Source organism: Trachurus trachurus (genome assembly GCF_905171665.1).
Source record: "Trachurus trachurus genome assembly, chromosome: 12".
In the NCBI taxonomy this organism is placed as follows: Eukaryota; Metazoa; Chordata; class Actinopteri; order Carangiformes; family Carangidae; genus Trachurus; species Trachurus trachurus.
In genome coordinates this window covers 5257982-5321302 of record NC_139908.1, presented here as the reverse complement: position 1 = coordinate 5321302, position 63321 = coordinate 5257982, and the positions used below count along the sequence as shown (strand labels likewise).

General features: G+C 42.9%; 4 protein-coding genes across 4 annotated transcripts; 1 reads left to right on the top strand and 3 right to left on the bottom strand.

Annotated features, from left to right (window-relative positions):
* Nucleotides 1-14622: 14622 nt before the first annotated feature.
* Nucleotides 14623-20001, bottom strand: slc25a46 (solute carrier family 25 member 46). Its single transcript, XM_083983308.1, has 8 exons — nt 19569-20001; nt 18579-18621; nt 18404-18461; nt 18230-18307; nt 17988-18088; nt 17843-17899; nt 17503-17560; nt 14623-16872 (listed from the first exon to the last, which is right to left on the bottom strand). The coding sequence occupies exons 1-8, from the start codon at nt 19843-19845 to the stop codon at nt 16255-16257; spliced, it is 1290 nt and encodes a 429-aa protein (XP_083839434.1). The 5' UTR covers nt 19846-20001; the 3' UTR covers nt 14623-16254.
* A 1182-nt stretch (nt 20002-21183) lies between these two features.
* On the bottom strand, nt 21184-34186 carry slc31a1 (solute carrier family 31 member 1). Its single transcript, XM_083983845.1, has 6 exons — nt 33976-34186; nt 29104-29139; nt 25717-25898; nt 25536-25608; nt 24571-24739; nt 21184-22900 (listed from the first exon to the last, which is right to left on the bottom strand). The coding sequence occupies exons 3-6, from the start codon at nt 25891-25893 to the stop codon at nt 22699-22701; spliced, it is 621 nt and encodes a 206-aa protein (XP_083839971.1). The 5' UTR covers nt 25894-25898; nt 29104-29139; nt 33976-34186; the 3' UTR covers nt 21184-22698.
* A 1093-nt stretch (nt 34187-35279) lies between these two features.
* On the bottom strand, nt 35280-37491 carry atp6v1g1 (ATPase H+ transporting V1 subunit G1). Its single transcript, XM_083983956.1, has 3 exons — nt 37304-37491; nt 36209-36309; nt 35280-36025 (listed from the first exon to the last, which is right to left on the bottom strand). The coding sequence occupies exons 1-3, from the start codon at nt 37383-37385 to the stop codon at nt 35852-35854; spliced, it is 357 nt and encodes a 118-aa protein (XP_083840082.1). The 5' UTR covers nt 37386-37491; the 3' UTR covers nt 35280-35851.
* A 2340-nt stretch (nt 37492-39831) lies between these two features.
* On the top strand, nt 39832-62329 carry LOC310994715 (alpha-mannosidase 2-like). Its single transcript, XM_083983503.1, has 24 exons — nt 39832-40065; nt 40866-41017; nt 43419-43643; nt 43896-44040; nt 46302-46389; nt 46482-46565; nt 46758-46885; nt 46960-47133; nt 48417-48603; nt 48732-48909; nt 52582-52772; nt 52851-53045; nt 53484-53598; nt 53697-53764; nt 53859-54027; nt 54249-54485; nt 54576-54692; nt 54813-54927; nt 55028-55161; nt 55260-55401; nt 60437-60570; nt 60704-60898; nt 60992-61102; nt 61257-62329. Exons 2-24 carry the CDS (start codon nt 40871-40873, stop codon nt 61422-61424), a joined length of 3447 nt encoding a protein of 1148 aa, XP_083839629.1. The 5' UTR covers nt 39832-40065; nt 40866-40870; the 3' UTR covers nt 61425-62329.
* The last annotated feature ends 992 nt before the right edge of the window (nt 62330-63321 follow it).

Genomic DNA, 63321 nt, shown 5'->3' with positions numbered 1-63321 from the left:
CAAAAATTAAAATTTAAAATTTCTCCAAACTCGGATATATCATCTGGGGGTCCGAGGGGAGTCCAACGCAGAAGGTTTGGTTGAAATCGGGCCGGTGGTTTTGGAGAAAATGACCAAAAACCAAACAGGCGATTTTAAAAAGACGACAGGTACGCGCCTGTCGTTTTTTTTTTGACCAAATTTTTTTTTTTTTTGACGAAAATTTAAAATTTCTCCAAACTCGAATATATCATCTGGGGGTCCGAGGGGAGTCCAACGCAGAAGGTTTGGTTGAAATCGGGCCGGTGGTTTTGGAGAAAATGACCAAAAACCAAACAGGCGATTTTAAAAAGACGACAGGTACGCGTCTGTCGTTTTTTTTTGACCAATTTTTTTTTTTTTTTTTGACCAAAAATTAAAATTTCTCCAAATTTCTCCAAACTCGGATATATCATCTGGGGGTCCGAGGGGAGTCCAACGCAGAAGGTTTGGTTGAAATCGGGCCGGTGGTTTTGGAGAAAATGACCAAAAACCAAACAGGCGATTTTAAAAAGACGACAGGTTTTTTTTTGACCAATTTTTTTTTTTTTTTGACGAAAATTTAAAATTTCTCCAAACTCGGATATATCATCTGGGGGTCCGAGGGGAGTCCAACGCAGAAGGTTTGGTTGAAATCGGGCCGGTGGTTTTGGAGAAAATGACCAAAAACCAAACAGGCGATTTTAAAAAGACGACAGGTACGCGCCTGTCGTTTTTTTTTTTGACCAAATTTTTTTTTTTTTTGACCAAAAATTAAAATTTCTCCAAATTTCTCCAAACTCGGATATATCATCTGGGGGTCCGAGGGGAGTCCTACGCAGAAGGTTTGGTTGAAATCGGGCCGGTGGTTTTGGAGAAAATGACCAAAAACCAAACAGCCGATTTTAAAAAGACGACAGGTACGCGCCTGTCGTCTTTTTTTGACCAATTTTTTTTTTTTTTTTGACCAAAAATTAAAATTTCTCCAAACTCGGATATATCATCTGGGGGTCCGAGGGGAGTCCAACGCAGAAGGTTTGGTTGAAATCGGGCCGGTGGTTTTGGAGAAAATGACCAAAAACCAAACAGGCGATTTTAAAAAGACGACAGGTACGCGCCTGTCGTTTTTTTTTGACGAATTTTTTTTTTTTTTTTTGACCAAAAATTAAAATTTCTCCAAATTTCTCCAAACTCGGATACATCATCTGGGGGTCCGAGGGGAGTCCAACGCAGAAGGTTTGGTTGAAATCGGGCCGGTGGTTTTGGAGAAAATGACCAAAAACCAAACAGGCGATTTTAAAAAGACGACAGGTTTTTTTTTGACCAAATTTTTTTTTTTTTTTTGACCAAAAATTAAAATTTCTCCAAATTTCTCCAAACTCGGATATATCATCTGGGGGTCCGAGGGGAGTCCAACGCAGAAGGTTTGGTTGAAATCGGGCCGGTGGTTTTGGAGAAAATGACCAAAAACCAAACAGGCGATTTTAAAAAGATGACAGGTACGCGCCTGTCGTTTTTTTTTGACCTTGACGAAAATTTAAAATTTCTCCAAACTCGAATATATCATCTGGGGGTCCGAGGGGAGTCCAACGCAGAAGGTTTGGTTGAAATCGGGCCGGTGGTTTTGGAGAAAATGACCAAAAACCAAACAGGCGATTTTAAAAAGACGACAGGTACGCGCCTGTCGTTTTTTTTGACCAATTTTTTTTTTTTTTTTGACCAAAAATTAAAATTTCTCCAAACTCGGATATATCATCTGGGGGTCCGAGGGGAGTCCAACGCAGAAGGTTTGGTTGAAATCGGGCCGGTGGTTTTGGAGAAAATGACCAAAAACCAAACAGGCGATTTTAAAAAGACGACAGGTACGCGCCTGTCGTTGTTTTTTTTTGACCAAATTTTTTTTTTTTTTTGACCAAAAATTAAAATTTCTCCAAATTTCTCCAAACTCGGATATATCATCTGGGGGTCCGAGGGGAGTCCTACGCAGAAGGTTTGGTTGAAATCGGGCCGGTGGTTTTGGAGAAAATGACCAAAAACCAAACAGGCGATTTTAAATAGACGACAGGTACGCGCCTGTCGTTTTTTTTTGACCAATTTTTTTTTTTTTTTTGACCAAAAATTAAAATTTCTCCAAACTCGGATATATCATCTGGGGGTCTGAGGGGAGTCCAACGCAGAAGGTTTGGTTGAAATCGGGCCGGTGGTTTTGGAGAAAATGACCAAAAACCAAACAGGCGATTTTAAAAAGACGACAGGTATGCGCCTGTCGTTTTTTTTTGACCAATTTTTTTTTTTTTTTTTTGACCAAAAATTAAAATTTCTCCAAATTTCTCCAAACTCGGATATATCATCTGGGGGTCCGAGGGGAGTCCAACGCAGAAGGTTTGGTTGAAATCGGGCCGGTGGTTTTGGAGAAAATGACCAAAAACCAAACAGGCGATTTTAAAAAGACGACAGGTTTTTTTTTGACCAAATTTTTTTTTTTTTTTTGACCAAAAATTAAAATTTCTCCAAATTTCTCCAAACTCGGATATATCATCTGGGGGTCCGAGGGGAGTCCAACGCAGAAGGTTTGGTTGAAATCGGGCCGGTGGTTTTGGAGAAAATGACCAAAAACCAAACAGGCGATTTTAAAAAGACGACAGGTACGCGCCTGTCGTTTTTTTTGACCAATTTTTTTTTTTTTTTTGACCAAAAATTAAAATTTCTCCAAACTCGGATATATCATCTGGGGGTCCGAGGGGAGTCCAACGCAGAAGGTTTGGTTGAAATCGGGCCGGTGGTTTTGGAGAAAATGACCAAAAACCAAACAGGCGATTTTAAAAAGACGACAGGTTTTTTTTTGACCAATTTTTTTTTTTTTTTTTGACCAAAAATTAAAATTTCTCCAAATTTCTCCAAACTCGGATATATCATCTGGGGGTCCGAGGGGAGTCCAACGCAGAAGGTTTGGTTGAAATCGGGCCGGTGGTTTTGGAGAAAATGACCAAAAACCAAACAGGCGATTTTAAAAAGACGACAGGTACGCGCCTGTCGTTTTTTTTTTGACCAAATTTTTTTTTTTTTTGACGAAAATTTAAAATTTCTCCAAACTCGAATATATCATCTGGGGGTCCGAGGGGAGTCCAACGCAGAAGGTTTGGTTGAAATCGGGCCGGTGGTTTTGGAGAAAATGACCAAAAACCAAACAGGCGATTTTAAAAAGACGACAGGTACGCGTCTGTCGTTTTTTTTTGACCAATTTTTTTTTTTTTTTTTGACCAAAAATTAAAATTTCTCCAAATTTCTCCAAACTCGGATATATCATCTGGGGGTCCGAGGGGAGTCCAACGCAGAAGGTTTGGTTGAAATCGGGCCGGTGGTTTTGGAGAAAATGACCAAAAACCAAACAGGCGATTTTAAAAAGACGACAGGTTTTTTTTTGACCAATTTTTTTTTTTTTTTGACGAAAATTTAAAATTTCTCCAAACTCGGATATATCATCTGGGGGTCCGAGGGGAGTCCAACGCAGAAGGTTTGGTTGAAATCGGGCCGGTGGTTTTGGAGAAAATGACCAAAAACCAAACAGGCGATTTTAAAAAGACGACAGGTACGCGCCTGTCGTTTTTTTTTTTGACCAAATTTTTTTTTTTTTTTGACCAAAAATTAAAATTTCTCCAAATTTCTCCAAACTCGGATATATCATCTGGGGGTCCGAGGGGAGTCCTACGCAGAAGGTTTGGTTGAAATCGGGCCGGTGGTTTTGGAGAAAATGACCAAAAACCAAACAGCCGATTTTAAAAAGACGACAGGTACGCGCCTGTCGTTTTTTTTGACCAATTTTTTTTTTTTTTTTGACCAAAAATTAAAATTTCTCCAAACTCGGATATATCATCTGGGGGTCCGAGGGGAGTCCAACGCAGAAGGTTTGGTTGAAATCGGGCCGGTGGTTTTGGAGAAAATGACCAAAAACCAAACAGGCGATTTTAAAAAGACGACAGGTACGCGCCTGTCGTTTTTTTTTGACGAATTTTTTTTTTTTTTTTTGACCAAAAATTAAAATTTCTCCAAATTTCTCCAAACTCGGATACATCATCTGGGGGTCCGAGGGGAGTCCAACGCAGAAGGTTTGGTTGAAATCGGGCCGGTGGTTTTGGAGAAAATGACCAAAAACCAAACAGGCGATTTTAAAAAGACGACAGGTTTTTTTTTGACCAAATTTTTTTTTTTTTTTTGCCCAAAAATTAAAATTTCTCCAAATTTCTCCAAACTCGGATATATCATCTGGGGGTCCGAGGGGAGTCCTACGCAGAAGGTTTGGTTGAAATCGGGCCGGTGGTTTTGGAGAAAATGACCAAAAACCAAACAGGCGATTTTAAAAAGATGACAGGTACGCGCCTGTCGTTTTTTTTTGACCTTGACGAAAATTTAAAATTTCTCCAAACTCGAATATATCATATGGGGGTCCGAGGGGAGTCCAACGCAGAAGGTTTGGTTGAAATCGGGCCGGTGGTTTTGGAGAAAATGACCAAAAACCAAACAGGCGATTTTAAAAAGACGACAGGTACGCGCCTGTCGTTTTTTTTGACCAATTTTTTTTTTTTTTTTGACCAAAAATTAAAATTTCTCCAAACTCGGATATATCATCTGGGGGTCCGAGGGGAGTCCAACGCAGAAGGTTTGGTTGAAATCGGGCCGGTGGTTTTGGAGAAAATGACCAAAAACCAAACAGGCGATTTTAAAAAGACGACAGGTACGCGCCTGTCGTTGTTTTTTTTTGACCAAATTTTTTTTTTTTTTTGACCAAAAATTAAAATTTCTCCAAATTTCTCCAAACTCGGATATATCATCTGGGGGTCCGAGGGGAGTCCTACGCAGAAGGTTTGGTTGAAATCGGGCCGGTGGTTTTGGAGAAAATGACCAAAAACCAAACAGGCGATTTTAAATAGACGACAGGTACGCGCCTGTCGTTTTTTTTGACCAATTTTTTTTTTTTTTTTGACCAAAAATTAAAATTTCTCCAAACTCGGATATATCATCTGGGGGTCTGAGGGGAGTCCAACGCAGAAGGTTTGGTTGAAATCGGGCCGGTGGTTTTGGAGAAAATGACCAAAAACCAAACAGGCGATTTTAAAAAGACGACAGGTATGCGCCTGTCGTTTTTTTTTGACCAATTTTTTTTTTTTTTTTTTGACCAAAAATTAAAATTTCTCCAAATTTCTCCAAACTCGGATATATCATCTGGGGGTCCGAGGGGAGTCCAACGCAGAAGGTTTGGTTGAAATCGGGCCGGTGGTTTTGGAGAAAATGACCAAAAACCAAACAGGCGATTTTAAAAAGACGACAGGTTTTTTTTTGACCAAATTTTTTTTTTTTTTTTGACCAAAAATTAAAATTTCTCCAAATTTCTCCAAACTCGGATATATCATCTGGGGGTCCGAGGGGAGTCCAACGCAGAAGGTTTGGTTGAAATCGGGCCGGTGGTTTTGGAGAAAATGACCAAAAACCAAACAGGCGATTTTAAAAAGACGACAGGTACGCGCCTGTCGTTTTTTTTGACCAATTTTTTTTTTTTTTTTGACCAAAAATTAAAATTTCTCCAAACTCGGATATATCATCTGGGGGTCCGAGGGGAGTCCAACGCAGAAGGTTTGGTTGAAATCGGGCCGGTGGTTTTGGAGAAAATGACCAAAAACCAAACAGGCGATTTTAAAAAGACGACAGGTTTTTTTTTGACCAAATTTTTTTTTTTTTTTTGACCAAAAATTAAAATTTCTCCAAATTTCTCCAAACTCGGATATATCATCTGGGGGTCCGAGGGGAGTCCAACGCAGAAGGTTTGGTTGAAATCGGGCCGGTGGTTTTGGAGAAAATGACCAAAAACCAAACAGGCGATTTTAAAAAGACGACAGGTACGCGCCTGTCGTTTTTTTTTTGACCAAATTTTTTTTTTTTTTGACGAAAATTTAAAATTTCTCCAAACTCGAATATATCATCTGGGGGTCCGAGGGGAGTCCAACGCAGAAGGTTTGGTTGAAATCGGGCCGGTGGTTTTGGAGAAAATGACCAAAAACCAAACAGGCGATTTTAAAAAGACGACAGGTACGCGTCTGTCGTTTTTTTTTGACCAATTTTTTTTTTTTTTTTTGACCAAAAATTAAAATTTCTCCAAATTTCTCCAAACACGGATATATCATCTGGGGGTCCGAGGGGAGTCCAACGCAGAAGGTTTGGTTGAAATCGGGCCGGTGGTTTTGGAGAAAATGACCAAAAACCAAACAGGCGATTTTAAAAAGACGACAGGTACGCGCCTGTCGTTTTTTTTGACCAATTTTTTTTTTTTTTTTGACCAAAAATTAAAATTTCTCCAAACTCGGATATATCATCTGGGGGTCCGAGGGGAGTCCAACGCAGAAGGTTTGGTTGAAATCGGGCCGGTGGTTTTGGAGAAAATGACCAAAAACCAAACAGGCGATTTTAAAAAGACGACAGGTACGCGCCTGTCGTTTTTTTTTTACCAATTTTTTTTTTTTTTTTTGACCAAAAATTAAAATTTCTCCAAATTTCTCCAAACTCGGATATATCATCTGGGGGTCCGAGGGGAGTCCAACGCAGAAGGTTTGGTTGAAATCGGGCCGGTGGTTTTGGAGAAAATGACCAAAAACCAAACAGGCGATTTTAAAAAGACGACAGGTTTTTTTTTTGACCAAATTTTTTTTTTTTTTTTGACCAAAAATTAAAATTTCTCCAAATTTCTCCAAACTCGGATATATCATCTGGGGGTCCGAGGGGAGTCCAACGCAGAAGGTTTGGTTGAAATCGGGCCGGTGGTTTTGGAGAAAATGACCAAAAACCAAACAGGCGATTTTAAAAAGACGACAGGTTTTTTTTTGACCAAATTTTTTTTTTTTTTTGACCAAAAATTAAAATTTCTCCAAATTTCTCCAAACTCGGATATATCATCTGGGGGTCCGAGGGGAGTCCAACGCAGAAGGTTTGGTTGAAATCGGGCCGGTGGTTTTGGAGAAAATGACCAAAAACCAAACAGGCGATTTTAAAAAGACGACAGGTACGCGCCTGTCGTTTTTTTTTTGACCAATTTTTTTTTTTTTTTTGACGAAAATTTAAAATTTCTCCAAACTCGAATATATCATCTGGGGGTCCGAGGGGAGTCCAACGCAGAAGGTTTGGTTGAAATCGGGCCGGTGGTTTTGGAGAAAATGACCAAAAACCAAACAGGCGATTTTAAAAAGACGACAGGTTTTTTTTAGACCAAATTTTTTTTTTTTTTTTGACCAAAAATTAAAATTTCTCCAAATTTCTCCAAACTCGGATATATCATCTGGGGGTCCGAGGGGAGTCCAACGCAGAAGGTTTGGTTGAAATCGGGCCGGTGGTTTTGGAGAAAATGACCAAAAACCAAACAGGCGATTTTAAAAAGACGACAGGTACGCGCCTGTCGTTTTTTTTTTTACCAAATTTTTTTTTTTTTTTGACGAAAATTTAAAATTTCTCCAAACTCGAATATATCATCTGGGGGTCCGAGGGGAGTCCAACGCAGAAGGTTTGGTTGAAATCGGGCCGGTGGTTTTGGAGAAAATGACCAAAAACCAAACAGGCGATTTTAAAAAGACGACAGGTTTTTTTTTGACCAATTTTTTTTTTTTTTTGACGAAAATTTAAAATTTCTCCAAACTCGAATATATCATCTGGGGGTCCGAGGGGAGTCCAACGCAGAAGGTTTGGTTGAAATCGGGCCGGTGGTTTTGGAGAAAATGACCAAAAACCAAACAGGCGATTTTAAAAAGACGACAGGTACGCGCCTGTCGTTTTTTTTTTGACCAAATTTTTTTTTTTTTTTTGACCAAAAATTAAAATTTCTCCAAATTTCTCCAAACTCGGATATATCATCTGGGGGTCCGAGGGGAGTCCTACGCAGAAGGTTTGGTTGAAATCGGGCCGGTGGTTTTGGAGAAAATGACCAAAAACCAAACAGGCGATTTTAAAAAGACGACAGGTACGCGCCTGTCGTTTTTTTTGACCAATTTTTTTTTTTTTTTTGACCAAAAATTAAAATTTCTCCAAACTCGGATATATCATCTGGGGGTCCGAGGGGAGTCCAACGCAGAAGGTTTGGTTGAAATCGGGCCGGTGGTTTTGGAGAAAATGACCAAAAACCAAACAGGCGATTTTAAAGAGACGACAGGTTTTTTTTTGACCAAATTTTTTTTTTTTTTTGACGAAAATTTAAAATTTCTCCAAACTCGAATATATCATCTGGGGGTCCGAGGGGAGTCCAACGCAGAAGGTTTGGTTGAAATCGGGCCGGTGGTTTTGGAGAAAATGACCAAAAACCAAACAGGCGATTTTAAAAAGACGACAGGTACGCGTCTGTCGTTTTTTTTTGACCAATTTTTTTTTTTTTTTTGACCAAAAATTAAAATTTCTCCAAATTTCTCCAAACTCGGATATATCATCTGGGGGTCCGAGGGGAGTCCAACGCAGAAGGTTTGGTTGAAATCGGGCCGGTGGTTTTGGAGAAAATGACCAAAAACCAAACAGGCGATTTTAAAAAGATGACAGGTACGCGCCTGTCGTTTTTTTTTGACCTTGACGAAAATTTAAAATTTCTCCAAACTCGAATATATCATCTGGGGGTCCGAGGGGAGTCCAACGCAGAAGGTTTGGTTGAAATCGGGCCGGTGGTTTTGGAGAAAATGACCAAAAACCAAACAGGCGATTTTAAAAAGACGACAGGTACGCGCCTGTCGTTTTTTTTTGACCTTGACGAAAATTTAAAATTTCTCCAAACTCGAATATATCATCTGGGGGTCCGAGGGGAGTCCAACGCAGAAGGTTTGGTTGAAATCGGGCCGGTGGTTTTGGAGAAAATGACCAAAAACCAAACAGGCGATTTTAAAAAGACGACAGGTACGCGTCTGTCGTTTTTTTTTGACCAATTTTTTTTTTTTTTTTGACCAAAAATTAAAATTTCTCCAAATTTCTCCAAACTCGGATATATCATCTGGGGGTCCGAGGGGAGTCCAACGCAGAAGGTTTGGTTGAAATCGGGCCGGTGGTTTTGGAGAAAATGACCAAAAACCAAACAGGCGATTTTAAAAAGACGACAGGTAGGCGCCTGTCGTTTTTTTTGACCAATTTTTTTTTTTTTTTTGACCAAAAATTAAAATTTCTCCAAACTCGGATATATCATCTGGGGGTCCGAGGGGAGTCCAACGCAGAAGGTTTGGTTGAAATCGGGCCGGTGGTTTTGGAGAAAATGACCAAAAACCAAACAGGCGATTTTAAAAAGACGACAGGTTTTTTTTTGACCAAATTTTTTTTTTTTTTTTGACCAAAAATTAAAATTTCTCCAAATTTCTCCAAACTCGGATATATCATCTGGGGGTCCGAGGGGAGTCCAACGCAGAAGGTTTGGTTGAAATCGGGCCGGTGGTTTTGGAGAAAATGACCAAAAACCAAACAGGCGATTTTAAAAAGACGACAGGTACGCGCCTGTCGTTTTTTTTTTGACCAAATTTTTTTTTTTTTTTGACGAAAATTTAAAATTTCTCCAAACTCGAATATATCATCTGGGGGTCCGAGGGGAGTCCAACGCAGAAGGTTTGGTTGAAATCGGGCCGGTGGTTTTGGAGAAAATGACCAAAAACCAAACAGGCGATTTTAAAAAGACGACAGGTACGCGTCTGTCGTTTTTTTTTGACCAAATTTTTTTTTTTTTTTGACCAAAAATTAAAATTTCTCCAAATTTCTCCAAACTCGGATATATCATCTGGGGGTCCGAGGGGAGTCCAACGCAGAAGGTTTGGTTGAAATCGGGCCGGTGGTTTTGGAGAAAATGACCAAAAACCAAACAGGCGATTTTAAAAAGATGACAGGTACGCGCCTGTCGTTTTTTTTTGACCTTGACCAAAATTTAAAATTTCTCCAAACTCGAATATATCATCTGGGGGTCCGAGGGGAGTCCAACGCAGAAGGTTTGGTTGAAATCGGGCCGGTGGTTTTGGAGAAAATGACCAAAAACCAAACAGGCGATTTTAAAAAGATGACAGGTACGCGCCTGTCGTTTTTTTTTGACCTTGACGAAAATTTAAAATTTCTCCAAACTCGAATATATCATCTGGGGGTCCGAGGGGAGTCCAACGCAGAAGGTTTGGTTGAAATCGGGCCGGTGGTTTTGGAGAAAATGACCAAAAACCAAACAGGCGATTTTAAAAAGACGACAGGTACGCGTCTGTCGTTTTTTTTTGACCAATTTTTTTTTTTTTTTTGACCAAAAATTAAAATTTCTCCAAACTCGGATATATCATCTGGGGGTCCGAGGGGAGTCCAACGCAGAAGGTTTGGTTGAAATCGGGCCGGTGGTTTTGGAGAAAATGACCAAAAACCAAACAGGCGATTTTAAAAAGACGACAGGTACGCGCCTGTCGTTTTTTTTGACCAAATTTTTTTTTTTTTTTGACCAAAAATTAAAATTTCTCCAAACTCGGATATATCATCTGGGGGTCCGAGGGGAGTCCAACGCAGAAGGTTTGGTTGAAATCGGGCCGGTGGTTTTGGAGAAAATGACCAAAAACCAAACAGGCGATTTTAAAAAGACGACAGGTCTTTTTTTTAAAAAGACGGCAGGTCGTTTTTTTTTTGACCAATTTTTTTGTTTTTTTGACGAAAATTTAAAATTTCTCCAAACTCGAATATATCATCTGGGGGTCCGAGGGGAGTCCAACGCAGAAGGTTTGGTTGAAATCGGGCCGGTGGTTTTGGAGAAAATGACCAAAAACCAAACAGGCGATTTTAAAAAGACGACAGGTAGCCTGTCGTTTTTTTTTGACCAAATTTTTTTTTTTTTTTTTGACCAAAAATTAAAATTTCTCCAAATTTCTCCAAACTCGGATATATCATCTGGGGGTCCGAGGGGAGTCCTATGCAGAAGGTTTGGTTGAAATCGGGCCGGTGGTTTTGTAGAAAATTACCAAAAACCAAACAGGCGATTTTAAAAAGACGACAGGTACGCACGCGCCTGTCGTTTTTTTTTTACCATTTTTTTTTTTTTTTGACCAAAAATTAAAATTTCTCCAAACTCGGATATATCATCTGGGGGTCCGAGGGGAGTCCTATGCAGAAGGTTTGGTTGAAATCGGGCCGGTGGTTTTGGAGAAAATTACCAAAAACCAAACAGGCGATTTTAAAAAGACGACAGGTACGCGCCTGTCGTTTTTTTTTGACCATTTTTTTTTTTTTTTTTGACCAAAAATTAAAATTTCTCCAAACTCAGATATATCATCTGGGGGTCCGAGGGGAGTCCAACGCAGAAGGTTTGGTTGAAATCGGGCCGGTGGTTTTGGAGAAAATTACCAAAAACCAAACAGGCGATTTTAAAAAGACGACAGGTACGCGCCTGTCGTTTTTTTTTGAACAATTTTTTTTTTTTTTTTTGACCAAAAATTAAAATTTCTCCAAATTTCTCCAAACTCGGATATATCATCTGGGGGTCCGAGGGGAGTCCTACGCAGAAGGTTTGGTTGAAATCGGACCGGTGGTTTTGGAGAAAATGACCAAAAACCAAACAGGCGATTTTAAAAAGACGACAGGTACGCACGCGCCTGTCGTTTTTTTTTTGACCAATTTTTTTTTTTTTTTTGACCAAAAATTTAAATTTCTCCAAACTCGGATATATCATCTGGGGGTCCGAGGGGAGTCCAACGCAGAAGGTTTGGTTGAAATCGGGCCGGTGGTTTTGGAGAAAATGACCAAAAACCAAACAGGCGATTTTAAAAAGACGACAGGTACGCGCCTGTCGTTTTTTTTTGGACCAATTTTTTTTTTTTTTTGGACGAAAATTTAAAATTTCTCCAAACTCAAATATATCATCTGGGGGTCCGAGGGGAGTCCAACGCAGAAGGTTTGGTTGAAATCGGGCCGGTGGTTCTGGAGAAAATGACCAAAAACCAAACAGGCGATTTTTAAAAAGACCACAGGCGCGCGCCTGATATATCCGAGTTCGGAGAAATTTTAATTTTTTGTCAAAAAAAAAAAAAACGACAGGCGCGCGCCTGTTGTCTTTTTAAAATTGCCTGTTTGGTTTTTGGTCATTTTCTCCAAAACCACTGGCCCGATTTCAACCAAACCTTCTGCGTTGGACTCCCCTCGGACCCCCAGATGATATATCCGAGTTTGGAGAAATTTTAATTTTTGGTCAAAAAGAAAAAAAAAATGGTAAAAAAAAAAACGACAGGCGTGTGAGCTAAGCCTCCTCTATGACACACACCAGTTTTTATTGCATTTAAACGAATGTAATATTTTATATGGATTTTTGATTTATTTTATACTGTAAATATGAGTATTAGAGCTCAATAACTCTCAGGTCATGTGACCTGTTGGCTCAAAATCAACACAGGATGGTAGAGCTAAGCCTCCTCTATGACACACACCTGTTTTTATTGTATTTGAACACATCTTATATTTTCTATGAATTTTTTATGTATTTTATACAGTAAATATGAGCATTATAGCTCAATAACTCCCAGGTCATGTGACCTGTTGACTCAAAATCAACACAGGATGGTAGAGCTAAGCCTCCTCTATGACACATACCTGTTTTTATTGTATTTGAACACATCTTATATTTTCTATGAATTTTTTATGTATTTTATACAGTAAATATGAGCATTATAGCTCAATAACTCTCAGGTCATGTGACCTGTTGACTCAAAACCAACACAGGATGGTAGAGCTAAGCCTCCTCTATGACACACACCTGTTTTTATTGTATTTGAACACATCTTATATTTTCTATGAATTTTGAATGTATTGAGAAGGAGCGAATGTCTGTCAAATATCCAACTTAAAACTAACTTCACTGCAGTCTGTTAGGGTCAAATTTGACCCGTTTTGACATTTGACAGCAGAAAAAATACCCTAAACATCATTCTTTTAGGGTGAAATTTTATGACTTTTCCTAAAGTGACCCAAAATACACAAAAATGGAAGTTAAATTGTATACTTTTGAACAGGTGCTACAAATTTTTATACACTGGGGCTGTTTCGGGTCAAATTTGACCCGTATCTGTTTAGATGGATTTTAGATCCACCAGTGTGGGTCAAATCAAGAAAAATTGAAAATTTAAATCATTGTGGCTTTTATGTGTTTATGTCTTATGTAGAACAGGATGTAATACTGTGTAATAGTAGAAGTTTTTCTCCAAAAACGAGTGTTGCACTCTCCCTGCTCTCTGAATTTTTTTTTAACACTTAATCATACATTAATTTATGTGTCATAGGCTATTTAAACATTCTAAATAGATCTGTAGTTTAAAATTCAATATAGACACTTACTATGAGGGACTTCTTGGTCCGGGTCAAAATTGACACAGATTTACTGTGAAGGTATCAAATTTGAACAGTTTGTAAGGGTTAGTATTTATTTAGTCGTAAATTTAGTAAAGCCATATAAATGAACTATATAAATAAAGTTTATTTATATATTATTTTATTTCTGATCTGTCCCTGGTGATTATTGACTTTTGTTTGTTTATTGTTTGCACTTTAACAACACATTACAAACGAAAAAGTATATCACATAAAAGAAAGAAAATATACAATAGATAGATAACAATGTGTAGCGTAGAAGCCTCTCCCTAAGTAGAATAAAAGGTTGGGCGCCAGACAGCAGAATAGTAAGTTCAGACTGTCACGTTTATATTATGAATTCTATGTTAAACGATTACTTCCTAAGGGAGAGAAACCCAGCAGCTCGCTTCCCTGCTACATAAGTCACATCATATAGTCAGCAAAAACCAAACACATCAAACTCAAGGAGGTTAAGGATGGTAAAGTAAAGATTCTTATTGTCTCTCAGACAGCCATCAACATCATCATCATCATCAAACAGGTTAACGAATTAATCAAATTAATTAGATCAAGCAGGATAAATCAGGAGGTAAAACAGTCAATTCACAGAACTTAAATTAAACGTAAATATGCAGACTGTTTCCTTAAATAAAGTCTCTGCTTAACTGAAGTCCAAGAGTGTGTATGTATGAGTGTAGGGGTGTATGTGGGGAGGGGCAGGGGTTTGTATGTGAGTCTTCAGGGGGCCAGTCCGTTCCAGGGAAGGTGAGGGAGTGAAGTGTGGGAGTGAACGCAGTTCAGTTCAGTTCAGTTCATAGGAGTGTGCATGTAGGTGTGTGGGGGAGGGAGGGGGAAAAGAGAATCCAGTTCCGGGCAAGTAGGAGATGGGGTATGTGTGGGTCAGGTAGGGGAGGGAGAGGGAGAGGGAGAGAGAGAGCAGGAGTAATTCTCAGGTCAGACAGGGAGAAGCCAGGAGAGTTTGGGGTAAAGGGGACTTATCTGCTGATACAGGGGTACACGGTTGTCCTCCGACCCGAAATGATAAAACATGATGAAATATTTCAACATTAAAAAAAACACATTTAACCTCAAGATTTTAAGAAAAAAATGAAAAATAAAAAGCAAAACAACATTGGGGATCAAAACATATCACTGTTAAAAATGAGAGTAAAACAAAACACAAAAAGTTTAAAACACAAACAACATATAAAACATAACACATATAAAATCTAATTTAATGAAGACACAAAGAGTCGTCGCCACAATCAGGTGATTTTATTTTTCTACAGTTTCAACAGGAAACGACAACGAAGCAACAAAAACACTTTGATTCAATGGTGAAGTTTAATTCGATGGGTTTTTGTCCCCCAGACATTTATTTTGAAAAACTGACGTCATGTTTAAGTGGTTTATTTATTTTTGACTTGTGACTATTGATTTAAATAGTGATTGAATCTAAATCTATATTTCAATACATTTTAATTTAATTTTTTTTTTTACACATTTATACAAAGACGTTGTTTCACAGCAGCTGGAGATTCACCTGTCTGCAGGCGGCCAATCAGCTGTCAGGATATAAACACAAGCACAGGTTCATGACGTCATGCTCTCATGCCGGGAACAGAAAGTGACACAGCGTTCCCACGGTGGCGGTTTCTTGGAAAGGAGGAGGTGAAGTGGTCGCCAAGCAACGGGGGGAGAAAAAAAAAAAAAAAAAAAAAAAGTAGAGACGGTTTTGAAGATGAATGAAAAATGTCTCCTTGGTAACACTTTACTTGAATAGGTATTCATAAGACTGACATAACACTGTCATAAACATCAATGAATACTTATGACAGCTGTCGTTAAGTGTCATTCGGTAAGTTATGTCACTTTTGATGCAAAGTTGACATTATTTGAGATGTCCTTGTTATGAGAACTTGACATAATGTTTAAAGTTTGGCAATTAGGTCTGTTATGACAGTTTTAATTGTCTTTATGTCAAGTTTTCAGAACAAAAACATCTCAAACAATGTCAACTTTGCTCCAAAGTGACATAACTTACCGAATGACACTTAACGACAGCTGTCATAAGTATAGGATGAATCTCCTTGTTGTTTACAACTACTTCCGGGTAGAAAACCAGCATTCGAACAATAGTGACAGACGAGAGTTTTGCTATATATATCTACTTTTTCATGTCACTATATCGTCGTTTAGACTAATCTGATGTTTGTAAAGTCTATAAAACCAATGATTGGACAAACATTATTTACATGTGCACATTTTTGTAATTAGTCATGGTTATCAGAAATTAGCCGGGCTAACGGTTAGCTACCTGTTTAACTTTAATAAACTCAGTGACTCAATAAACGGTCCATGAAAAAATATTTTCTCCAGCGGATATCTGAGTTACAACATGACTGAGCTAACTGGAGTAGTTTTCATGTCGTGTCCCACAACGGGGCTACCGCCGTTAGCTTAGCTACCGTTAGCTGTCAGCTGAGCCACTGATGCTTTCTAGACACTGTGATTCCCCCAAACTGAATAAATACAACACATAGCAACACAAAACACACACACAGAAATAGTAATGTTTCTTCAATCATTTCAGATTTGTCTAAACGGTGATAGGGCGTGAAAAATATGATATATAGCTAAACTCTTGTTCGTTACTATTGATCTCATTCAAATTACGTGCTGGTTTTCTACCCGGAAGTAGAATGTAAACAACAAGGCGATTCGGTCTATTCATTGATGTTCATGACAGCTGTTATGTCAATCTTATGAATACCTATTCAAGTAAAGCGTTACCGTCTCCCCTGTGGTTACTATGGTGAAATGATGTCACAGTCACATGGATCGTCCCCGACCTGTCTGTGGGAGCTGATGCCGTGTCTCCATGGCGACGCCTCTAGCCTCTAGCCTCTAGCTGTGCTTCCCGTCCAGCAGCAGCAGCCGCAGCAGAGTCCGGGCGGCGGCGAGCAGCGCGCCGTGCAGAGCGTACTGCGCCGCCAGAGCGCCGAAGCCCCGGTAGTAGCCGAGCGCTCCCTCCTTGCGGCGGATGGCGTGGAGGCAGTCGGAGAAGCCGTCGTACTGCGTGTTGACGGGCAGCACCAGCGGGCTGCCGACGCCGCCGTTCCCCGCGGCGACGGCCACCACGCCGTCGGTGGCGTCGATGATGGTGCGCGTGCCCTGCAGAGCGAGGCGGTGCAGCGCCGTCTCCAGGGGAAACACCAGCACGTCGGCCACCAGAGTCCCCGCCCACGCCGCCGCCAGCTCGGGGAAGTAGGCGTCCAGCGGGTTGGACGGCTCGGCCCGCTGCTTGCTGCTGCCGCTGGTCCGCTGGTGCAGCCACAGCACCACGCGCTGCACCGAGGCGGCGATGGCGTAGCGCAGGACGGCGTGCAGCGCGGCGGGAAGCAGCAGGCAGCTGAGAGGGAGCAGGCGGCGGCTGTGAGGAGCGCCGACGCCCAACACCCGGGCGACGCCCTCGCGCACACAGTCCAGGAGACCAGAGGACGCCTCGTCACGCACGATCTCACTCTGAGGACAAAAAACACACCGCCACATCACCCGTTATCATCAATATTTATAACAGGGTTCCTACAGCTTAAGCCAAGTTAAATTTAAGACTTTTTAAGACTTTTTTAAAGCCACTTGAAATGAAATTTAAGACCGACTTCATAATAAACACAAATGCAGAAAAAAAAAACACCACATCAATTACATAGGGTTAGGGACAATTTTACCCACTTCCAAGATAAAGTGACTGCTACATGAACATTCGATTGTGTCTCCTTCCAGCTGTCCTTTCAAAATAAATGCATAAAAAGTCCGGAAAAAAAAGCTGGAGGCGGGAGCTGGAGGCGGTGAGAAATTTAGCGTTGACGGCCGCCACTAACTTCTCTATGTCGAAATGTTACCAATTATTTTGAGATTTGAGACTAATTACAACCATAAAATCCCACTTATCAAGTGTTAACATTTTTAAGACCTTTGAAATTTTGATTTAAGACATTTTAATGCCAATTAAGGCCTTGTTTTTAGATTAATGAATTCAATGCCTTTTAAGACTTTTTAAGGATCCGTAAGAACCCTGTATAATCAATAGTTACACCGATCAGTTCCTAAATCAACAAGCGACTGGTTCATAATCAATTATCAATAACTGACCTGGACCGTCTCAATGAGGCTGGAACAGTAAAACGGTAACGCCACCACCGCCGTCAACCTGCAGGCGAGAGACAGAGAGAGACAGAGAGAGAGATTGCTTTGGCAATATGTACAATGTATGTCATGCCAATAAAGCCATTTGAATTTGAAAATTAGAATTTAAATTTGAGAGAAAGTGATTATACAAGTCATTGAAGAAGAAGGAGACGAACAGAAACAGAAGAATAAGAACAGGAGAAGGAAGAAGAAGAATAGAAACAGAAAAAGAAGACTAGAAACGGAAGAAGAAAAAGAGGAAAAGGAGGAGGAAGAGAAACAGAGGAAAAAGAAGTGAACTGACCCTTTAAGCAGTAAATGTCCTGCCAGTTGTTTCCAGCTCCACCTGTGAGGAAGCTCCCTGAACACACACACACAGTTACATCACTGTAGTAACACACCATAATATCCGACAGTACACAATGGCTGCCGTGTGTGTGTGTGGTTACCGTGGCAACGGGGTGAACTCGCTGATGATGCCCTCAGCTCCGAGTGTGATGCCGTGGACGATGAAGGTGCTGCCCATCCCCTTCCACAGCGCCTTCGGCCCCTTTATTGACAACCAATCACATCACTAATAACTGATCACGTTCATCGATTATTATTATTATTATTATTATTATTATTATTATTAAACGACACTTTGATCGCAAGTTATTGTCATTAAATATCGGATGTCGTTCGTCCTCACCTGAGCCTTCGTGATGGAGCACATGACGGCGACGGCGCTGAACGGCGTCAGGTGGTAACAGCGGGCGTGGTAGTTCACCTGCAGCACACGTGAAACATAACCATGGTTACAGGGAACAGGATGATGTCATGATGATGATGATGGCGATGCTGATGATGATGATGGAGAACCCACCTGACATTGTCTGCGGAAAACGATGCAGGGATGAGCCAGGACGTTCTCTGTGAACAGACTATACACACACACACACACACACACACACACACACGTTAATCAGCTGCTTTTATTCTGAAAAGTCTCTGATGTGACGCTCACTTATTTTAATCACAATAAAGACGTCTTTACCAACCTGACGAGTCCGATTCCAAAGCCCGCGAACCGATTCAGCTGCTCTGAAAAACAAACAACACAAAACAAAATAAATATTAAATGACAAACATTATAATTCCCCTCATTAACTGTTATCAATCAATTATCACCAGATTCTCATCAATAAATTAACACTTGGTTGAACTGTGTCATTTTAAGTGTTACTTATTTAAATTAAACACTGCCACTCTTTTATATCTATTATTTTTAAGTATTTTTGTACTGCTGCTATATATTTTTCTTGCAATACTCTTTTCTCTTCTTTTTAGTATTTCTATCAGAATGTATGGATCAGCTGACGGACTGAATCTATCTATCTATCTATCTATCTATCTATCTATCTATCTATCTATCTATCTATCTATTATTATTATTATTAGTTTATTTGGGAGGGACAGTGCATGCTAATGAACATTTCTTCACTAGGAATAAAATGTAAGCAAGCCGGAGTGTAGCCAAAGGCTAATTTCCATCCGTTGTCCCCTATCTATCTATCTATCTATCTATCTATCTATCTATCTATCTATCTATCTATCTATCTATCTATCTAAATGAGTACCTACTATTAATTGAGATATAAATAGATAAAATTATTAAATAATAATATATAAAACTAATTAGTTAGTCAGCTAATTATCATCATTAGCCTCCTGTGTTTCTAGCAGGCTAACTGTCAGTTAGGTCACAGGGTTCATCCCATTTGTTTTCTATTACTCGTTAGCATGTAGGCTAATTAGCACAACATACTTCCATTGAGTGTCACTGGTTGTCATGTTTTTATTCTATTTTATTATCTTATTATTATTTTACATTATACACACACCCAAAGAAAATAAAAACTATAACAAAAAACCAAACTAAATATATGTCATCTATTTATTTTGTTGTCATGCTAGCCTGTTTGCTAACCCCCCCAGTAGCAGTTAGTTAACCATGTAGCCGTTAGCTCGCTGAATGCTAGCCGACCTACCGACGGGCGGGATGCCGGGCTGCGGAGCCTCCCAGCCGGCTGCGGCTCCCGGAGCTCCGCCGTGCTCTCCCAGCAGCTCGTCGTACTGCGGCGTCCGCTCTCCTCCGGGGTGCAGGTTGCGGCTGCCGGGGATGTCCGGCGGGGTCGTGACCCAGTGGTGGTGCTGCAGCTCCGCGGGAGCTCCGGCGCTCCGGACCGGGTAGTTGGCTCCGTAGAGCGGGTCGTCGCGGCCGCGGTAGCCGAGCCCGTCGAAGCTGTCCGGCCGCCTGGAGGCCATGGGCGCGGCGGCGAGGGGACGAGCAGCGGGAGGACCGAGACTGAGAAGCGGCTAGCGGGTATGAGGGGAGGACATGGACCGGAGACCCGGGGGAGACGGTTTATGGAGGAGTCGAGTCGTCCCTGTTGATTTGACCCAAACCAAAAACATCCACTTGTCACCTGCTACCCGGAAGTTGTCGCTCTTCTTCTTGACTTCCGGCGGCCGCAGGTGCGACTCAACACCGCCCCCCACCGCGTGGAGGAAGAGGCATGTTGTTGTGGGATGTGGTGGTTGTATGATAAATTAACAATATAGGCATTAGTGCTGTCAGAATAAACGTGTTATTCACCACAACTGATTAACAACAAAATAAAAATGGGTCAAAAATCATGGTGAACTTTTTGTGCTAAAATTCAACAACTGAACAGACCAGGGGGATATTGCAGTTCATTGTCAGTCCTTTCAAGAGTCAAATGCATGCTAAATGCATAGTTTTTAACAGGTTGAGAGTCTTCTCAGCTTTGTTGTTGTTAAACAGTCCAAGTACGGTGCCATATTGCTGGAGTTCAACAATGAAACGAAGAAAGCAGGGTTTCGATCCAGACCATTTTGATTTGTGAATATGAAACTTTCCAAGAATAATTAGGAGTTGTATTATGTAGTCAGTGTTGCTCTCCATCCCACCGAAAACAAAATACAGCATTACATCAAACACAGTAAATTGTATAGTAATATACATTTTTCCATTTACAAAGTCTTGCATATCATTCCAAAATTTATTTGAGTGATGACAGTGATAAAACAGATGAAATATTATAAGAGGCATGTTGTGGGATGTGGTGGTGGTATGATAAATTAATAATATAGACATTAGTGCTGCTGTCAGAATAAACGTGTTATTCACTACAACTGATTAACAACAAAATAAAATGGGTTAAAAATAATGGTGGACTTTTTTTGCTTTAAATAAAATCCTAATATGGGCAGAGATCTTAACCCTAAATTACAATGATGAATAATTGACTCATAGTGAGAGATGTAGGTGAGGCCTTCAGTCTGCACCTGAACCTCAAAATGATCCAAAATACAGTTAAATAATATGAATAAAAATGTTTTAAACTGTGATGAAACAAAGCAAAATCATTTTGCTTGAAAAAGGTCTAGTACCGAAACGTCGCAATAAATTCTGCAAGTTGGCGTTGTGTGCGGGAACTCTTCTTTGTTTAATTTGGACTTAATTGTCATCCTCCGACGCACCTGCCAAGGAAGTAGATGTGCGAATTTGTTTTTTCTTAAACTGTGATGACAAACTCAGTTGTCAAAGTACCTAGACGGACCTACAGACAGACGAGCTGATCACCATCTTCATAAACTTTATTTTATAATTCCAGCATTTGTGACAGTTACATTTTCATAACATAGATTTTCTGCTAAAAGTTTCCTTCATCACATTTGAATCATAATCATTCTTTTCTCTTTTTTCTCTACAGGAGGAGTCGCACTGAGAGGATCAGCTGAGGCTCCTCGGCCGGGACGACGTGGACACGTCTGTGGACGAGCTGATATTCAGTAATCGATCTGTCCCTGCAATCTCATTGGTCCTTACAGTAAACTCCGCCCACCTCTCAGTGTGAATCCATTAAAAAAACAAAAAACAAAATCACAATACATCACAATGAGAATCCACGAGAGCACAAAGGTTCCTAATGTCGCATCCTGACGTCGGTTCTCCACCTGCCTCAGACAGGTTAAAGGTCACAGACAGGTCAAAGGTCACAGACCCACAGACACATCGATGTGAACAGCAGCTCCAGTCAGTAGTTCAGGCTTCATCAGGACGTCGCCACTCGTCGGCCGCGTTAAGGCAAACGGTGTGGGGGTTAAGGCGCCGGGAGGCGTTTGGTACAAAGTTCATTATCTCTGATTTTTTTGTTTCAAAGAGAAAAGCTGCAGACGATGAAAGTAACGTTTCACACTGAGAATGAAAACGTCTAAATTCAATTGGCCGAAGAAACAAAAGACAAACAACAACAGCTGATGTTTGAATACAAAAGTATGACTGGCCTCTGTGAGCAAACAGAACAAAGTGTAAATGTTTCAGTGTTGTAAAATAAAACAAAATCGAGGTTTGGTTTAATCGGATTAAATTAGAATCAAAGGACCTTAATGAAGTTCTGATGTTTGAGTGTTAATGTCAGTTTCACATTTAGCTTGCTCATGGATTCATGTAAATTATGTTTTAATTACAAAGAAAAGTTTAACTACAACAAAAAATATAAACTTTTTCCCTACTTTTTTTTTCAGTTTTAGTTAAATCAAAGTCTAAACAAAAATATCGGTTAAACACGATTCTCTATAAATCATACTAAAAAAAAACAGCGGTTTAAATACTGTGATGATTGGTGGCTCCTCTAATGAGCTGCTAGCATTGCTAACTAAAAAAAGAAGTGCATATAAACTATTGACACTAACATTTTTCCAGTTGACATGGCACAGAAATGGAAATGAAAAGTTAAAACATGGTAATTTGGCCAATCAGAATCGTCTGAAGTGATCTCGGCTCTGATTGGCCAATTTCCCCACCACTGAAAAAAGACAGGACAGGAAGTGATTAATGTTTTCTGCAAAACAAAAATCACCAAATTTGTTTGTTAGTTAGTGTGCACACTAACCTATCACGAGGTGCTAGCATGGTAACGTTTTGAATTTAGTGTCTAACTCGATTAGCCGCTAACGTCATGGTGGTTTGTTCCATTAGCATGTTGGCTAGCACGCTAGCTAACGTAGAATAAAAGTGATTGTTCGCGTTTATAGATTGTGATCAGCCCGAAAAATTAAACCTCATGTTGTGAAGCCGATTAGCACACGGAGCTAATGGCAGTGCTCCGTTATGTCGACGACCACCGCCTTCCTCCAGCTGAACAGGAAGTAGCCCATGCCGGCGCCGGCTGCCACGGCGATGCACAGGTAACCGTTGTAGGTCATGAAGACGAGCATCAGGAAGTAGCTGACGACCACCTGGATGATGTGGAGCAGGGTCTGTACGAAGTGGGCGGGGCTTAGCATCCGCTGCCTAAAAAGAAAAACACAACACAACACAAGCGTTAGTTTTTATAACAACATTTAATCGTCTTGCAGAAAGTTAAAGGAGACATATTTTGCCCCTTTTCCACAAATTTAAATAGTTCCCAGGTGTCTTAAAGACGTGTCTGTGACATGTTTTGGTCGAAATCCCCCAAGGATCAAACATCACAGCTGTTTTCATCCGTTCAAAACAGCCCTGTTCAGAACGGCTGGTTTCTGTGCCTGTCCCTTTAAATGCAAATGAGCCACTGCTTGCCCCGCCCCCTCTACTGGTGACATCATTGTCATTCAACTGAACGAACAGCTCCTAAAACCACATGGACTTTAACCTCAGGAGCCTGAAAATTGCAGATTTTTTTTTGTCAATTCTCACATTTTGGAGGCTGGAAGGCAAAACAAACATATGTTAAAGAGCCTTCAAAAAGTGGTATTTCCATAATATGTCCCCTTTAATTCAGAGCTGTAGCACTGTTAGTGTTAGCCTTTTTGTTTGCCATCACCATCACTTTCGGACGTGACACCACAACACCAGAAACAGACGGGAACTCTTCAGGTCTGTGCGACACTGATGACGTTAATTTTTCATTTTAATAAACAACAAAAGACGACAAAGAAACAAACAATGACGAGTTTTGCAACAAGTTGAATTGAATTAAAATATGACAAAATATGTTCTTATACAGGTGTCTGAATGCTTTAAAATTTAAAGTTTCATCATCAGCGTCGCACAGAAACTAAACTCCGCCCAGTTTATCCTGCAAAAATAAAGCTTCTTCATTAGCATAAATATCAGTGATCAGTATCAGTCGGACCACAGTATCCAAAGCAGAGCAGGAGAACAGGACCTGAACCAGAACCCCAGTGAGAACCAGAACCAGGACCAGAACCAGGACCAGAGCTGGTGCAGTTACCTGACAGAGGGTCCTGAGAGACGGGACCTTTTCCCAACAGGAGGCTCCTTCTGAATGTCAATCACTGAACTGACATGAACAAATGATGTTACTGACGATCGCCTGACTGAAGGTTTAGGTTTCCTGTGACTCTTTAAAGATTTTAGTGAGTCCATACATGACGTGTTACAAACTTAATTCAATTGTTTTTCAAGTTTTAAACAAGCAATTGTTCAACTGGTTTGTTGTTGATGTCTTTTATGCGTTATAAATATAAACTTTTCACTTCATTGAGCAGACTTTTTTTTAATCTACAGTCAGTTGTGAAACACTTGTACACTGATCTTTTCTGGTTGTGATGTGGAAGGCTGTTTTTTTTTGTTTTTTTTTCATGTTTTGATCAACAGCTTACGGCGTATGTATAGAACTCAAACCCCCACATCTCATGTTCTCTCACAGAGGATAAAATAATATCCAAACATTTACCTTACAGACACTGAAAACAAAACAAAAACAAGACACAAACAAAACAAACGGGGAAAAAAAGGGAAATAACCCACTCACAATAAACCAAAAACTACCACAACAAAACAACACTCTTTTAAATTTCCCCTCGGGGACAAATAAAGTTAATTGCATTGAATTGAATTCAATTGAATTGAATCGAATCGAATCGCTCTTTTTCTTTTACTCTGCCTTATATCGACCCAGAACGCTAATTCTGCCCTTTACTCCATATATTATATATTGTCCAGTGTGTGGTACCTACCCAACCGTCTTGTGCGTTTCCATGAGAACCGTCCCGTCGGCTCCGGGCAGCGGCATCGAGTTGTAGCGGACGTTGACCTGACTGCGGCGCAGCAGATACTCACGGCCGATCTTCAGCCCCTCGTACAGGATGGCCAGCAGGAAGACGCCGATGCACGCCCCCGCCATCTCTGATTGGACAACGGGAGGAGGGGGAGAAGTCAGTCAGTCAAATATCACACAAAATAGTCTATTTCCAGTAGTTCAAGCCAAACATTGAGAGCATATAGACAACATTTCCATAATAAAAATGCTTTTTTAAAATTGGTCTTTTGTAATATTACATTTTTTTGAGATACTGAATTTAAGGTCTTCATTAAATGTAAGCGATTATCATTACGATTAAAATAAATTAAATAAATAAAGGCATTAAATGTTTCGTTCTGTGTGTAATGGATCTATATAATGTATTAGTTTAAAGGGATACTTCACCCAAAATCGATAATTCAGCAATTTTCTACTCACCGTCATGCCAAGGAAGGGTTTGGAGAACTTTCAGAGTCATCAAAACGCTTTTGTAGTTCCAGGGGCGGCAGATAGTACAGACGAGCAGTATGGAGGTATCTGGATGTTTCATAGTGTGTGTTTTGGACGATTCAAAAGTGAACTCTATCCGCCGCCATTATATGAAAATCCGTTTCCAGCCGGACCCCCACTGGAACTCCTAAAGCGTTTTGATGACTCTGAAAGTTCTCCAAACCCTTCCTTGGCATGACAGTGAGGAGATGATTGGTGAATTATCGATTTTGGGTGAAGTATCCCTTTAACTTTTTGATTTGAATTACTGACATAAATAAACTTTTCCATGATATTCTAATTTATTGAGATGCACCTGAATGAGAAGTGTAAAAATGTAAACACTATAATGGTGTGAATGAACCATGTGACTGAATCTCGGTGGTGTGGTTGTGTGGGTTGACCTCTGACCTCCGGGGGAGTTGATGAGCAGCCCGGTGAACAGCAGCTCCACGTTCTCGCAGCCGAAGTAGAAGGTCATCGCCTGCAACGACACGTTACCATGTTAGCTCGTTAGCCTGTTAGCTCGTTAGCCTGTTAGCTCCGCACCGCTACATGTAGTAGATACATGTGATAGGCTCCGCCCACTCACCATCCCCATATGTCCTTCATGGCCGCCACCACCACCACCATGTCCTCCTCCCGTTCCTCCTCCTCCTCCGTGGTCATGCCCGGTCGTCATGGGCGGCGCCATGGTGTTGTGATGATGGGCGTGGTCCATGTGGTCCATGCTGTGGTTCATGTGGTTCATGTGTTCCATGTGGTTCATGGCCCCTGCAACGAAAACAAGACCACACCTGTTAAAGAGACACCTTCTTCCACAAATTAAAACAGTTCCCAGAAGTCTGTGACAAGCCTCAGTAAAAAAGATCAAACATCACAGCTCGTTTCATCCTCTCAAAACAGGAAAAGAGTAGAAAGGCCAGCAAAATGTCCTTTTGGTGTTTTAATGAAGCGGGTGGCGAGGTACAAACGTTTCGACAACAATGGTCTTCCCGCAGTGTACAAAGAACCAGGAAATGCAAATAAAATATACCCAAATGTATACAAATTGACAAAATACAATTCATATATCGCACAGTTAAGTAAATAAAGTGCGAAATGAAATATATGAAAAATAAAGGCCAAGACAAAGCACACTTTAAGACAAAGAAAAATAGTAACAAAATTCAGATCATAAAACACAGTGAAGTAGATAATGTGCATATGAAAAAAGTACTATGAGAGTACTGGCCTTTCTACTCTCTTCATGCTTTTTTGAGCCGTGGTTTCAGTGCCTGTCCCTTTAAATGCAAATGAAACCACAGGTAGGGGTGGTATTATGCAAATTCGAAAACTAGTGACATCATTGCCAGAGAACCGAGGGAACAGCTCGTAAAACCACATGGATTTCAACCTAAGGAGCCTGAAAATTACAGATTTTTTTATGAATTCTCACATTTTGGGGGCCGGAAGGCAAAACAAACACCCAAAAAAGAGCCTTAAAAAAAGTGATACTTCCATAATATGTCTTCTTTAACACCTGTCGGAGATCAGGGTTTAAGTGAATCTGCAATAAAACGGGCGTTATTATTTGCTCTGAATGCAAAGATATCAGTTTCTTATCAATGTGGCCTGAATGCAGTGAAAATACCTTGTTTTGTGGGTCTTTATTTTGTGCAATTTGATATTTATTCACTTGTGAATATGCTCTGAATGCAGAGATGCATTAGAAGTCAAATATATCATTTTGTTGGTCTCCATTTTGTGCAGTTTGATTTTTTTTTTTAATTCACCTCCGTACATGCAGTTGTCATGGTCCTCCTCAGTTTCATTCATGTGCTCTGAAATGCACTTTGCTCAATAAAGAGCAAAATTAGTTTTTAAAGGCTTAAAAAAAAAAAAATCTTGGTTTGAATTCTATAAAAGTGGGTCGCGACTGAATGACCATGGGAAAATGTGGAGCCCAGAGTGAGACTAGTTGAGAACCCCTGGTTTAAACACACACATGTCAGACTCAAGACCCAGGGGACAGAACCAGCCCGGCCATTATTGATATAGTAGCCTATACTGATGTAGCGCTCACAGTAAAAAATCCCACAATATACTGCAACAACAACAGCCACCGTTGACGGTTCTTATGACCAAACAATAGATTGACAAGTGCCAAGTTCCTGTTCGTTATGGACAAGATGGCATGGGAGAGAAAACTAGGTATGTATAAGTAGATGTGTTGTTGTTTTTTTACATCCTTCCCTGAAATCACAACACAGTTTCCATATCTGATCTATTCTCATTTGGCTTGAAGCCACCGTTATTTTTATTTCCTTTCCTGTATTTTATTTCATTGAGAACATTCATATATCTGATTCAAAAACAATGTCAGTTTTATTTTATATCAGTCTGTTCAATAAATGTCAGTACTGGTCGGCTTACTGTACAACAAACTTATGTTTTACATCTTGGCCCCTTGTATGATTGAGTTTGACAACCGATTTAGCACATTCAATGTTGAGTTTCATTACACAAAGTTGAATTTAAAAACTCCTTTGAGGAGGGAGGGTCCAAGTAATTTAACATATTTGAGCATTTTATTTTAACTTTTTACTTTTCCTGGTAATTAGTTATTTTTATCATGTTGTAACTCACTTTTTTATGGGAAAGTAACAAGCAACTACAACTAATGGCTTTTTAAAATCAACGTGTCCAACACTGGGGGTCAGGTCTGAGTCCAGGTCTGAGTCCAGGTGTTATGTCACTTTAACTATCAGGTAACACAATGAACAATGAACAGGTCGTGAACTGAACAAACCAGTTTAAAGATATTTTTATGACATTTCTACGTCTCCGTCCAACAAATGTTGATGTTGGACGGAGCGACGGTACTCACAAACAGTTCACACGCACAGTCACACTTCACCTGAACCTACACCTGCTCCAACTCTCCGTCAGTTTAAAGGGATAGTTCACCCAAAATTGAAATTTCACTCATTATCTCCTCCCCCTCATGTGGACTAAGGGCTGGGAGAAGTTTCAGAGTCCTCCGTGGCTTCTCTGAGTTACAGGGGGTCTCGGCGTAGCAGTGCATGTCCATATGACGGTTGCAAATGGATACCAACTGTCCCGAAAAAAATTAAATAAGTCTATATTTCAAGCTTGTTTTGTAGTGGAAGCTCCTCTTCCTGGAGCTTCCACTACAAAACAAGCTTGAAATATAGACTTATTTAATTTTTTTCGGGAACAATTTCGCATTTCGGGGCTTCAATACAAGACGGACATTACATACGAGCAGCATGGAGGTATTTAGATGTTTTTTGGTGTGTCTTTTTGTTACGAAGACAGTTGGTATCCATTTGCAACCGTCATATGGACATGCACTGCTACGCCGAGACCCCCTGTAACTCAGAGAAGCCACGGAGGACTCTGAAACTTCTCCCAGCCCTTAGTCGACACGAGGGTGAGTAGATAATGAGTGAAATTTCAATTTTGGGTGAACTATCCCTTTAACATGACTCAGCGTTTCACTGGTTCAAAACAGATTTCTACACTGACAGTATATAATTAACGTGTCTGTGCGTCCCCAGTTTAAAAAAAAAAAAGCACTAATGACATCACAACAGGACCGTAACCGCAGTAACAGTCTGACATCACTGAGCAGATGTCCGGCTGTAATCTGATTGGCTGTCAGGCCCCGAGGCTACGGGAGGGCATAAAGGGCCAATGAGAGCGCTTTATTAATCCCGTCTGCCATCGGCCAATTAGATCAGAGCATCGTTACCATTAACTGGAAGGTCGGCCGTCGCCGTCGGCAACACTTATTCCCTGTTTTCTGTTCCTCGGCTTCACTTTGAGTTAGATCACAGACGTCTCTTTCTCTCTCTATAAACTCAGTTAAAAAAAGTTTTAACAGAAATAAAACACTGTCATTGGCCAGTCGCCGCTGTCCTGCGCTCTGATTGGCTGATCTCATGACGGCCGTGCTCAACTGTCACAAACTCACCTGAAGACGCAGAGGGACGATCGAGCTCTGAAGAGACTGTGTGACAGAGAGAGAGAGAGAGAGAGAGAGAAAGGTCAGTGTCTTTCACAGCCAATTAAAACAGATAACAGCTTCAGCCAATCGGACGCTGACATGATTCTGAGACGGCCAATCGGGCGACAGGAGGCTTCCCGACAGCCAATGGGAAGCCGAGGATGAAACCCGTTGAACTCACCTGTGCAGGTGTTATCAGTGTCGAAGGTCGTCGACACGGCGAACGTGAGAGTGTGAACGTAGCAGAGATCAATACTCTGATCTATAACTGAACATAAATGCTTCGTGTAAGATGTCAAGGTGTTTTATTGTCCTAGTCCTGCCTCTTGTACCTTTTTATGGTCATTGTTTTTTATGTCTAACATCAACCTGCCAATGGGACTGGGGATGGAAATTAGCCACTTGGCTGCAATCCAACATATTTAACATAATGTCAATGTCCATCAATATGTACTGTTCCCATTTTTTATTTTTTTATTTTTGAACTTTTCATTTTTCATTTTTCCACAAAACAAAACATTCACTGACATAGGACCATATGAATTGAAATACAGGTAAATAAAATGCAGTAAAAATACTATAAAGAGAAATCGCACGGAGAATAGATATTTGGACCAAAGGGAGTAACAGCAGTACAATATCAATCTACAGTCTTATAATAACCCATATTCCTCCATGTTCCCTTTTTTTTTTTAAATAAATAAATCTGAAATCTGAAATCTGAAACATATGGTTCATTATCAATTATCCCATTAAGTTAAAGACTCTCAACGTGATTGATTATTGATAATGGATCAATTCCTCAATCTGAGATCAGTTTTGTTAAAACGTGTGACACATTGTGGTCGGCTCGGTTCAGAAAGCAGCTGGTGGTGAGTCGAGGGACCTGTGTGAAAGTCCGTAAATCACAGCTTCTAACGCCACTGTATTGATCACTGATTCTACTGGAGATCAATGATCAGGTGAAGAAGCTGTGCACAGGTGTACACACACAAACACACACACACACACACACAAACACACGCAGAGGTATTTGTCACATTATTGATGATCAGTCTGTCAATCATTGACACCGTGCAGGCGCCGACCTTTGACGCCGACACAGTCTCATGAAATGTCCCGGTTCAGAGGCGTCCTGCGTTTTAACGATCATCAACTAATTATCATCTAATTATTATGATGTGAGGATAACAGAACATATGAAACGCTCCATTTCCTTTCGTACTGTAGAAAGTACGAGGAACCCTGAAATATTTTGGAGCTCTGATGAGTAAAAACTTAACTGGTTGTTTAATTTCAATGTGTTTAAAACTTCTAATTTTATTTCCAAAGCCTGGAGAAGAAGACAGGATAGTTTGTTTAATTAATCTTTGATCAGCTCCTCTGACGCTTGGTGTTGTTTTCTCTTCTATTTTTCCTCCAGAGACGATCTGATTGGTTGCTCCTGAGGATTTGGTTGTTTTAACTGTCGGCCTATTTGTCTTTGTTTGTTTGTTTGTACTCTGGTCCCAGTTTGTTTTGGGCATACGGATGCAGGCATGACACAATAATACAATTTCATTCATATCATCGAATTATAATAAAAGTCTCGTGTTAATTTTAGTTTGAGGGAAACAATCAATTAGAGATAAGTGACGTCTTTTACATCACTTCTTAAAACTCACTTTTACAGACTTTTAGGTGATGTCATCCTCTTTTTTTATATATATATAATCATCTTTTTATTGTTGCATAAGTTACTCCCTTCTATGGCTCAGTTCCCTATTCTACTTAAACTCACTGTCACTGCTCCTCCTCTGTTGCCTCATTTTACCTCACAGTTTTACGCCTTCTTTCTATTTGAACTCTTTTATCCCATCTTTTCTTCATCTTATCATTATCTCATCTCAGCCCTGGTTTCTTGTTTCCTGTGCAATATTTTTTATTTTGTAACAATTATTTTAACCTATGTTTCAATTCCGCACTTAGCACTTTTCTTATTTTTCAGTTTTCTTATCTCTCGTGCGTATTTAATATTTTTATCTATTCATCCTGGTAGGTTTTTAGGTCAGTTTTATTCATAATCTATCTATCTATCTATCTATCTATCTATCTATCTATCTATCTATCTATCTATCTATCTATCTATCTATCTATCTATCTATCTTAATTTGAGTCCTCCTGGTCTCATTTTCTTGTTGGGGTCTTGTGTTGTTGCTGTAATGTTCGGCCGGTCCATCTCCTACGTTTGTATGTAACTTGTCTTCCGTCGTCTCTAAATGTTGTTTTTGTCAAGCACTTTGTAAACTTGTGTTTTTAAAGGTGCTTTTCTATATAAATAAAGTTACTATTTGTTAATATTATATTTATAAATCAACGTAAATGTGAAGATGTAGACTAGAGTGAGTGAGCTCAGATGTAACCTGATGAAGCTCATCTGTCCCACTGTGAGTCGAGACAGTGAAGGCGTCACGTCGAACACCTTTCATGTTTATGTAACTTATTAAATGAACTTCTCAATTACAGATCAGCCACCTGTGGACAGATGAAACCAGTAACGACACATATTTGACGATCAGGACGTTGACGTGTGATGACTTTTTGTTATTGATCGGATTCCCAATCACTTTGATTGTTGTGATAAGAGCCAGTGTCGCCTGTTGTGTTGATCCGAGCATCACTGTGCTCTTTTGTTCTGGGAACTTTCTCTGTCCAGGAAACAGATTCATTCTCTCTCTGGATCTCTTCCCACGACAGAAACTCGTAGAACCAGAGTCTGTGTGGGAAACCGTCCAACTTAAAGTCGTGTGTACATGCATACACTAGACTCTACTAGATAGAGTTGTGGGACTATAGTCCGGTCTTGAGACCAAGTTTTACAGGTCTTGGTCTTTTATCAAGCCTTTCTCAAGACAACAGCTGCAGTGACATCATTTTTTAACCTTTTTTTTTTTAAATCTCTCTGTCACTCACTCCCTTTGGTTTATGTGATGAAATTCAATAACTTTCAGATGATTCAAACTGTTCCACTGAAGTGACACCTTGTGCAACCATCTGAAAAACTTGGCTGCACATGTGTCAACAGTGGGAGGACAGAGGAGACTGTTCTTCTGTTCAATACAAATATTGATAGATTTTATATTTAAAAAAAATAATCTTTTCTTTTTAGCTGAGGAGGAATAATGTAAATATCAAGCCACATGATTATTATATGAATGAATTATGCCACCACTGTGGCCCATCCCATATGGGATTACAAGACACATTTAATGACGAATACAAGAAAAAGAGACTAGAGTCATATTATGACTATTATTACCTCCCACACAGATGTGACACATAAATAAACGATTTAAGATTACTTTCAGTACTCAACTATATATCACTCTTCGTCTCATTGCCCAGGCCTTTTCAAGAAATAAAGAAAATGCAAATATATTCAACTGAAAAAGATGTTAAATAGCTTCTCAGCATCGTCTAACCACACAAATTCCTTATTTGGATCTACCTTACGAAACAATGTTTGTCTTATTATAGAGTCATATAAAGGACAGTAAAACACAAAATGAATTTCATTCTGAACCTCTTGGATGTCACATAAATCACAAATTATATTGTCTTCTGCTGTGCCAACATATCTCTGCCTGTCTCAATATAAATACCAAGAATACCAGCTCTCAATTGAGCACACAGGGATCTTTTCTTTTTAGACAAATTATATAAAACATCATTTTCTGGGCCAAATACCTGTTTTATTTCACAGTAAGTACGTAGTTTTGGTTTACCCCAAATATCTAATGTCCATCTAGCTATCTTTACTTTGTTGGAAAATAATTTATTTTAATACTAAAAAATAATTATAATAATTCTCCACTTTCTCTTTCGGTCTTCATATCCAGCTCTCAGCAAGATGTCATATACAGTATATGAGCCTCGTAACCTGCCATGTTGTATTCGTCTCCGTATCTTCTTTTAACTCATGTGTTTTTTTGCTTTTGTTTGTTTGTGTGTCTGTTTTTGTATCTCTTTTCTGTTTTCCTGCTTTTATGATGTGTGTGATTTTAAGTATAATATAATTCGTAATATTTTGAAACAGAGAATAATACTCGTGTTGAAGTAAGCCAATGTAATTGTAACAACAGAGAGGGGCAGGTACTATAAGTTTTCTTCATCCTGCTCCTTTTCATTCATGGTGAAAATGTGTACCTACATTATGTAAATATGTGCAACCATGTGAGAATGTATACCATGAATGAAATAAATCAAAATGAAATGAAACGAAATGAAAAGTATGTATACCACCACTGTGATGGGCAGTTGCAATTTCATTGTATTTTAATGCAGTGACAATAAAGGCTTCTTATCTTATGCCCCATTAGTCATTATTATGAGGACTGGTACTGACTACACTACAGTGATGGTCTTGGTTATTTATAAGCGACACAAAGTGCTTCACAAGGTTAAAAACATTGCATCACTAAGTTACACTACAACACGACGGACAGCGGCGCACGAGCTACTACTCTATAGGCTACTGTAAACTGGCGCGTGCTGTTGTTTCTTTTAATTAAAAAAAAATCCCTTTGAACCAGATTCACCTGTAAAACCTCATCAACTCGGTCCGGTGGTGCAGCCGTGGAGCCGTGAACCAGGTCACCACCACAGCGGGGGGTTCAGCAGACCGGAACCACGGCTCAGACCGGGACTCGAACCGGTTATTATGACTAAATTACAGTTATAACTCGTTTTCTCTGTGAGTTTTGTGCAGTGTGTGTATGCATGTGTGTATGTGTGCATGTGTGTGTGGTGTGTAGCAGCAGAGGTCACTGACACACACACACATCGAGCTGCTTCACCTACCGGCTCTTCTGCTGCGGCTTTGTCCTCCGATCCGGGTCCGACTCTTCAAAATAAAAGTTGTCAAGAGAAGAGCGAAGGATGACAGAGAGAGAGAGGAGAGAAGGAGAAGATGAACAACAAGAAGGAGGAGAGGAGAAGTGGAAGAAGAAGGGAGACTCTTCTCCTCTTCACCCGTCCGTCCGCCGCTACTTCCCTCAGCGTTGCGTCACGCGTACATGCGTCGGCCCACAGGGACTTCCGGGGTTTGGACCAATCAGAGCGCGAGTTGGGATGTTGGGGGCGTGGTCGCCTCGAAGCCACGTAAGCGCATTTGTCGGTGAGCGTCACATGGTTGGTGTCACGTGAGAAACGGTGCTAAAAAATAAATAAAGATAGATAGAAATTTATTGGTGATTGTTTTTTTTTTCCTACTTTCTTGAAAGAGCTCTTTATATTTCGTGATTCACTAAAAAGTATAAAATCTAAAAATGCACAATGTCTTTATCAATATTTATTTGATCTTTCCCTTCATCGGACCCCAGAAAACTATAATTGACTTATGTATTGTAATAGTATTATGATTCTAATTAGTCATGTTTGTATTTATTTATTTATCTTCCTTGTATTAGTATTTATTTTCATTGCTTTTCTGTTCCATTCATTACTGTTATAATGTACCTAAACGCTGGCATTTTTTTGCTCAGTTTCAATAAAGAGGGGCAAAACATTGGTGACAGAAGATACTTCATCTACGTCATCAGAAGTACTCCACTACTGCATAAAATACTTTGATTATTATCATCATCTATATTTACACTATTCTTTTTAATGTTATTTCCCTTTCTAATGTCATATCATATTTGTGTAAACAATATGCAATAAAGTTTGATTATCAAAGTAAAAGCAGAACAGCTTCCTGTTTGTTTTTACTTACTAAAATCAACATTTATACCATTTTAACCAGAGTCATTGAGACCTAGTTTCAATAAAGAGGGAAAAGAAAATTGGTGAAGTTACTTCATCTAGGAAATACTCCACTACTGCATAAAATACTTTGATTATTATCATTATCTGTATTTACACAATTCCCCCCCCTTTCTAATGTCATATCAGCACTTATATTAGTGTTAACAATATGCATTCAAGTTTGATTAAAAGTAAAAGCAGAACAGCTTCCTGTTTGTTCTCTAATCATCAAACTTAATTAGTTCATTTTTATATTTAACTGTTTGTTTTTACTTACTAAAATCAACATTTATAACAGAGTCATTGAAACCGAGGAACATTTTCCAGGCAGGAACACAAACGCCTCATCAATGTAACCCTTTGATTTCAGTTTCAGCCAATCAACAGCCAGTTTAATAGGGTTTTTTTTTTTAATCGTCATTGTCACAAACATCAACAGGAAGTCACATGTCACGTTGTAAACAGCAAAAAGCAACAAAAAATGGTCAAGTTTCACAATAAAAGTCTTTCTACTTCCTCCTCAGAGAAGAGCAATCGCACCTGATTGGCCGATTTTTCTCTCTCCTTGACAGACGCATGAAGAAAGGCTTTTATTTTATTGTTAAGATTTAACGAGAACAAAAAGAATAATTCAATATATATAAATATTTCATTGACATCAACACAGTAACAACATTTACTTATTCACGGAGTCGTCTTCGCACGGAGCAGGAAACCAACATCTCACCTTCAAAATAAAACGTTTTTTTAGGTATTCTCTGGTGACGTTTGGGTTGAAAATGAAAAACACAGAGTTTGGACTGATCAAAGTTAACAAAACTAAACATCCACATCTGCTTTCTTTGCCCCAACCCCCCCTCCCCTCTCCTCTCCTCTCCTCCCCCTCTCTGGTTTTCACTCCGCCCCGATGACGCGCCGCTCCGCCGCTCGCTCAGCCGGCCACGCGGTAGTTGGCGTGAAACTCTGGCTGGATGTCGCAGACGCGTCGCAGCAGCTCGCCCAGCACCGCCTCCCGGTTGCCGCGGTAACTGTCCTGGATGCGGCCCATCCTCTCGGCCGTGTCGCGGTCCACCTCCACCGCGCTGTTGCCGTGGGAACCAAGGGCCTGGGAGGACATTTAAATACATGTTATGTTAGAGAAGGGTGAACAAGCTTCAACGATACGCACAAAAAAAAAATGAGGAAAAGTTACAGAAAAGAAAAGTGTTATTATATTTTATGAATATTATTATTATTATTAATAATATTATTGTATGTGATGATGATGAGGATGATGAAGGGTTCGTACAGCCGCCTCCTTGGTCTTGAACTCCTTCTCTCTCTGCAGTCGATACTGTTCGATCTCGGCCTGAGCTTCTTCCTTCGCCTGCTTCAGGCGACGGTTTTTACCTGACGGAGAAAACAGACTCATCATCAACATCATCATCATCATCACTATTGTTATCATCAATCAATCAATCAATCAATCAATCTGTTGTGATCAGTGACTAAACTGATCAGTGATCAAAGAGTTGGACCAGGTATGTGTGTGTATGGATGAGTGTAATCAGTGAAGTGATTGTATCAAAGCATTTTAGAGAAGATAGAGCTCTCTTTTTTGTGTCTCTCTTTTTTATTTCTGTCTGTCTCTCCTCTCTTTCTTTCTTTCTCTTTTCTCTCTTTCGGTCTCTCTCGTTCTTTCTAACTTTCTTTGTCTTGTTCTCTTTCTTTCTTTCCCTTTCCTTCTTTCTTTGAGGGTCTAAGGGCAGAGGATGTTGTTATGATGCCATGTAAAGCCCTTTGAGACAAACTGTAAAAAGGGGCTATACAAATAAAATTGCCTTTCTTTCTTTCTTTCTTTCTTTCTTTCTATCTCTCTCTGTCTGTCTGTGACTCTCTCTCCCATGACTTGGTCACATGACTCTGACTTCCAGGAGCTGCGACGTCAAGTGCATGACTAACATCACAGAGAGACAGACAGAGACGACAAACCGATCACACTAATATGATAATAATAATAATAATCATAATCATAATAATATATAATTATAGGCTATAATTGATATATCGATCCTCTGGAGTCTGGTGGCCCATGCAGCTGGTTCACCTGGAGCTGGATGACACCCGAGTCTGTGGTTTGTTTAGACCGGCTCGGCGGTGACAGTGTCGGGGTCTCGGTGAGGAGGAAACCCCTCCGCTGACCGGTGACCTACGGGGTTTACCTGCCTCCCCTGCACGGCCACATAACCGCCGTTAACGGCTCTCATCTCAACGGCTCTCAGCTGCTAACAAGCTAACGGGCTAACAGGCTAACGGCTCTCAACGGCTCTCAGCTGCTAACAGGCTAAACGGGCTGACAGGCTAGCGGGCTGCTGCGGGCTCGGAGGCCGTCGCTGCTACTCACGTTTGCGGGCCTCGGCCACCTTCTCGGCCGCTCTCTTCTCGGCCTGCAGCAGCTGCTGGATGCCCTGGGACTGGCTCGCCATGGTGCGGGACACGGGCTGCGGACGGCGGGGGAACCGGAGCAGAAACCTCGGAGACTCAGGGAGACGAAGGTCGATGGAGATCCGACTGCTCCGAGCTGTCAGCTGATGTCACGTCACGCTGCGGAGCGGTCATGTGATTTTGTCACGAGTGGGAGGAGGGAGAGGGGTGGAGGGTGGGCTGAGCTCCTCCTCCTCCTCCTCCTCCTTCTCCTCATCATCATCATCGCGTCTCAGCATCGCCCCCCTCTGGCTGCAGCCCAGTCCTGCAAGGCAAGGCAAGGCATCTTTATTTATATAGCGCATTTCATACCAAGGCGACTCAATGTGCTTTACATAAAGACAAAACATTAAAAAAAAAAAAAGAAGAAGCATAAGACAGAATAAAAACAAACAAAACACTGAAAACAGAGTTAAAAGCAAGAGCAAATAAAAGTAAAATAAAAGAAAATAGATAAAGTTTTAAGTTCTCAGCTATAAGCATGTGAAAAGAGAAATGTTTTTAACCTGGATTTAAAAGTGCTCACAGTTGGGGCTGATTTCAGTTCTGCTGGTATTTTGTTCCACTTGTGAGCAGCATAACAGCTAAATGCTGCTTCACCATGTCTGGTCTGAACTCTGAGCTCCACTATCTGACCTGAGTCAGTAGATCTCAGAGCTCTACTGGGTTTATACTCTGCACCCCACTCTTATTCTGAAAGTCCAGGATTTCACAATAAAACAAACTGAACTTTGATAAATTAAAGGGACAACGAGGAGTTTCTCCATCGGCAGAACGAAAAATTCTGCGACAATAAAAAAGTCTCATATTAATGTGGATGAATCTCCGCTACCCACACTTGTTAATGGGCCAATTTTCGATAAATATATCGTTTTGTCTCTATCGTTATTTTGTTATTATTAGTGGTGGTGGAAATGCTGGGTGAGCCGACCAGCGTTTCTTTACTTTCGGTTTCGTGGCGAGTCATGAGAATAGCGCCGCCGAATCGCCGTTTATGGTCGTAACTACGACGGTATGTGATCGTCTTCGAACCTCTGACTTTAATTCTTGATGAATGAAAACATGAGTCCGTCTTGCGCCGGTCAAAGAATTTTACGGTGCGCGGAGGCTCATAAATGTAGTGTGAAAACGCTTCGCTTTTCCAAAACTCCTCGTTGTCCCTTTAAATCATATAGTTGTTTGTAATAATTTATAATATTTTTTTATAGCTTTTCTGTCTTTCATATTTTGTAATAGCTGCATGTAATAGGCTTATTTCTATTTTAAACTCATACAAATTTGGTTTTTTGGATGACCATTTACATTTATGGATATAATATTTCCCTTGTAAAATAAAAAGATTCAACAAAAACAATTCCTTTCCCTTAAGTTTTTTTTCATCATAAGTGAGAATTATATCTTTTTTTTTTTTGTTTAATCTTGATGCCTGTCAAACATTTAAACATGTCTTCTAGTTATATCCAAAACAAATGGGTATAACAAGGTGACAAATATTTTCCTCCCTCCTCCTCCTCCTCCTCCTCCTCCTCCTCCTCCTCCTCCTCCTCCTCCTCATAATCATCATCATCATCATCATCATCATCATCATCATCAGCATCATCAGCATCGCCCCCCTCTGGCTGCAGCCCAGTCCTACACCCTACTCTTATTCTGAAAGTCCAGGATTTAACAATAAAACAAACTCGACTTTGGTAAAAAAAAAAAAAAAAAAACAACAACCTAATTACACGAGTTGACACGAGCCACGATGACATCACAACTTCCACGTGAGTGGAGCCTCCTCTGAAAGATATTTACTCATGACCCACTGACATTGGTTACAAAACATGCATAGGCTACAGCAGACAAACACACACATTACGTGACATAAATCATGTTATGGTCATCGTTAAAAAAAAGATATATAAAATGCTCTAAAATGAGCAGAAAGTGCTATAAGTAGAGCAAACTATAGCCTACTAAGTTGGTTAAAACAACAGCTTTTTAGCTTTATTAAACAGTTTAGAAGGACTCAGGGTTTGATTAAAGGTATGTATACCGTAATTATCAGTAAAGGTAAATACCATAAGAATAAATATGAAAACAGTAGCCTAACTTGTTGCCTTCTGAAGAAAATCCTTGTTGATTAACACCTATGATTAATACGCATGAATCATTTTTGTTATAATGTAACCCTCCTATAATTATTGTTTTTTATTTCCTCTTGTTTTTTGGTATTTCTGTTTGTTCTGTCACACAACACAAATGTTGTTTTATATACAATTATAAAGTAGGCCTATGTAGATGACTGAATATGTGTGTGAGTTTTGAACTGTACAGTTTCTTGTGCAAACTCATGTGAGTAAAATGGACTTTGAATTGTTTAACTAACAATAAGCGGATGTGACGTTTCCGCAGTGCTGAATCAGCTGAACCAGACCGGAAGCAAAACAAACGTCAGTGAGCACGAGCAGCGGCGGCGTCCTGAGCTCGCGCCGCCCAGGCACAAAACTCACTCTCACTTTTTTTTTTTTTTTAATTAATGAAACGTGTTTTCATTTTTAATATTTATTGTTTCCTCGGGAAAGTCACACTCGGACGTCACTGGACAGATGAACAACGTCACGAGACTGCGGAGCGCGAGACCTGCTACCGGTGTGAGCTGAAGGAGGAAGTTGGAGAGAAGTTGTTTTAACTCAGGAGGTGAGTCCATAGGAAACCACTCATCTATCAGATCAATCGGTTAGTTTATCTGAAACAGCTTCAGTCACACATCCTAGACCAGGGCACAGTCTGTGAATGATGTGAAACAAATAGTGACAGAATTATAACTAAATGAACAGAAATAAGTACATAATAATAATAACAATAGTCATTTTTCAAAGCAGCAGAAAAACAAAAATCACAGAGAAACCAAAGAACATAAAAGGAAGAGACAGATCAAACAAATAGAGCTTTAAATGTAATCAGTAAGATCTTACAGTCAATCCTAAATCCTACTGGGAGTCAGTGTAAAGATCCTAAAACAGGTGTAATATGATCTGGCAGCTAAAGTCTGAACAGTCTGGAAAGAAGACTGTCACTGTGATGAGATAAAACTAAAGCATGTCAAAGGGTCTCAGTATCTTTAAAAGATAAAAGTCTTATCTAGGATGATAAAAACAAAGTTGCACCATCTTTGTGGTGTGTTGCTCAAAGTTTAAACTGTTATCAAACCACTCACACTCCAGGCTTGATGTTATTCAAAATGGCACCAGCAGATGTCACAATATGATTTATCATGTGTTCGGACCCAATGACATTTACTTCTGCTTTTTCAGCTGAAGTAAATGGTTTGCTTGTCTTCCTTTTTTTTTTTTTTTTAATCAAGAAGGCAGCCGTTGAGTGAGCTCAGTGCTCCAGGATTGAACAGAAAAACCTACTTTTGTTACTAAAATGAATTTACTCTAATCTAATTTTTTATTTTCTTTATTAACACTGATGCAATATGTTGTCCATCGTAGTCGTGATGAGGAACAGGAGTTGGGTCCTGGCGCTGCTGGTGAGTGGCGTTTTCTTCTTGGCCATGATGACACTGTACCGCATGCTGGAGCTGATGCCGAAGACGGAGCTTCAGCAGCATCAAAGAGAATCCACCGGCGGCGAGGTGGAGAAAGTAAGTACCACACTAAACAGGAAGTTTGTCGCATTTTTAACAACACATTCGCCTTGCTCTGCAATGCCCCATACATTAGCAGTATCAACAACATGCACTCCCTGGTTAAAGGAGACATATTATCCACAAATTAAAATAGTTCCCAGGTGTCTTGAAGACTTATCTGTGACATGCTTCGGTCAAAATCCCCCATGGATCAAACATCACAGCTCTTTTCATCCGCTCAAAACAGCTGGTTTCAGTGTCTGTCCCTTTAAATGCAAATGAGCCACTGCTTGCCCCGCCCCTTCTACTGGTACTCACAAGCATAGACCAGAGAGGCTTTTTTATGCAAATGAGAATGACTGATGCATCCTGGGTAATTTAGGGGCAGCGTCCGGCATCCCTCCATTGAAAAGTTCAGCCTAAACTGGCTTGACAAACTAACTAACAAAAAGTTGTCTATTAACAGGCTATTTACAGACAACACTTAGCCAAAACCTACCCGGTGATTCCACCAAATACGTGTAGATGTCTGGGTCAGACATTTCTGGCCACTGTGTGGAGTCATTGATCACTGTGGGAGGCTAAAGGAGCATACCGCTAGATTCATTAATTGTAATTTTTCAAGTTAGCGTGAACGGTGGGTTTCAAAGAGGGTGTCAAAATAATTATGAGACATAGTGCTACAAAAGAAACAAAAAATTAAACATTCAAATTGATTGTTAGTTAGTCTATGCTCCATCAAAACACAAAAAGCCACTGAGTGCAATGTAAAAATGCCGGGTGCTGCCCCTAAATTACCCAGGATGCATCAGTCATTCTCATTTGCATAAAAAAGCCGCTCTGGTCTATGGGCGCCGATTTATGTTTTTGCCCGTGGGTGCGCGCGCGTGCACACCTAAACCGGGCTCTACAAACACTGGTGCGTATATCATGCCACGTAATGGGACTCATCGTTCATTATTAATAATAGCCTACTGCACAACAGTAGCGACCCCGCAGTAATGTTGTTGTTACGATGTTTAAGTTGTGTGATTTCTGACTGACTGTGAATGTGTATGGTACGGGCAGGTAGGGTTGGATGAGAAACTGAGGGGCCGGGGTGTGAGGAAGACAGCTGTGTGTGTGTAGTGAGTGAGGAGGAGCAGAGGAGGAAGTGAGAGCTGTCAGATACATTTGTGTTATGTTGTTGTTGTTACGTCGGGTCGGACGCTACAATATCAATAACAACGTGTGCTTAACAACGTCGATGTTAAGCACACGTTGTTATTGATATTGTAGCGTTTGTCTGGGGCTCATTCTATAAATTGCAGTTCTATGCTGCAAAGCGCAAACAAAGGACATTTGCAAAGTTTGCTAAAAGAGATAACAACAGTTACTTTAGTTTGTATTTTTATTTGACCCTTTTCAATCAGCTATTTAGTGTTTTGATACACTTAAAATCCTGTTAAAATGACTGTGTTGAATAAAACAAACAGTAATGTCTTCATTAATATTTTACTTTCATGTTTATTGAAAGCTACCTTTTATATTGCAAGAGTCCACTTTATCAGAGTGTTGTTGTTTGTTTACCTTTTACTATGTTTATGTTTTGTTTAAAACCTGTTCAGAAAGGTTCTTTGGCCTAAATTGTCTGTTTTTCTTTTTTCGATTTAAGATCGTGATGAAATCGAAATCGTGACTTCATTTTTAAAAAATCGTGATATGATATTTTTGCCATATCGCCCACCCCTAGGTGGTATTATGCAAATTTGAAAACTAATAACATCATTGAATAGCAACTGAGGGAACATCTCCTAAAATCACATGGATTTCAACCTAGGGAGCCTGAAAATTATAGATAATTTTGTCATTTTTGTCCCTAACCCTCACATTTTGGGGGTTGGAAGGCAAGACAAACAGCCAATTACATGTCAAATTCAAACAGAGATCAATATTTAAAAAGCAAATAAACAAACATCTTGGAAGTCCATAACTGTCAGATAACATATGCGCCTACACACATAGTCATTGTATAGGCTTATGTAGGTTTTCTTGTTGTTGTCACTTTGATTTATTTTGCATCTTTTATTTTTTAACCACTGTGCATTGGAGTCTCTTATGAATGTTCTTTGATTTAGGATGATGACTTATATGTAGTGTGTATGTGTGTTAAAAATGCTTATGAGTGTATTATAACAGTTCAACACAATGAAAAATATACAAAACAGCTATACATAATTTTTGGCCAGTAAAAAATCTTTCTGGCCAGTAGATTTTTAAAGCTCACTAGCCAGTTGGCCAGTGAGCAAAAAAGTTAAGTTTGAACCCTGATTGTAAATGTATGTTTTAAATGTGGACCCCAGTAAGACTATAGCGGTAATGGGAATCCTGACAAATAAACAAATAAACGTTCAATATGTTTTTAACCTTTCTGCAGGACTTGTCCCGCCTCCAGAAGAGGATTGACAAGTTAGAGCGCCTCCTCAGTGAAAACAACCGCCTGGTCGCCACACTACGGGACTCTCTGGTCCACCGCAAAGATTCATGGAAAACCGGTGGAGCAGGAACCAACGTGAGCTCGGGCCCCGTCCACAACCGGGTCGACCCCTCCCCCGGCTGCCAGTTGGCCAAAGAGATGAAAGACGGAGCTGACGGCGTTCAGGTTAGTCAAGTTCCTGATGTTGTAGCCAGTGAGGCCATCAAAGTTCACACAACGGTAGTAATAAAACAATAACAGTAATAACAATAGAGTAAATGAAAGCAGCAGGTTGAAAATTGATTTTTATTTTTCAAAAATTAATTGCACTTTAGAAGTGATGGTCATTGATAAATTAATTATAGATTGATTACCTTAAATTGGTGGAGGTAGGCGACTTGACTGTTGTCCTGTGTTTCCATGACGACCCCGTATCAGCTGCTGGACGTTTATGACCTGCTGGCCTTTGACAACCCCGATGGCGGTGCCTGGAAACAGGGCTTTGAGATCCATTACCAAGGAAACGAGTGGGATGAGCAGCCGCTGGAAGTTTTCCTGGTCCCACATTCACACAACGACCCCGGTCAGACAACAACAACAACAACAACAACAACAACAACAACAACAAAACAACATATACCCAAATAGCAAATGTTTTGGCTGTATTCTGGCATCCCTTTGTCATTTTTGGCTTTCTTTTGGTTTTGTGAAAGCCCTTTGGCTCAAATGTGGTATGATTATGGTTAGCCTTAAAGCAGAAGTGAGTGATCCGGTCGTTTTGGCTAATGCTGCGTTCCAGGCAGGCTTTTGAAATTGTAAATTACAGCTTCAAGTCACAACTTACGACTTTGTAGCGTTCCAGGCAACCCACTCGTGTTTTTCCGACCTGTTTTACCGGTGAAAGTCACTATAACGGCCACTCGTAACTTCCGACCGGTGAACTCGTACCAGATCGAACTGGTACCACTTCACGGTCGGAAAAATACGAGTTTCCTTGAACGCACCATAACAGTCCTCGTCCCTACGTCGCCACATTCACGCGCATCCCTTGGCTGCACACACAGCCCTGCATGCCGTTCTCTCTCCTCATTGGATAAAAACTGTAGGATACGATAAATGTTTTCTCCTCGACTCAGAGCAGAGCAGAGGGACTGAGAGACCCGTGTTTCAGTCCAAACACTCTATGTAAGTGATTGCTGTCGGAAGATATAACTATTTAAGACTTATATTAACACAAATATATCACTCACTTCTGCTTTAAAGCAGTACTTAAGAACTTTCAGTTTTGGTTGAGTTGGGCGGCGCCAGTGGCCCAAAGCGGTAGTGTTTTGCCTGAAGGAAGACTCCATTTCCAATGAGCACCAGCACGTAGCGCCGTAAACATCCTGATCTCCCGGTGCATGGAAATTAACAGAAGACGTCGTCCAAACTAAGTTTCTGTTACCAGCGGATCATTTCACAGTAAACACACATACACAATCCGACAGAAAGATGCCGCATTGCTGCTCCCTCCTCGTCGTGACTCGCGAAAGTGAAAGTGAAACTTAAGTGAGAGCCGAGTTCCTACCATGCTCCTCAAAGCTGCTTAGTGCCAGTGAAGGAGATACAGACCCCCTCAGGCCATGACAGAGGTGTCATTCAACCTGTTATTAGGGCTGGGTATCAATCAAAATTTTTCGATACCGATACCTTCACTTCGATACCGGTTCCTGAACGATACTTTTTTCGATACCAATTTTATCATATCAGTTCTAAAAAAAAATTAAATTATATTTCACATTACGGTACAAATCTTGAGTTGTATTTTTCTATTTCAACCAGCAGCTTTTCTAAGGGTCAACAGGTAGATCACCCTGGCATGTGTTACAACTACATTGCAGTCACTTTATTTAGATGAATTTTGCAACCTGAAAATATTACTTAAAGGGACAACGAGGAGTTTCTATTCGGTTATAAAAAAGTCTCACGTTAATGTGGATGAATCTCCGCTACCCACACTTGTTAATGGGCCCATTTTCGATAAATATATCGATCTGTCTCTATCGTTATTTTGTTATTATTAGTGGTGGCGGAGATGCTGGTCGAGCCGACCAGCGTTTTTTACTTTCGGTTTCGCAACGAGTCATGAGAATAACGCAGCTGAATCGCCGTTTATGGTCGGTATGTGAACCTCTTTGAACCTCTGACTTTAATTATTGATGAATGAAAACATGAGTCCGTCTTGCGCCGGTCAAAAGAATTTTACGGTGCGCGCGGATGCTCATAAATGTAGTGTGAAAATGCTTCGCTTTTCCAAAACTCCTCGTTGTCCCTTTAAAACCACTTTAATAGCCTACATATTTTTTGTAGTTGACATATTAAGGCTAAAGGTTTCTGATTTGTTGAGGGAAAATGCAAAAAGTGTTACAACTGTTCCTAAACATTGCTGTCAGGTAGGCCTATTTAAATAAAAATAAATAAATAAATAAAAATCGGTGACGTGGTGGCCGCCGGCCGTGTTGTGATCCTCCAGAACACAGAGATGTCCAGTCCCCCCCTGTGTACAGCTACACTTGCGCTCCGAAATAGCCGAATCATAATCTGTATGTGCGCGTCGCGGAGCCGCACAGAGAGGCAGCCTGGGGCTTTTTGGGGCTCTTTTGGGGCAGTTCTGGCTGTATTTTGGAAGGCCACAATTAGTTTTGGGTGAGTTTTGGCCTCCTTTTGGTTTGATTTTGGCTGGCCTGTTTTGGGCCATTTAGGGCTCGGAAGCCTGGCCATAATCTTGCCAAAATGACCAGCCAGATTTGGGCCAAAATGATGCCAAAAGGTTTATGCTATCTTACGTGTGTGTGTGTGTTGCAGGTTGGTTGAAAACCTTTGACGGTTACTATCAGGATCAGACGAGACACATCCTCAACAACATGGTGGTCAAACTGAGCGAGGACAGCAGGTGATCAACCGTCATTAAAACATGTTTTGACCCTGTTTACCTGAGCTGCAGCAGCAGAACTAACCGTTGCCGTGGTGACTGCTCTTCATCAGGAGGAAGATGATCTGGGCAGAAATCAGTTATTTTTCCAAATGGTGGAACGACATTGATGAGCAGAAGAGGGAGATGGTCAAACGGTGACGTCTTTTATTTTCTATCACTTCATTTTTGACCACTTCATTTTCGACCTCTTCATTTTTGACCACTTCTTACTATCACACTCAGTTCCTCTTTTCCTCTATCATCCATCTTTATGTTTATATCTTTATACATATGCAGTATTTATAATTTTAAGTCTTATATTTACACTTTTCACTTCCTGTCTGCAGCCTGCTGGGGGCGGGGCAGCTGGAGCTGGTGACGGGCGGCTGGGTGATGGCGGACGAAGCGAACTCTCACTACTTCGCCCTGTTGGATCAGCTGATCGAGGGACACCAGTGGATCCAGAGACACCTGGGTTTGTGTTGTGTAGCTCCACCTCCTTCGCCTCAACGGGCTTCCGTAGTTTTACACCTTTCTCTTCTCTCTCAGGTGTGAAGCCAAGCAGCGGCTGGGCCATAGATCCTTTTGGCCACTCCCCCTCTATGGCCTACCTGCTGAAGGGGGCGGGGCTTAGCAACATGGTCATCCAACGAGTTCACTACGCCGTCAAGAAACACTTTGCTCAGCAACAGACACTGGAGTTTCTATGGAGACAGAGCTGGGGTAAAAACAATTAACAAGTGAAGATGAAAGATGTTGCCTGATAATCATAATTAGGGAGAGAACCATGGGGGTGTGATCTCTGTCAACATGGGAATCAAACCCACAAAGTTGAGGGATATTTTGGTGTGAGTTTAACCCGAAGCTAATCAGACATGACATTAAGGAGCTGTGAACTTCTGTGCTGTGTTGTCACTGTATACTGCACCTATAATAAGTGAGTGATTCTATAGCGTCCGGTACCTGAATGCAGGTGTGTTTGATATGTGACCTATGATTAATTCAAGGTGTGGAAGCTGATGCACACCTAAAAAAAATCTTGTAAAACAGGTGCGTTGGAGTTTCACTCCCTACCTATGATTAATTGAAAGGTCACTATACCTTGAGCAGGTCTGTTCACATTTTATTAACATAAAGGTGTGATAACTTGTCCGCCACCTGCACTCTACATGTTGCCTTAAAGGGATAGTTCAACATTTTGGCAAATTGGCCCATTGCCATAATCCCTATATTCTTAGGAGTAGGTCCGTTACCTTTATTTGTCGGTGCAAGCTATTTTTAGAACGGCGGAGCAGAGCCGCGAGCTGCTCAGAGCTACGCTACGGAGGCTGATGGGATTTATTGGTTTCCCTCATCAAACTCATGAAATACACAATCCAACAACTCCAAAACGCTCTGGTGGACAAGTTGTAACCTACACATTCACCACGCTATGAGATAATAACAGAACTTTACCAGACAGAGTTGTTTTAGAGGTAAATGCAGAGACTGCTTGCTGAAAAACTGCCCCCGACGGGAACGTGCATCAGCGGTTTTGCATGAATTTACCTCTAAAACAACTCTGTCTCGTAACGTTCTGTTATTATCTCATAGAGTGGTGAATGTACAGGTCACAACTTGTCCACCAGAGCGTTTTGGAGTTGTTGGATTGTGTATTTCATGAGTTTGAAGGAAACCAAGAAATCCCATGAGCCTCTGTAGCGTAGCTCTGAGCAGCTCGCGGCTCTGCTCCACCGTTCTAAAAATAGCTTGCACCGACAATTAAAGGTAACGAACCTACTGCTATGACTATAGGGATTATGGCCACGGGCCAATTTGCCAAAATGTTGAACTATCCCTTTAACGTCGTTGGTTTGATTCCCATGTTGACAGAGATCACACCTCTGTGGCACTAACGAAAACAATAATTTTGTTAAGTTATAATAAGTTTATTTCCAGATGTTTCTGTTCTTGGGTCAAAATCAGTGACGAATTCTTTCGTTTCTCTTGCACACTTCCTGTATCAGACTCCTCCCCCCGCAATGACATCACATGTCACATGATGCCGTTCTACAGCTACGACGTGCCTCACACGTGCGGTCCAAACCCGTCGGTCTGTTGTCAGTTTGACTTCCACCGCCTGCCGGGGGGGCGGGTCACCTGTCCGTGGAGAATAGCACCGCAGCCAATCACAGAGGAGAATGTCCAGCAGCGGTAGGCAGGAGGCGGGGCCAGCCATAACAATAATTACATGATTAATTAACAGTTGGTCAATTAGAGTGGAGACTTTTATTGTGTCAGAGCTCCACTCAGGTGTGTAATACTGCTCTGTGTCGCCTCAGCGCTCTCCTCCTGTTGGACCAGTACCGTCAGAAGTCCCGTCTCTTCCGTTCTCCGGTTCTCCTCATTCCCCTTGGTGACGACTTCCGGTTTGTGGAGTCCGGTGAGTGGGACGCTCAGTTCTCAAACTACCAGAAACTCTTCGACTACTTCAACCAGCACCCGGAGCTCCACGTCAAGGTGAGCACTCGGGAGGGGGCGGGGCTAAACACCACAGGGTTTCGGCCGGGTCTTAAAAAGTCTGAAATTTGAAAATCAAAGTTTTAGGGGCACTCGGAACAGGTCTGACTTTTTGCCGGCAATGCGAACCAAGCTCCTGCTCCGGTCATACAGGGACCGTACAGCCCTCAGCAGAGGGCCTCCGACCCCATACTCCCGGAGCTCCTCCCACAGGATGCCACGTGGGACACGGTCAAAAGCCTTCTCCAAGTCCACAAAACACATGTGGACTCCCATGAGTCGAGCACCCTGCGGAGGGTGTAGAGCTGGTCCAGTGTTCCACGGCCAGGACGAAAACCGCATTCTTCCTCCTGAATCCGAGGTACGACTATCGGCCGAATTCCCCTCTCCGGTACCCTGGAATAGACTTTCCCCGGGAGGCTGAGGAGTGTGATCCCCCGATAGTTGGAACACACCCTCCGGTCCCCCTTTTTGAAGAGAGGGACCCCGCGAGGAGGTGATTTTTGGTTAATGTAATGTTTAGAAAGGTATTAATTAAAAGTTGCCAGACAACGCCACCCTGGGAGTTTCACCCAGGGAAATTTAAGTTAACCAACTCGGAAGGAGAAGGCACTCAGGTTCGCCACAAAGTGAGGCAGAGACTGGTTTAAAGGTACAAAAATATTCTTTTATTTTTCACAATTATTTCTTTAAAAAAAAATCTGAATTGAAAGAAATCATTCACTGGGGGAAATTAAAGGGGGACCAATCAGGGCTGAGGCCTAGTGGTGTGGATGGGTCAACAAAGGGGGATACCTGGGACACCACACGTGCAGCAAAAATAAGAATAAAGTGCAAACTCAAACCAGTGTAGACACGACACAAAAAGGGAGGGCACCACCACCGGACACCAATCCACCACCGTAGGCTCAGCACTTGAAAGGGGGGAGTCCAGAGAACAAGTTAGGGAAAACAAAATAATAAAAAAAAGGAAAGAAAAGAATGATAATAAACATACAACTAACAAACACACAGGATAACAAAGAAACAACAACAATAAAGCAAATTCCCACACTGTTCTCTTACGCGCACACAGACACACACACACACGCACACACACACTTTTAAAACGTGGCTGAATAACAAAGCAACAGCGTTGCCGAGCTGCAGACGCCCGGCCAGCAAAGGGCAGAACCAGAGACACCCAGCCAGCCAAACAGTCAAAGCCAGGCAGGGCAAACACGAGCCGAATCGGCCGTGGCGCGGCAGTGGGGGCTCAAGCAAAGCAGTAAAGCAAGCAGTCAATCCGCAGCAAGCGGTGTCTGAACGCCACGGAGCTCCAGAGAGGCACGGTAGCTCCAGCAAGGCAAAGCAGCAGTGGTTTAGCAGTGGTTAGCCGGCGCTGGGCCGCTACACGGACATCTTTACCCTACAATAATAAACAAACACAAATGTAAGAAGCTACAAGTGGCTGGAGGAGGGAGCTACTGTCATTGTACAACATACCGGTCTGGCAGTCCCGGCCAACACGGCGTGGAGGGGAAGGTCGGCGCTGTACACGAGCAACCTGTAAACAAACCACACAGGTCGCCACATGTGCAACGCCAAAGAGGAAGACACGTGAGATGACAGCTCAGAAAGAAAGCTCACATACCGGCAGCGAGCGGCGAGCGGCGCACGGAGCGGTAGAAGCAGTGAGCAGCATGAGCAGCGTGCAGCCAGCAGCAACACCCAAACAAGCCTCTATATACAAAATAACTCAAATTAGCACTGGATGGGACAACGTGGAGAGAAGTGCAGCTGCAGCCGAGAGCCTACATGCTACCAGAGGGGCGGAAGCGATGGACGTCAGGAAATGACGTGGCCTGGCCTCCGGCAAGCAAGAGGAAGACAGGTACTCTACACCCCCCCTTTATGCGGCATTCACCCACCGCAATTGACTGGGGCCGCCTCCCGAGTGACGTCACGGGACCAAAGACTGCGTCCTGCTACAATCGGCAGTGGAGACCTTATGGCCACAGCTCCGGACGGGCGCGTCAACAATGGAAGTGGAGAACATGGTCCATTCGGACTCAATGTCTCCAGCCTCCCTCGGAATCCGGTCAAAGCTCTCCCGGAGGTGGGAGACCTCCCTGACAGGGGATTTCACCAAACGTTCCCAGCAGACCCTCACGATACGCTTGGGTCTTCCAAGTCCCCCAGCAGAACGATGGAGTCCCTGGTTGGAGCCCTTTCCAGCACCCCTCCCAGGGCCTCCAGGAAGGCTGGGTACTCTGCACTAGTGTTGCACCGATACCGATACCAGTATCGGTAGAGGGCCCGATACCACACTAAAATGCTGGCATCGGTATCGGCGAGTACTAACAAATGACGCACCGATGCCATTTACTGATAACACCCGCTGCAGCGACCCAGTTCGATCCCACCTGACAGTCGCTTTGCTCCGCGTCAATCCGGTCAATCCCCCCCTCACTCTCTCTCCCTCTCCCCCGTCTCTCTCCAGCTCTCCTTTCAAAATAAATGCATAAAAAGTCCAAAAATAAAAAATAATAAAATCTGAGTTGGTGCTTGCCCGACCGGGCAAGTCCGCACAGGTTCCACCTGCCCGCCGGTCATTTTTACTTGCCCCGGGCAATCGGGCAACCGTTAATGTCGAACCCTGTCTTATATATTTTTTTTTTCCAAACGGTGTGGTATCGGTACGGTAACGGTATCGGCCGATACTGCACAGCCGGGTATCGGAATCGGTATCGGGGGCCCAAAAATGGTATCGGTGCAACACTACTCTGCACTGCTGTTCGGCCCGTAGGCTGAGACGACAGTGAGAGACCTATCCCCGACCCGAAGGCGCAGGGAAGCGACCCTCTCGTTAAGTGGGGAGAACTCCAACACATGGCGGCTGAGCTGGGGAGCTATGAGCAAGCCTACACCAGCTCGCTGCCTCTCACCATGGGCAACTCCAGAGTAGAAGAGAGTCCAGCCTCTCTCAAGGAGTTGGGTACCGGAGCCCAAACTGTGCGTGGAGGTGAGGCCGACTACCTCTAGCCAGTACCGCTCCACCTCCCGCACTAGCTCAGGCTCTTTCCCCCCCAGCGAGGTGACATTCCATGTCCCCATAGCCAGAGTCGTCGTCGGGGCCCCCGCCCAAGACCGCCACCCAAATCACATGGCACCGGCCCCTTCTGAACCCTCCCCAGGCCTGGCTCCAGGTTGGGGCCCCGGTTACGCCAGTCCGGGCGACGTACACTTCCTTGCTGTTTTCTTCTTTATAAGGGGCTTTGAACCGCTCTTAGTCTGACCCGTCACCTAGGACCTGTTTGCCTTGGGAGACCCTACCAGGGGCATTAAGCCCTGGACAACATAGCTCCTAGGATCATTCGGGTGCTCAAACCCCTCCACCACGGTAAGGTGGCGGTTCAAGGAGGGGTAAGCTTACAGCACCTGGTATTCCCAGGCGGTCTCCCATCCAAGTACTAACCAGACCCGACCCTGCTTAGCTTCCGAGATCGGGCGTGCTCAGCGTAGTATGGCCGTAAGCTTCTATTGTACATTTTTGTATGTCGTGCTGTAGGTCTTAAATTTCATTCATAATGGTCCTAAAAAAGTCTTAAATTTGAGTTACCCAGCACCAGCATAAACAAACCTTATAAACTCTGACCCCCATCCTGCTTCCTTGTCTGCTTCCTGTTTCAGGCTCGTTTCGGGACTCTGTCTGATTACTTCCAGGCTCTGCACCGCCGATTCGGTGCTATGGCGACCACTCTTCCCACTCTACGTGGTGACTTCTTCACTTATGCAGACCGTGACGACCACTACTGGAGTGGCTACTTCACGTCCAGACCTTTCTACAAACGTCTGGACCGGACGCTGGAGGCGACGCTCAGGTAGCTCCACTCACTGCTCATGTTTCCTCCTGTTTATTATCTTCATTTTAAATGTGTTGTCGTCTTTAAACTTGACAGAGCGACAGAAATCCTCTTCAGCCTGACGCTGGCTGAAATGCGTCGTTTCCATGGTAATGGTCTGTACCCAGGGTTCCCTGCGCGAGAACACTTCCAGGTCCTGACGGAGGGGAGGCAGAGCCTGGCGCTGTTCCAGCATCATGACGCTGTCACTGGCACCGCCCGCGACCCTGTGGTGGTCGACTACGGCAACAGGTGGCTACTTCCTGTTAGCAAGCTAGCATGTTAGCACATTGCTGTCTCAGTGAAAGCTGAATGTGAGGTGTTTGTAAGCAACGTTTAGCGTTGTTAGTCTAAGTCAAGACTCAGATGACAATAAGTGTTAGCGCTGTCGCACATGAATCTGCTACAACTTTAGTGTTAGCATGTTTTTGTCTCATCTGTTCCTTCATGCTCTCTATTGAAGGACGTCGTCGTCACTGGCAACGGTAACAGGTACCACCTCGTTAAGTGTGAGCAGTTAGCATTTAGCAATAGCCTCCCATCATACCCATTCATTTAGCATTAGCATCTAACTTTAATTTTCCATCAGTCTCATTCATGTTGTAGCATTGTGTTGTCTGTCTGTCGCTTCTGCTTTTTAAATAACGTTTTTCAGTCTCAAAGAAAATTAAACAGAGAATTTTTTTTCAGGTTGTTTCGATCCATCCTGAACCTGCGAAAGGTGTTGCAGAGTTCTGCCCAATGGCTGCTCCTATTGGACAAGAGCCTGTACCACCATGACCAATCAAAACCCTTCCTGCTAATGGTGACCTCTGACCTCTGACCCTAGTTTTAGGCTTGTTTGTTTGTAGAGATAACTGAGTGACTTCACAGTAACACTTTGTCATTGGTCATTTTCTTCAGGATGATGTCATCTCAGCTCACGATGCGCTGCCTAAGAAGACGCCACTCACGCTCAGTGAGGAGCCCAGGTAAGGGGCGGGGCTTAGAGAGGGAAGAGAAAACGTTAAATTCTCACCAGAGTTCTTGATGAATCACTGATCTGATTATCGATGTGTGTGACAGGTTGTTGATCGTCTTCAACCCGACTGAGCAGCTCCAAACATCCGTCATCACCGTCATCGTTGACTCTCCAGACGCTCAAGTTGTTGATGCAGAAACCGGTCGACCAATGGTGGCGCAGATCTCTGCGGTGTGGGCGGAGCCAAACCACGCTTCAACGGAGTCGTTCCAGGTGAGAGAGGATTATCACCTGAGTGTTTACACGTGGGGCAGCCATCTTTGAAAGTCAACTCTGGGGTCGTGAGGATCTTCCGACTTTCCAAGTAGGAAATCCGACCTCGGGGGGCGTTCTAGTTGAAACTTCCGACACTGAACTCAGAAATTCCGACTTCCGAGTACAAATCGAATGTACTGTTAGTCACACCTGAGTCCTTCATGTCACCTTCTCTCTAGCTCTCCTTCGTGGCTTCACTTCCTCCTCTGTCACTCCTCGTCTATCATGTGACCAAAGCCCCGTCTGGCTCCGCCCACCGGGTGACGTACACCTTCCATCGTCGTGGGGACCCACCAACCGTCCACTCAGAACACTTCCAGGTGTCGCATCCACAAGGATCTGATGTCGATGCCCCCTTGACGCTTAGCAACAAACATTTCCAAATATGGAGTTCCCCTGAGACAGGCCTGCTGCAGGTCAGACTTTCAAATTAAAAGTCTGTTCTTGAAAATATAGATGAGTAACAACTCAGGTCTTAACAATGTTTGTTTTATTTTGAAATTCAGAAGATCCATCTGCGGTCCGGTCTGGTCCGTCAGGTTCAGGTCCAGTTTCTCTGGTACGGAACCAGGGGAAACGGGGAAAAGAGTGGAGCCTACCTGTTCCTGCCAGGGGAGGCCCAGGTGAGACCAGAACCAGAACCAGACGAAGTCCATCTGAACGAGATCAGTCTGAGCAGGACGACAAGTCTCTCTCTCTCTCTCTTTCCCCTGATTCATTGTGAATGTCTCTCGCCCCTGCAGGTCTACTCGACCTCAGATCCGCCCCTGGTTCGGGTCTCCACAGGTCCCATCTTCTCTGACATCACTTCCTGTTTCAAACACGTCACGCACACGCTCCGCGTCTACCACCTGGATGGTAATGGGACTTTATTTAACCCTTTATTAACCACTGACCCCACAGCGATTAAGATTAAAATAATGACATTAAGTAAACCTCCTGCCTCTCTCTACCCCAGGGCATGCTGGGAAGTCCCTGGAGATTTCCAACATGGTGGACATCAGGTCAGAGGTCAACCGTGAGCTCGTCATGCAGCTTGTCAGCGACGTCGCCAACGGAAACCGTTTCTACACCGACCTCAACGGTTTTCAGGTTTCTGCAGTTTATTCAGAGCCAATCAGATTCCTTTGTTCTGTGTGTGTGTGTTGGTGTGTATTGATAATGTATTGATTATTGATTATTGGTTACAGATGCAGCAGCGGCGAACCCTGGAGAAGCTCCCGCTGCAGGCCAACTTTTACCCAATGACGTCAGCGGCGTTCCTTCAGGACGCAACGTCGCGTGTGTCCCTGCTGTCGGCTCAGAGTCAGGGTGTTGGCGCTCTCAGAACAGGTGACCAATCAGGATCAATTAGGACTAATCAGGATCAATTAGGATCACTTTCTGTTTCGGAGCTTAATGCTGCGTTCAAAACAACTCGGAGGTCGGAATTCCCAACTTGGAAATTTACGACTTCCGACATCATTGTGTTCACGCTGCAGGAACTCGGAAGAGAAAAAACATGGATACCCGAAGGAAGTTTGGCATATTGTGGCTCATAGCTGAATACGAAAAATATATATAAACATAATATATGCAGCAGCAAATTATGTTTATTTTGGAGGAGAGGAGACGCCACAGATGAGTGCACATAGGCTATAATGTTATAGCCTTGATAACCCATCCATCCATCCATCCATCCATTTTCATCCGCTATTTCCGGGTCCGGGTCGCGGGGGCAGCAGTCGGAGCAGGGATCCCCAGACTTCCCTCTCCCCGGACACTTCCTCCAGCTCTTCCGGGGGGACCCCAAGGCGTTCCCAGGCCAGCCGAGTGACGTAGTCACTCCAGCGTGTCCTGGGTCTTCCTCGGGGCCTCCTCCCGGTGGGACATGCCCGGAACACCTCACGAGGGAGACGTCCAGGGGGCATCCGATACAGGTGCCCGAGCCACCTCAGCTGGCTCCTCTCGATGTGGAGGAGCAGCGGCTCTACTCCGAGCTCCTCCCGGGTGACAGAGCTCCTCACCCTATCTCTAAGTGAGCGCCCCGCCACCCTGCGGAGGAAGCTCATTTCGGCCGCTTGTATTCGGGATCCCGTTCTTTCGGTCATGACCCAGAGTTCATGACCATAGGTGAGGGTGGAAACGTAAGTACAGACCAAAAGTTTGGTTTTTTTCATGACTATGAAAATTGTAGATTCACACTGAAGGCATCAAAACTATGAATTAACACATGTGGAATTATATACTTAACAAAAAAGTGTGAAACAACTGAAAATATGTCTTATATTCTAGGTTCTTCAAAGTAGCCACCTTTTGCTTTGATTACTGCTTCGCACACTCTTGGCATTCTCTTGATGAGCTTCAAGAGGTAGTCACCTGAAATGGTCTTCTAACAGTCTTGAAGGAGTTCCCAGAGATGCTTAGCACGGTCCAGCTCACCCCAAACCATCTCGATTGGGTTCAGGTCCGGTGACTGTGGAGGCCAGGTCATCTGGCGCAGCACCCCATCACTCTCCTTCCTCAAATAGCCCTTACACAGCCTGGAGGTGTGTTTGGGGTCATTGTCCTGTTGAAAAATAAATGATGGTCCAACTAAACGCAAACTGGATGGAATAGCATGCCGCTGCAAGATGCTGTGGTAGCCATGCTGGTTCAGTATGCCTTCAATTTTGACAGTGTCACCAGCAAAGCACCCCCACACCATCACACCTCCTCCTCCATGCTTCACGGTGGGAACCAGGCATGTGGAGTCCATCCATTCACCTTTTCTGCGTCGCATAAAGACACGGTGGTTGGAACCAAAGATCTCAAATTTGGACTCATCAGACCAAAGCACAGATTTCCACTGGTCTAATGTCCATTCCTTGTGTTCTTTAGCCCAAACAAGTCTCTTCTTCTTGTTGCCTGTCCTTAGCAGTGGTTTCCTAGCAGCTATTCTACCATGAAGGTCTGATTCACACAGTCTCCTCTTAACAGTTGTTCTAGAGATGTGTCTGCTGCTAGAACTCTGTGTGGCATTGACCTGGTCTCTAATCTGAGCTGCTGTTAACCTGCGATTTCTGAGGCTGGTGACTCGGATGAACTTATCCTCCGCAGCAGAGGTGACTCTTGGTCTTCCTTTCCTGGGGCGGTCCTCATGTGAGCCAGTTTCTTTGTAGCGCTTGACGGTTTTTGCGACTGCACTTGGGGACACTTTCAAAGTTTTCCCAATTTTTCCGACTGACTGACCTTCATTTCTTAAAGTAATGATGGCCACTCATTTTTCTTTACTTAGCTGCTTTTTTCTTGCCATAATACAAATTCTAACAGTCTATTCAGTAGGACTATCAGCTGTGTATCCACCTGACTTCTGCGCAACACAACTGATGGTCCCCACCCCATTTATAAGGCAAGCAATCCCACTTATTAAACCTGACAGGGCACACCTGTGAAGTGAAATCCATTTCAGGTGACTACCTCTTGAAGCTCATCAAGAGAATGCAGAGTGTGTGCAAAGCAGTAATCAGAGCAAAAGGTGGCTTCTTTGAAGAAACTAGAATATAAGGCGTATTTTCAGTTGTTTTACACTTTTTTGTTAAGTACATATTTCCACATGTGTTAATTCATAGTTTTGATGCCTTCAGTGTGATCTACAATGTCAATGGTCATGAAAAGAAAGGAAACTCATTGAATGAGAAGGTGTGTCCAAACTTTTGGTCTGTACTGTAGATTGACCGGTAAACAGAACCGGTGACAAAGGGCAGCCCTGCCGGAGTCCAACACGCACCGGGAACAGGTCTGACTTATTGCCGGCCATGCGAACCAAGCTCCTGCTCCGGCCTCAGCAGAGGGCCTCCGACCCCATACTCCCGGATCACCCCCCACAGGATGCCACATTGGGCCACGGTCGAAAGCCTTCTTCAAGTCCACAAAACACATGTGGACTGGTTGGGCGAATTCCCATGCACCCTCGAGCACCCTGCGGAGGGTGTAGAGCTGGTCCAGCGTTCCACGGCCAGGACGAAAACCGCATTGTTCCTCCTGAATCCGAGGTTCGACTATCGGCCGAATTCCCCTCTCTGGTACCCTGGAATAGACTTTCCCCGGGAGGCTGAGGAGTGTGATCCCCCGATAGTTGGAACACACCCTCCGGTCCCCCTTTTTGAAGAGGGGGACCACCACCCCGGTCTGCCAGTCCAGAGGCACTGTCCCCGACTGCCACGCGATGCTGCAGAGGCGTGTCAGCCACGACAGCCCCACAACATCCAGAGACTTGAGGTACTCAGGGCGGATCTCATCCACCCCCGGTGCCTTGCCACTGAGGAGCTTCCGGACTGCCTCAGTGACTTCGGCTTGGGTGATGAATGAATCAACCTCTGAATCCTCAGCCTCTGCTTCCTCGACGAAAGGCGTGTCAGTGGGATTGAGGAGATCCTCGAAGTATTCCTTCCACCGCCCGACAGTATCCCCAGTTGAGGTCAACAGCTCCCCGCCTCCACTGTAAACAGTGTTGGCGGAGCACTGCTTCCCCCTCCTGAGGCGTCGGATGGTTTGCCAGAATTTCCTCGAGGCCGACCAGTAGTCCTCCTCCATGGCCTCCCCAAACTTTTCCCAGACCCGAGTTTTTGCTTCCGCGACCGCCCGGGCTGCCGTCCGCTTGGCCTGCCGGTACCCATCAGTTGCCTCGGGAGTCCCCCGAGCTAGCCAGGCTCGGTAGGACTCCTTCTTCAGCTTGACGGCATCCCTTACTTCCGGTGTCCACCACCGGGTTCGGGGATTGCCGCCGCGACAGGCACCGGAGACCTTACGGCCGGCCGCGTCAACAATGGAAGCGGAGACCATGGTCCATTCGGACTCAATGTCTCCGGCCTCCCTCGAAATCTGGTCAAAGCTCTCCCGGAGGTGGGAGTTGAAGAGCTCCCTGACAGGGGATTCCGCCAGACGTTCCCAGCAGACCCTCACGATACGCTTGGGTCTTCCAGGTCTGACCAGCTTCTTCCCCTGCCAGCGGATCCAACTCACCACCAGGTGGTGCTCAGCCCCTCTCTTCACCCGAGTGTCCAAGACATACAGCCGGAGATCAGATGACACGACTACAAAGTCGATCATTGACCTCCGGCCTAGGGTGTCCTGGTGCCACGTGCACTGATGGACACCCTTATGCTCGAACATAGTGTTCGTTATGGACAAACTGTGGCTAGCACAGAAGTCCAATAACAAAACACCACTCGGGTTCAGATCGGGGAGGCCGTTCCTCCCAATCACACCTCTCCAGGTAACACTGTCGCTGCCCACGTGAGCGTTGAGGTCCCCTAACAGAACAATGGAGTCCCCAGTGGGAGCACTTTCCAGCACTCCTCCCAGGGCCTCCAGGAAGGCCGGGTACTCTGCACTGCTGTTCGGCCCGTAGGCCAAGACGACAGTGAGAGACCTATCCCCGGCCCGAAGGCGCAGGGAAGCGACCCTCTCGTTCAGTGGAGAGAACTCCAACACATGGCGGCTGAGCTGGGGAGCTATGAGCAAGCCCACACCAGCTCGCCACCTCTCGCCGTGAGCAACTCCAGAGTGGAAGAGAGTCCAGCCTCTCTCAAGGAGTTGGGTACCAGAGCCCAAACTGTGCGTGGAGGTCAGCCCGACTACCTCTAGCCGATACCTCTCAACCTCCCGCACGAGCTCAGGCTCTTTCCCCGCCAGCGAGGTGACATTCCATGTCCCCATAGCCAGAGTCGTTGTCCGGGCATTGGGTCGCCGGGGCCCCCGCCCACAGCTGCCACCCAGAGCCCAACGCACCGACCCCTCATGGTCCTTCCTGTGGCTGGTGGGCCTACTGGAAGGCGGGCCCTGGTCGCTCTTTTGGGCTGGGCCCGGCCGGGTCCCGTGGGCAGAGACAGGGTGGGGCCCCGGTGATGCCTTGATAACCGTTAAACGTTATTTCCGTCACATACGAGGACCACAATTTTACACAATACAACAATCAAACTTAATATAAACGTATTTCATATAGGCTACTGCAATAATACACAAATAAATGCATTAAAACCTCAACAAATAACTTAACATTTCTAAATTCTAACCGTTTAAGATGAGGGCTGCCATGTTTTGATGTTGTCGTGACGTCAAGTCGGAAAGTCGGAGCTCTGAAATGATACCCGAGGTCCCAACCTGTAATTTCCGAGTTCGACGCCTTTCAATTCGTTTTTGACTCGTTTTTTTTTCGACTTCCAAGTTGTCTTGAACGCAGCATAAGACCAATTTCAAATTTCAATGAATGGTGTCAATTCAAAAACCCTCAAGGGTTTGTTGATTTATTCCCACTGTGTCTTTATGAGCTCAGGTCAGTTAGTGAACAGACAGGAAGTTACGGGAGCAGAGACGTGACCTCTGTCCTCTGACCTCTGACCTACAGGTGAGCTGCAGGTGGTTCTGGACCGGCGGCTGCAGCAGGACGATAACCGCGGCCTCGGTCAGGGCGTCACCGACAACAAGCTCACAGCCAGTCTCTACCACCTGCTGCTGGAGGGCAGGAGGGGCGGGGCTCAGGTGAGGGGGCGGGGCCTGATGTAGAGGGGGTGGGGCCAATGTCTGATGGGTGGGTGGCGTCTCAAACCAGGACGAAGAACTCTGAGGAACCTTCTCTGCTTCATTTTGCTTTTCTTTCTGTTTTCTCTAACAGGAAGTGGGCGGGGCCACGGTCGACCATCTGTCACTGCTTGCTCACCTGACCTCGCTCTCCCTCAACCACCCGCCATTCACTATGGTTGCCCCTGGCGACACGCAGCTGCCGAAGCTCCTCCCCTTCCAGCCACTGAGCTCATCGTTGCCGTGTGACGTTCACCTGCTGAACCTGAGGACGCTGGAAGACAAACAGGTGAGGACATGAACTGCATTCTGGGACGTTTTGTGAACCTAAAATCTGAACATTCAAATGAATAAATCTTTATTTGTGTTTGTGGGGAAACAGGAAGCAGGAAGTCCATCACAGGAAGTGGCTCTGCTGCTCCACAGGAAGGGCTTTGACTGTAGCTCCGCCCCCGAGCCGCTGCCTCTGTGCACCTGGAGTGCACAGGAGGAGGTACACACACACACACACACACACACACACACACACACACACACACACACACACACACACACACACACACAAACACACAAAGACACACACAAAGACACAAAGACACACAAACTTCCTGTTGATTGTGACGTCTCTTCCTGTTTCCTGTGTCCAGGTGAATCTCGACCACCTGTTCTCTCCTCTTCACTTCGCTTCCGTCCGTCAGTCCGGCCTCACGTTGCTGCACCAGGACGACGAGCCAGAGTCCGCCCGGCAACAGCAGCCGCACGTCACTCGGCTGCGGCCAATGGAAATCAGCGCTTTCCGTGTGGAGCTGAAATGAAGGAATTGACTTAATTCAGAGGGAGGAAAATCATGACTGTGACTTCCTGTTCCTGCTGCGAAGCCCATAGATGACATCATAACCCTGAAGGTGAAGGGCAGGATGTCGGCAGGGTCAAAGGTCAACGGACACACACTCAGCTGCAGCAGTGAATTAATTATCTGCACAACTGATCAATGTGAACATTTGTCTTTTCAGGACAAATCAATGAGTCAATTGATTGTCTTCCAAAGTGAGGACAGGTCAAAGGTCAAATACAAAAAATGTATTTCATAAAACCTGTGGGTGTTTTGAACAGGTGACGTTGCTACGGCGACATAAAGGGACCAATCGTGTTGTTAGCTCAGTGTCGGGTGAATGTTTTTAAATGAATGTGGTGACTTTCACAGCTGCTGGAAATCTGCTACCTGAGTGTGGGATTGTGGGTAAATTATGTGTAAATTTAGTTTTATTGATCCGTGTGACTGTGTAATTTATTTACTTCAAAATTGACTTGTTAAGATTTTTAAATTATTTTTCTATGTTTGGGAGAGTTGAAGGGAATTCTGGGAAATTGTTAAATCGAGTGGTTATTTTTTTTTTTAAATGAATACATAGGCTATTCTATATTTTTGTGAAATTTGAAAACATAAAGTGTTGGGAAAAAGTTTATTTCCATGAGTTTATTTATTTATTTTTTATAAATGTATTTATTATTATTTTTTTTTTTTAATTCAACATGAATGATACAAGTCTAAGTTTTCGCATAACCCCCTTTCTGGAACAGAGATAAAACCTTTTTATTTTTTATTTTAATTTTCTCTTGTGTGGAGCATATATGGCAAGAATCGTTCACTTGGTGATACAAGCATGAAATGTTGCACTACTCTCTAAGCGTCACTCTTTTGGAAAAAGGTGCTGGCCACTCCAAAAATTCAATATTAGGTATAGTATAGTTAATGGAGGTTAGTGGAAGAAATCTGATATTGTTTAAACTTTATACTAATGAAATGCACTGATGAGACTGTAGCCATGTTTCCATCCAAAGTGATTCGAATTACTGGGCAATGCGCATTAAAAGAAATTCGAATCATGTGTGTTTCCATCTACGGACTTTGCACCCCCCCCCCCCCCCCCCCCCCCCCGACGGACGGACGAACGCACCTTGTGACAGGTCTCCGCTGTAGGCTACGTCTTGACCACATGTCAGCTGTTCAGCTGTATAGCTACAGGAACTTGGGTGTTGTGCAGCTTTGACATCGCATCGTGACATACAGCAAGCGAGCGAACCGGCAACGAAATCTTGCGCGAAAGTGTCCTGATATGCAGTGTGACGATATCGATGTCGGGACAATATGACATATCTATGTACAATACCAGGGACTGGAATAATTTTTTGGCAGGCGAAATAGCCTGATTTTTATATTGTAATGTCCCTTTACTCATTTTTCAAATGGTTAAAAGTAAAAAAAAAAAGGTTAAAAGTAAAAAAGTACTGGTTGAGGTCAAATCTTGTAAATCTTACTCTGCTGAGTGATATGAAGTCATTTTGGGGCAGAAAAAAGAAACCCTCTCGATGCCAAATATCTTTATTAGCCTAAATACAAGCCAGATATAAATCACCAACTATCCAACAACGATATAGGCTACTGGACATAGGAGGCTATCAAACACATTAAATAACACCATTTGATGATCATAGGACACTATCGTCATTATAGGATCATTACACCGCTTGATTGGCCTACAGCGCATACTGACAAATCTGTTAACATTTATGTTATTGTCTCACATACATAGGCCTACCATCGATATGTGGCATAGCTGTTTGAGCCTGATGAATGCAGCTGTAGAGCCACAGAAGCTGCGCTTTTCAACTTTAACAGACTCCGGGAGTCAGTCCAAAGATCCTAAAACA

Coding starts and splice junctions, on each gene's coding strand:
- atp6v1g1 (XM_083983956.1), bottom strand. CDS start 37,385: ATGGCGAGCCAGTCCCAGGGCATCCAGCAGCTGCTGCAGGCCGAGAAG. Junction 36,310..37,303: donor GGTGGCCGAGGCCCGCAAAC/GTGAGTAGCAGC, acceptor TTTCTCCGTCAG/GTAAAAACCGTCGCCTGAAG. Junction 36,026..36,208: donor TCAAGACCAAGGAGGCGGCT/GTACGAACCCTT, acceptor ATGTCCTCCCAG/GCCCTTGGTTCCCACGGCAA.
- slc31a1 (XM_083983845.1), bottom strand. CDS start 25,893: ATGAACCACATGGAACACATGAACCACATGAACCACAGCATGGACCAC. Junction 25,609..25,716: donor ATGAAGGACATATGGGGATG/GTGAGTGGGCGG, acceptor GTGTCGTTGCAG/GCGATGACCTTCTACTTCGG. Junction 22,901..24,570: donor GAAACGCACAAGACGGTTGG/GTAGGTACCACA, acceptor TTTTCTTTTTAG/GCAGCGGATGCTAAGCCCCG.
- LOC310994715 (XM_083983503.1), top strand. CDS start 40,871: ATGAGGAACAGGAGTTGGGTCCTGGCGCTGCTGGTGAGTGGCGTTTTC. Junction 41,018..43,418: donor CCGGCGGCGAGGTGGAGAAA/GTAAGTACCACA, acceptor ACCTTTCTGCAG/GACTTGTCCCGCCTCCAGAA. Junction 46,886..46,959: donor GTGGATCCAGAGACACCTGG/GTTTGTGTTGTG, acceptor CTTCTCTCTCAG/GTGTGAAGCCAAGCAGCGGC.
- slc25a46 (XM_083983308.1), bottom strand. CDS start 19,845: ATGGCCTCCAGGCGGCCGGACAGCTTCGACGGGCTCGGCTACCGCGGC. Junction 17,561..17,842: donor GGACATTTACTGCTTAAAGG/GTCAGTTCACTT, acceptor TCTCGCCTGCAG/GTTGACGGCGGTGGTGGCGT. Junction 16,873..17,502: donor GCCTCATTGAGACGGTCCAG/GTCAGTTATTGA, acceptor TTTTGTCCTCAG/AGTGAGATCGTGCGTGACGA.